Consider the following 71,369-nt stretch of genomic DNA (forward strand, 5'->3'; position numbering starts at 1 on the left):
TTAGAATGTCCTTACATGAACATAAGGGCATATCTCTTTTTAATGTTTACTAGTATTTAGGAATATAAATTGGTCAAACGTTTTATACCCCAAAAGATAGTTAAAAATATATGTTCCAATTTGTAAGCTGAACAAATGCAAGGTTTTTATTTATTGTCTTTGCTTTCTATTGCAATGTTTTTTTTTTTGCTCGATACAAACCAAAATTTCCACATAGAAAAGCAGCAATTTTGAAACTTTTGGTGTTCGAATAGAGAGGCCAAACCGGTAAGACAATCAAAATTTGAATACTTAGATTGTTACTTAGAAATTAGAATAATCACCAATGACATAATATTTTGATGCAAACAGGCATATCTATCCGCTCGCTACATGTAATCAACTTTAAAACTTAGATATAATTATATATTGCACCAAATGTAAGTTAACTCAGTTTATTTTTATAAACATTAATTAATGAAGTTATTGTCATCTAGAAATTAAAGCTGTTATTTAGACAAAAGAAAGAAAGAAAAAAAAGATTAATCGCTGATTAGAGATTGAAAATTAATGAGCTTTTACTCTTTTAAACAATGTTAGGCCAATGAAAATGGAAAGAGCATACTGTCGCCGTTCCGTTTTTGTTTTTTTTTAATATTATATTTTTATTAATCTGTTAAAAAAACATATTTATAATATCTTAATGAGAAAACTTTAATAGTTACACAATATCATGACATATTTAGATCACAATTTCAAAACCTTATACTTCCCTTGTCCCATATAATAATTGTCGCTTCCCGAAAGTTCATTTGATTAATCTTCAGAGCTAAATTGGATTAGAATAATTCAATAGCTTAAAAATACAATTTAGATATTCAAAAACTACACGAAAAGTATTACTTCATAAGTTAATCTAGTTTGATTTTCGAAAAATGAAACATGACAAGTACTATGAGATACGGAAGGAATAACAAAAAAGAATCACAATTTCACGAATCTTAATTTCTTTCTCAAACTTCCTGTCAAGTTAAACCACGTCAAACAAATTGAAAAAAAAAAAAAAGAGTATTATAAATAATAATATCTCACTGAGAAAACTCTTTGGGTATTGCAAGTGATATTTTACAAAGTATAAGGGCATTACAATAATATATAATCTTCGATGACAAATGCACATTACATATATTTGAGACACAATAACTCTCCTGACGAAGCTCATTTCCCTTTCAACTTCTGCCAACTTCTGCAAAGTTTCCAAATATATATAGCATATCTTAACTTTCCTCCTAATTTCTACACAACCCCTCTGAATCTTTTGTAACCTTAACTATATACTATCCATTTTCAGTCCATATTAATTTTCAGAGGTGAAGAGAAATTAATGAAGAGAATCAAATTATGGGGTTGAATAATGAGTCCAGTTTTTTGGCTGATTTCCTGAGGCAGTGCGGTGGGTACGCTGTGATAGACGGTGGACTTGCGACGGAGTTGGAAAGGCATGGTGCTGACTTAAATGATCCTCTTTGGAGTGCTAAATGCCTTGTTAGCTCTCCTCATCTTATTAGAAGGGTAATTTAATTAATTTTTTACCTCTTTCTCTAGCTCTCTTCTCCTCCATTATAACATGACCAACACATTAATCTATGTTGCATGGTTATTTAACTGGCACAAAGTTTTAAGAAGGAAAAAATTTGCTTTTAAAATTACATTTCATGCTAGCAATAGCATAATTCTTTCGCCTTAGCGTGAAGCCATATGCTACTCCCTTCGTCTCAATATGTTTGTCTTAGTTTGATTGTAGACAAAAAAAAAATTTTAAAAAAAGGATGGCTTTTGAATTTTGTAGTTTAAATAAAAAATATATCTAAATATTAGAGTATTCTTTAATTTCGTAATCTTTAAACAACATGTCAGGTGGAATCTTAAAATTAAATTAAACGACTTTCAAATTAGAAAAGAAACCTTCTATTTGAAAAAAATTACAAGGAAAGTGAGATAAATAAATTGAATAAGATGTATTGGGTCTATAAAAGCATGTTGTTAAAGGTCACATCCTCACGTTTATCTAGGTAATTTTCTCTTTTCATTTATCAAAATTTGATAAATACAGTTATTCAATACTTAGGCTTGTGAAAGGTAACGAGGATACATAACGTTAGTCCAGATATATATAAAGTGGCCGTTCAAACATAGTTATAAAAATGAGAATAAATATTAGTGCCGTGTACGTTTAATTTTTTCATATTGACATGTTCATGCTTTCACTTCTTACATCTTCTTTTCTCTTCTCTTCTGCCTGATTTATTACACTTAGTTATTTGTCATAATCCTTCCCTTTTTAAAACTTTTTGAGTGGGAGGGTCGGAACCGAGGTATGGAGAAAGGAAATGCATGGTGAGATGAGAATTGAACCATTGTACATAAGTTGATGGATTTTCAACTCATTTTTCTATCCAGATTTATTTCTGAGTAACTTGCACAAGCTCCCTATTTTTAAAGTGATAAAGATTAGTTTGATAATTTTTATTAAAATTTTTTAGATTGAATGATCATATGTAAAATTAACTTAAGAAAGTAGGAGTACGCTGTTACTTCATCATTACCAGACAGTGGCAGAGTTATTCTTCCTAAGGGTGTCAGTTAACCATTTTTTGCTGAAAGTTAAATATATATTATAGGTTGAATCTCTTTAATTTTATCATATATTTACCTTTTCTTTATATAGATATATATTGACTTTCCTTTGCAAAATTTCCTTGCTCCATCACTATCGCTATATTCGCATAATATTAACTTACTTGTTTATTTGGAACAAGCAAGCTCCTCTATTTGCTGGTTCCATTTGTTTAATATTAGTTTATGTGGAACATGTGAGCTGTCATGCGGAGAAATTAAGCAGTGTCTCATGATGTTCGGTTACATCATATATTCATACTATGTTGGAATCCTAAAATAGATCTCATTGTCATCTTTTTGACAACAACGTGGGTGATCTTATCTTTGACACCTCATGGCTATGCTTCAGACGAGATGCTGACGCATCTAGTCTCTGCATATAAACATGTAATACAAATACACCTGTAACAAGCTTCTTTTTGGAAGATAATGAAAAGAATGTCACCGCTTGTATCTTTTTTGTTTTTGCAGAATTAAAAACTACTACTAATTAATGTTAGCAGTATAAAGAATCGGACCACAAACTATTTTCCTGTCTGGCTGACAAATATGTCAAAATGAACGTGGAAAAGAAGAAGAAAAAAAGCAGAGGAGAATATTATATGGTCATGTCACATGTGCCCCTGTCCAACGAGCAAAATTCAACGGAAAATACATGTTTTTAGTAGTTATATGGGAAAAGCACCAAAAGTTCAATAAATTTTAAAGTTCAATAAATTTTAAATTTTGTACACATAATTTTAAAAGTACACGAGTGCAGTGCCAATCTTAGGTTTAATCTATCAAATTAAAATTTAATTTTAATTTTAATCTTTGCTTGAGGCAAATTCAGTTATTCACATTCCCAATTCTGGGGAAATATCTTTCTTAATTATTAACAAGTGGAACATAAGGGATACCTAGCGATCTTCTAACTCTAGGGTATATCTTTATCTTCATAAAAAGAATGTAGCACCAAAGAAATGAAAGAACTAGAAGGTGGGTATACTTGGTGGATTGGCGATTGGCTTGTCTTTATCCAATTGCATATCCGTGTTGTTTTTAACAGGAATGGCCAAAAAAAGAAACAAAGATTACTATTATTTTGTTTTATGTAACAGGTGCACCTAGATTACCTGGAAGCTGGTGCCAACATTATAATTTCTGCATCTTATCAGGTGACAATGAACTTATGTATTTCCTTTTATTGCTCTTGGCTTAGATGGCTAGTAATGCTCAGATTAGTTGTTTCACTTTCATTTGCATGAGACAGGCAACACTTCAGGGATTTGAAGCCAAGGGAATATCAAGGGAAGAAGGTGAAGCATTACTTAAAAGAAGCGTGGAGATAGCATGTGAAGCGCGAAACATATATAATGATAGAGCTGGCAAAGGTTCTTGGGATGATTTTGACGATGGAACCGATTTGAAACGCAAACCGGTATTGGTTGCAGCGTCTGTGGGAAGCTATGGAGCTTATTTGGCTGATGGTTCTGAATATAGGTGAGTTAATGTTCAACGTTTTTATAATTTAACTTAGGATATGTTCGATTGCAAGTAGTTGAAATTGATTACTCTGTCTTTCGTCTGCAGTGGAATTTATGGTGATGCAATTAGTGTGAAAACACTTAAAGATTTTCATCGAAGGAGAGTTCAGGTTCTTGCAAATTCAGGTGCTGATTTGATTGCATTCGAGACAACTCCGAACAGAATGGAAGCTCAGGTATTTACTATCTTGATCTTTTACGATATCTTATATACTCTGCCCCGTTTTTCTTAACTCGGTCCTAAATCTTTTAGTTATGTGTTGTAACTTCATTTTCATTGTGTGTAGGCTTATGCTGAGCTTCTTGAGGAAGAGGCTATTAACATTCCAGCCTGGTTTTCCTTCAGTTCTAAAGATGGTACCAATGTAGTCAGTGGTGATTCTATAGTAGAATGTGCTTCGATTGCTGATTCGTGTAAGCAAGTTGTTGGAATTGGAATCAATTGTACCCCTCCAAGATACATTCAGGGACTGATCCAATTGATCCGACAGGTATACAACTGTTTGGTTTGCTTTCAAAATTGATATTTAAGAGAAACGTCTTGTCATGTACCAAGATTTATGTTGAAACTCTGAAACTGTAATTAGTTCAATGGCATATGATATGCAGGTAACAAGTAAACCAATACTTGTATATCCTAACAGTGGTGAGACTTATGATGGTGAAAAGAAGGAATGGGTGGTAAGTGAATTATTCATGCTTTAGAAACACATTTATAACATGTACAGATAGGCTGCATTCCCTTTCTTTTTTTTGCTTAAAATTGATGTTGAAGGTTCAAATGAACGATTATATATCGTTGTAGGCTTCAACGGGTGTTGCAGAGGAAGACTTCGTGTCATACGTGGACAAGTGGTGCGAGGCTGGAGCGTCTCTCGTGGGGGGTTGCTGCAGGACCACCCCAAAAACCATTAGAGCCATTTCCAAGGTTCTCTCCAGCAGGTCTCACAGGGTTTAAACTAAGTGTTTGGGGCTAATATGTTGAATTATGGAGAACTAAAAGGCTTAAAATGTTGCTCCAAGTTTGTACCATCTATGCGTATGGCTTTTGTAAAACAGAACAATGTTTATAATGTTATGTATTTTTATCTTCGTTTTTGTGGTATGTTTACTTCGTACTATTCAGTTTACACTTTACATAACAATATATTATTTGACTCGAGAGGAAAACTAGACTTGAATTTTGAACAAAGGTCTAAACAATTCTCACACATGTTACTCCTATATAACTAGACTTGAATTTTTAAGATTGAACGGTGAGCATCAATAATCTACTCTTATTCTCAAACTTCAAAGCAAACCATAGGCTGTAACCAAATACTTCAAGTTAACTGAGACTTTGTGGTGCATTGGGATTTTTGACCTACTAGCTAAAAATTCATAGAAGACTTGAGCTAGACTGGCTTGTTTGTGAAATTAAAATGAAAATCTTATCTCAGTGTATTATTTTGTGCAATATCGTTTTTATTTTCTTTTTTAAATAGCAGCAGTATTTGGATCAGTATACGGGCACTCAACTATTCTATTGAATACCAGCTATCTCTCATCGGTACAGAAATCGATAATTTGCCCACCAGATCAGAAGAAATTACCTACTTGTTAATCGTAATAATCTTTATTGTTTCTATTGAAATTTTAAACCCAGCTCTCTAAGAATTGGACGCACTTGTAATAATCTTTATTGTTTCTATTGAAATTTTAAACCCAGCTCTCTAAGAATTGCACGCACTTGTATGTAATTATCGTTAGATTGTTGAATATCCCTTTTGTTCCAATTTATGTTACACTTTTCAAATTTCGAGATTTAAACAAGTCTTTCTTTGATCGTAAAATTTTTCATATATTTTATCTTTTTGAGATTCAAGCATTTTTTGAATATCTTAAATTGCTCATTATTATATCTTATATGACTTCTTACGTAGTTTTCAAATATGCAAATTTTATTTTTTTAAAAAAACTTAAAGATACGCCCAAATTCACAGTCAAAATTAAACTATATGCCTCTCAAAATTAGAACCATGCCACATACATTGAGACAGAGGGAGTAACTTTTTGTACATTTTTGTTGAAATTTATACACTTTCATGTATTTCTACATCTGCTTACTTTTTTCTTAATTTTCCAAATTTTGTTTTTCTTTTTTGAATTTTTTTAATTAAAAATAAAATAAAATAAAATAAAATGATAAGATTATATTTCGCCCTTGGAGCCTTGGAGCTAACTCGTGTTTCAGGTAACATATCCCGCGCTTTATTTTTGCCTTCCAAGAAATGGTTATGTTGACAAGCATGCACATGAAGTTAGTTAGATACTCTCGAAAAAGTTGAATAAATACCTCAAAACAACAATGTCAACAACCTTAAATCTATCTCTTTCTCCTCTTCTCTACACTACACAACAACCTCAATCCAATCAAACAACAACAACAACAACTGACTTAATCAAATCATGCAAAAACCTCAACCAAATCAAACAACTCCATGCCCATTTCACTAAACAAGGGTACAATCAAGACCCTGGTTTTCTTGGTAAACTCATTTCTAAATGTTGCGAAATAGGTACTTATAATAGCATGGAATATGCACAAATAGCTTTTGATAGTTTCTGTAGTAGTAATGAAGAAGGTTATGATAATACTTATAAGTTTAATTCATTAATTAAAGGGTATTGTTTAGTGGGGTTATTTAATGATGCTATGTTGATGTATTTAAGGATGGTTCTTGAAAATGTCGGGCCTGATGGATATACTTTTCCTTTGGTTTTGAGTGCTTGTGCTAAAAATGGGAGTTTTATTGAAGGAATTCAAGTAAAGGGTTTAGCTTTGAAATGGGGTTTTGGTGATGATGTGTTTGTGTTGAATTCATTGATACATTTTTATGGTGAATGTGGTGAGGTGGATAAAGCTAGGAAAGTGTTTGATAAAATGTCTGAGAGAAATTTGGTGTCTTGGACTTGTTTGATTAGTGGGTATGCAAAGAGGGAGAAGGCTGAAGAGGCGGTTTTGTTGTTTTTTGAGATGATTGAGGAGGGTATTATGCCGAATAATGTGACAATGGTGTGTGTGATATCGGCTTGTGCTAAGTTGGGGGATTTGGGATTGGCGGAAAGTGTGTGTGGTTATATAGGGAAGGCGGGATTAAAGGTTAATTCTGTTATGGTAAATGCTCTTGTAGATATGTATATGAAATGTGGATCCATGGGTAAGGCTAAAAAGATTTTCGAGGAATGTGTTGATCGTAATTTGGTACTTTGCAACACGATTTTGTCAAACTATGTACGTCTAGGGATGGTAAGGGAAGCACTTGATGTCTTGGGTGAAATGCTATCCTGTAGAGGACCTCGTCCGGATAGAGTAACTTTGTTGTCTTCTATATCAGCCTCGACAGAGATGGCTGATGTTTTCTTAGGAAAGCAGTGTCACGCTTATGTTTTGAGGAACGGGTTAGAGAATTGGGATTCCATTGGTAATGCCATGATTGATATGTACATGAAGTGTGGGAGTCAAGAATGGGCTTGTAGAGTTTTTGATCAGATGTCAAACAAGACAGTAGTCTCATGGAATTCACTTATTGCAGGCTTTCTGAGAAATAGTGACGTAGAGGCAGCTTGTAGAACTTTTAATGACATGCCTGAGAGTGATCTTGTGTCATGGAACACCATCATTGGTGGTTTGGTACAGCACAGCATGTTTGAGGATGCGATTCATCTATTTCGTGTAATGCAGAACGAGGGGATTAAAGCAGACAGAGTGACAATGGTCAGTGTTGCATCAGCTTGTGGATACTTAGGTGCTAATGATCTTGCTAAGTGGATATATAATTACATTGAGAAATATGAAATTCATCTAGATATGCAGCTAAGTACCGCGCTTGTTGACATGTTTGCTAGGTGTGGTGATCCTGCAAGTGCGATGAAAGTGTTCACCAAAATGAAAGAGCGGGATGTCTCTGCCTGGACTGCAGCAATAGGGGCCATGGCCATGGAAGGAAATGGTAAGCGGGCAGTTGAGTTATTCTATGAGATGCTTCGGGAAGGGGTAGAACCTGACCAAGTTGTGTTTGTGGCCGTACTGACAGCATGTAGCCATGGGGGTTTAGTACAAGAAGGAATGAAAATTTTTAAGACTATGAAAGAAATCCATGGAATCTCAGCACAGATAGTGCATTATGGGTGCATCGTTGATATGTTTGGGCGTGCTGGTTTATTGAAAGAAGCTGTTGATATCATAAAGTACATGCCAATGAAGCCCAATGATGCAGTTTGGGGGGCTTTTCTTGCTGCTTGTAAAATGCATAAAAACAACGAGATGGCAACTTATGCAGTTGATATGATCTCTGAATCATACCCAGATAAAGCTGGGATCCATGTGCTTCTTTCAAATATTTATGCTTTGGGAGGGAAGTGGACTGATGTAGCCAAGGTAAGGATGTCCATGAAGGAAAGAGGGATAAAAAAGAACCCCGGTTCAAGCTCAATCGAAGTGAATGGAAACATTCACGAGTTTACTTCGGGTGACGAGTTTCACCCAAAACACACACACATTTGTCTAATGCTAGAAGAAATGAAGTGCAGGGTTAGAGAGGCAGGTCATGTACCTGATCTAACAAATGTTTTGATGGATGTTGATGAGCAAGAGAAAGAATTCTTGCTTAATCGACATAGTGAGAAAATAGCCATGGCATTTGGACTCATCTCTACATCTCAGGGACATCCCATTCGTATAGTGAAAAACCTTCGCATGTGCTCAGATTGCCATTCATTTGCAAAATTTGTTTCAAAGGTATATGATAGGCATATTATTGTCCGAGATAACAACCGTTTCCATTTTTTCCAAGGAGGGTTGTGTTCTTGTGGTGATTATTGGTAGCTGCATGTTGTATATGTTTGTTTGATATTTTACATAGTATGGGTACTTTCTCAAATTTGCTTGTGTAACTTCATCAAATGCAATTGGAGCAACCAGAATGATGACGGATCAAACCCCTTTACCTTATTCTTGAATTGTGGTCTAAAAGGGAAAGATATGAGAAAAAGAACTTCACTATAAAGCTAATTATAATATTATAAAGCTAAGTAAGCTCTTCACCCATTGTCAAAACTTGAGTCCAACACCAAGAGTTAGATGTCTTCTCTCTATCATAGAAACTAGAAAGAATCTAACAGCTTAAGACATTTCTGATCTGTTTATCTTGCATTTCTTCTAGTCCATTGGCGCGAAGAACGTTTAGCAAGTTTGATCAACATTTTCAGCATATGAGAACAAATGTAACTGCTTTCTCAACATGAAAACACAAGATAAACTCAAAAGCAGCATAAACATTTTTCAAAATAAACATAGTTTGTCTTGGGGGAAGCTGATGGAGATGGGATTTTTTTTTTTTTTCTTTCTAAAAAACTAGAGATTCAGGATTCTAGACCAAGTCCATCGGATGGATTGGTATTTGCAGAAGAATCTATTTGGATGGGTTCTGCAACTTTGGGAAAATTGGATCAATATAAACATGATACATGGGATCAGCAAGCCAGAGCTTGGCAATGTAATGAGGAGACGAAGTACGCCTGTTAACTTCTTCCATAAGCCAGATGCTTGATTCGGCTTTTGCCGGATGGATGAGCATATCCAATGGATCTTCTTCGTTATCGGCCCCAATCCTCATTTGATCCCACTGCTTCATGCAGAGGTTGGTCAGGTAATGCAATGGTTGCCCATATAAATTCTTAATTGATGCAGCTAGTCCTGTCCATGAGGTGCAAGGAATCACGAAGTGCCTCTCTGCGGGGATAGGAACATGCTGCATGTACTCTTGGTACATTCTCGCTCTTCTGAGTAATGCATCTGCATTGCATACCACGGGTTGTTAGACTAGTTATATAGATGTAACTCATGGAATAATGGTAAAAACCTACATGTCAGTGATTCATAAATCTATTCAAAACATGCACCTTTCAACTGACTGAAAACTAGTTTGAACTCAGGATTGAACAAAAATTCTTAAAAGGATTTTCATGCCAAAGGAAATGATCTCATTGCAGTATCAGTACTATCATCAAAGAGACTCTCAACCTGCACATTCACTTCCTAAACAAACTATTCTATGTTAAGTAACAAAACAAGGATCCTCATGTTTTATGGAAGCTTTCTCGAAAGACCTCCAAATCCCCAATGTCTCAGAATCAATTCGGACTTAATAAAGAACTTTTTTTTAGAGTTAAGGGTCAAAAACACACCTGAATTATCTCTTTTTCATGAGTTTCCTACAAGAACTATCAGGTGTGCGAATTTCCTACAAGAACTATCACCAACTATTTATCATAACACACCTCAACTATTAGTTGTTCCCGTTTCTTACCTGAATAGGTAGGAAACATAACCACTTAATATAGTGTTGGGCTGGTTCTGGCTGAGGCTACTACGCAATATATTCACTGGCCCATTTGTAAATATTGGTTCAGTCCCATTCATAACAGAGACGAAATAAATCAAGTCCACTGAAATGATTGATCTCTAAAGGATCATCTAGCAATTTGGTTATGAGCATTTTATGGTTGACAACTATCCTTGCCGAAAGGTTTTAGCTTCACATGAATTTGAAGCGATAATCGGTATGACTTTTGGCTGGCAAATATCAAGGTTTCATAAAGCGTGCTTTTGCAATATATTTTACTTTTAAGCCACCTAGAATATACAAAAAAGATAGTGAACAGTTACAAACACTATTAGATGGCTTATGAGAAGATCTACATTACAAAAAGATGTTTCAGAACACCATGCTAACAAACAAGAGTATTGCACAAACTTGACAGATATCAGATGAATTTTACAGTTCCCTCCTACGTAATTTGCTGCCTTTCTTTACTGATATATAAACTGCTCGCTAATTACATAAGCATCACTTTACAGTATGCGCATAGAATCACCAGCTTCATTTGAGTAAATTTAGCCCATCAGTTAACTCAAATTCCTAGTTCTGTCCTTAATTTTCCTAGTCCTCGTATTGGAAAAGGAGTTGTTATATTTATACAGGAACACGACTCGACTGGCCTCAAACTAAACAAAAACGAAGCACTATGCCAAAGAGATAAAATAATCCTAAATAGTTAGCCAAAAAATGAAAATTTTCAACCTACAAAGCTCCCCGGCTTAATCAAGAGAAAAAGGTATAATTATCAGTGTAAAAGGTACTAAAATCAATCACTGACGAGAAATACCATTAACCGCTCGAATAGAGGACAATATAAAAACATGTATCCATCAAAAAAGATGAAAAGATAACTTCAAAATGGAAATACACTGTCTGAATAATGACAAATACCTTCAGAAAAAAGTTATGAAAAGATAACTTCAAAATGGAAGTAGACTGTGTCTGAATAATGACAAATACCTTCAGAAAAAAGTTCTTCAACTCCTTGACCAATGTTGAAATTGTCGCTCAACTGCTCGCTTTCACACTTAACCGTGTCTAAATGATCACACATAATCTTAGTACCTTCAGAAACAAGTTCTTCAACAACTTGATTGCCGGCAATGTCGTTGCTCATCTGCTCGCTTTCCGCTTCATGGTCATCTGATGACTCATCTGACGAGATATCCACGGGTTCATTAAATGACAGGACCCTCTTCATGGCTGCAAATGTGCAGACATTTAGAAGGAAAAAACATTTAACAATCCTAACAAATGAAACTCTCAGCTACGCTGAATGAAACTAGTTTACAGTATAAATGTCACAAGATAAGCTTAGTTTTAATAGCCCATTAAAAGCAAGTGGGAATTGAACGAATAATTCGGAACTGTTTGCATTTGATTCCAGGAGCAACCATTGAAAGTCGAACGAACTTATCGAACAGTGAATGAGAAATTGGCCGGTCCATCATACAACTTTAAATAACAACTAAGTTTGATTTTCACAGCCCAAAACATCAATTTTCAATAGCCAACGGTTAAGTACATGCGGAATAGCAGATTCAACAAAGTTCATGCACACCAAGATTTTCCTTTTATGTGCATACAAGCTTTAATCCATTGTACTCAAGAAAGAAGAAAAAAACATTAATTCGTCGAAAATACAAGATAAAACCAAGAATACTATGTGCAACAAAACAACTACTACACCTCGGTCCCAAACAAGTTTAGGTCGGCTACTCTGACTTCTGACGTTAGGAGGAGGCAAAATAGAGCACACTAGTTTATATACATTAAAATACTAGGGTAAAGGATAGAATAGGAACTTCAAAAAATAAATAGGGGTATAGTGGGTAAATGAAATAAGTAACCACGCAAAAACCACCAAATCCATGGTTACCAAAATTGAGCTTTTCCATGGTAATATAACAACGGGTTTACAACAGCATACAATATAATTTTAAAGAACAATGGAAACAAACATGGTATCAATGAAAACAATACAATAATGAACCACGACAGAGACGAATCTAGGATTTGAACGCTATGGGTTCGATCTAAAGATTTCTAACATTGAATCCATTTTATTTTAAAGTCATGGGTTCATATCTACTATTTATTACAATTTTAGTAATTTTTTACACATAAATTTATACCCCTCAAAAGTTAGGAACCCCTACCTACAAGGCTAGATACGCCTCTGAAACAACCATCCAAACAGGGGGTTAAACTCCGTGCCCAATCAAACAGTGCCACATATTGGGACGGACAGAGTATGTATTAATAGTATACCATTTAATCCAAGTAATTTCAGTGTATTTTGAAGAATCTGCAAGAAATATACACACTTCTAGTGTATGTCAAGACAAATGAAGGACCATGCAATATAGGACCAATATCATATAATATTTCATCATTTTGAGGAATTCTTCGTTTTTCTTTTTCTTGAAACAACTAATGTAACAGAGAATTGAACGGGAAAAAACTGAATGAACAACAAATTGGAGCTTTTTTTACATGGGAAATTCAAATTATGTTCATGCAACTTGAGCAGATACAAAGCAATTATGCAAAGTGAATTTCAAGAACTCATACATAAACTAAATTAAAAAGGTTTTAGTGGAGATTAAGAAGAGAACCTTTAGGACTCAAATTCGCTGATCGGAGACCAATTCGCTGGCGCGATCATACTCCCTCTCTCTCCAAATTTAGCTGATACGGTTTGCTTTAAGTTTATCAAAAAAAATATATTTATAATAATTTAATTTAAAAATGTTTTCTTTTATTCTTAATTCTCGAAATGAGTTAGAGCTATATAAATATATATATATATATATATATATATATATATGGATGGTTAATGGTTTAGATTGCGAATTTCAAAAGGGATCTTTTTTATATTAAATTTTGTGGCTAATTAAATTATATCACATAAATTAAAATCTACCAAATACTAATTTTGGATCCTATACGGAAGTTTGACTACTTTTATTAAAACTTGAGTGTGTCACCTAGGAGGAGTAGGGGTGTCAAATATGACACCCAAAAGATGATGATCCGTCTAATCCGCTCAAAATTTCATGGGCAATTATGACTGTCTAATCCGCGGCAATTATGGTCCGTCTGATCCGCTCAAAATTTCATGGGCAATTATGGTCCGTCTAATCCGCTCAAAATTTCATGGGCAATTTGCAGGATTGCCCTTCATTGGGGGTGATCTTAAATTTTTGTCCCTCAGAATGGTGGTCTTTAACTTTTGCCCTTCAGGTAGAATTTGCAAATTTCTACCTTAAAGTCCAAATTCTGCCTTACATAGACAGATTTGCAAAATTCTGCCTTATAATTTATTTATTTTTTATTTTTGCTGAGCTAGGGTTCGAACCCACAATCTCGGGGTATTAGGCGAAGGGCAAAACTTAAAGACCACCAATTTGAACGGCAAAAATTAAAGACCACACCAAATGAAGGGCAATCCACGCAAAAAAAAAAAAAAAAAAAATTTATGGGTTCCAACCCAACATAGCTCATTTTAAAGTGATCCCGACTTAGTCCAATACTAGTCCAATTTTAGCCCCTTTTTAAAATTTACTTAAATTTGGGTTTGTTGCTTGAGATTTACTCTTTTAATTTTTTTTTTTTAATTTTTTTTTAAGGTATACACTTTTCTTGTAGGGAGAAGGGTCAAATATATCCCTCTACTTTAGTTTATTAGCTAACTTTACCCTCCGTTAGTGAAAGTGATCAAATATACTTTTTAAAAAAAAAATAAAAATTGATCAAATAGTTCATCCTTTTTTTGTTAATGCTTTAATGAAGTGGAGATGTTAATTGTTAGACTGCAAATTGTAAACAACTAGTGGATAGTAGTATTTGGGCGTTTGAAAGATTCGAATTTTGTAATCAGATGCTTAGAGTGGTAAAATGGGGTTCCAATTCAAGTATACATTGACACCATACCAGAAAAATATGGAATTTTTGAGTGGAGTGAAATTATTTTTTATGAATCGGAGCGGGTTATAATATAGCCATATATATTTCTAATTAAATGAGTAATTTTAGCTGAATTGGGATTTCCTTCCACTTAAAAGTATAAGTAAACACTTTGGCAAACGGAGCGGTATATTTGACCACTGATTAACGGAGAGCAAAGTTAGCCAATAAACTAAAGTAAAGGAATATATTCGACCGTTTTCCCTTTCGCGTATCATGTATCTTATAATCTTGTGGTGTGTTTGATATGAAGGAAAATATTTTAAGAAAAATGTTTTTCACAAAAACTGTTTTTCTAGAAAATAAACTCTTCAAAAAAAAAAAAAAAAAAAAAAAGATCAAGTTGGGTGGGTCATGACCCAACCCATTTTTAGCCCATTTCAACCCAACTTATTTCAGCTCAAGTACTGATAGGATCAATTTCAGCCCAACCCATTTGTTACCTCAAATTTCATTTTGAAGGATCAATTTAAAATTTCACCTTTCATTTGACACCCCTACCTAGAAGTATTAATGAAGCAGGAACGTGTCATATATATCTCATAATGTTTGTGTAAAATTGATGGATCTTTTTAAGAATCAAAATACCTGGTAAATTGTAAGAGTAACTGTAATTCCCTCTCATTTAAAATAATTGACTATTTAGCTTTTAGCACATTCCTTAATGAATGTTAATTCTTTTAGTGTTTTGATTAAATTATTCTTAATTAAATAGATACTATTTAATTATAGTTTTTTTTCTTACATAAAAACTCATTTATCTAAATAGGAATAATTTTAAAAAAAAAAATAATTTCTTCTCGATTACGGAAGTGGGTTTGAACAAGAATAAAAGGATAAAGTGGACACTTATTATGAAACGAAGGAGTAAATATCAAAGAATAAAAATATAATTCCACTGTCCAATTTTAACAGTTGATTTACCTCTTTTCACGCTCAGAAGAAAAAAAATATATAAATACGAGATACAATTTAATAAGGTATCTTTATTTATTAGATGTTTCTTAAGAATTGAACACCGTGAATAAGAAGAAATAGTTAATAACAAACAAAGTGGTAACTATTTTGGGCCAATTATTTCTTACTAAAATGATAGTTAAAATGGGACGGAAGGAGTAATTTTAAAGGTTAGCAGTTGGATTTTACTAGAGGTGTCAATGGTACGGTTCGGGCGATTATGTTATAAAATTTATACCATATCAATTTTTTAGTTATTTGATTTTTTGTAGAACCAAAATTAGACTTTTCGAAACCGTCTCATCATCTCGGTTTCTCTTCGGTATCGGTACGGTTCAGTTAGTTTTTGATTTATTTATTTTTTAGAAAAAGAACATCATATTATAGTTACTAGTAAAAGTTAAAGACTCGATATCATGCATACTTCTATAGGACTGTAGCAAAAACTCTCTAGACATTTTTACTATTTAAAGATCAAGAAACATGAAAGACGACAAGAATAAATATTGATCTCACTATTTTAAGATAGTGTAAAACAATGTTAAGAAAAGATAAAAAAAAAATATATAATTTAGGAGGCAAAAATCAATCAAGATGAGACTCAAGAACGGAGTCTACTGAATTAAGTACCAATAAGATAAATTTAAAATCATACGAGAAGAAAGATATCTAATACTTTGTAAAGTTTTCATCCAAGATCATCTAATACCTTGTAGCTTATAAGCTAGTTCTTACTCGAGATCTTTAGAATTAATTTAATTTTAATAGGAGTAGTATAATAGGTTTCAGCATTAAAATTTTAGGTGTTAATTATATTGTGGGTTTGTAATCGTTTTCATCATCCCCAAACCAAGGCTAAAATTTTAATATTTTATTATATTTAAATTTAATATATAAAATATATTTTACACATATAAACTTATTCGGTACAGTTCGGTATGTTTTCGGTTTATTTTTATAAAATTAAAAACCAACCTAATTATTCGATACGGTTATAAATTTATATAAAAACCGTCGATTTTATTAAAAAAATCTAAAAATCGGTTCAGCACGGTACAGTTCAATCTGTTAAGTCGTTTTTTGAAAACCATTGAGACCCCTAGATTTTACTAAGTAGGCGTTTGGACATAATAATTATTCACTTTATTTCGGAATTTTTTTTCACTTTTCAGCGTTTGACCATAAGAATTCCGAATACAACTTGAATTTGTATTTCGAAATTCCAATAACTCCAGAAACTTATTTTTCAAAAAATTTCATTTTTTTCATTTTTTTACAACTACATTTCACCAAAAATTACAATTTTAAAAACTATGGCCAAACACAAACACAATTCCAACTCCAAAATTCCAAAAAAAGTGATTTTTTTTTTTTTAGTTTCTATGGACAATCGGGACCTAAAAGCCTAAATTGGAAGGTTCAGAAAATTTGTTATGATTCCTTCACCATTAAAAGTTTCGTACAACGTATTAGGTCTCCTTCGAGACTTTTTCTTAAAAAAAAAAAAAAATATATATATATAATTAGAGATAATGAAATATTAATTAAGCAATTACTAATAATTTCATCTTTTACACAATACCTTTATTTCACTTTCACTAGGTTTACTTGTGGCTGCTACTTTTTCTCCTCATCGATTAGATCTGCAACTGCACGGTGGTTTGCCATCCTTTACAGGTATTTTAAGCAATTTATTTACATTACCAAGGTCATTGTCGAATTGTTTGATCTCAAGCTTTAATTGTAAACTTCGTTTTTAATTAATTAATTTATAAGATGAACTGTACATGGTGATGATGAAATAGCTGAAGAGAAAGAGGGACCAAACAGCAGATATAGATATCAATTTTGTATAATTAATTAATATTTGACCTGCTTTGTTATTGCTTTATTCTAAGTCGAGGGTCTAATGGAAACAACCTCTTTACCTTCCAAGGTAGGGGTAAGTTCTGCGTACACTCTACCTTCTTCAGACCCCACTTGCAGGATTACACTCGCTGCAGGGGCGGAGCCAAGGTAACTAAGGGGGTTCATCCGAACTCTCTCGGCAGAAAATTACAGTTTATATTGAAAGTTAAAATTATTTTCTTTTATGTATATATGGTAGGTGTTGAACCCCCTTGGCTTCTTCGTATGTTTACTTCGTCATATTTTTGAACCTCCTTATTGAAAATCCTGGCTCCGCCACCGACACTGGGTATGTTATTTCTATTGTTGGATAATCTTATTATGTTATCCTTTCTCACTTTGTTCGTACGCATTAGTCTGTCTTCATTCTTCATTCCTTTTTGCTGCATTGTGAAACTTACATCGACATGTGCAGCCCTAGATAGAGCCATCCTTTCTCTGAAGTTGGATATGCTTGCATTTTTTGGATGGATGCAAGTTGATTGCTTTAGAATCATCACCGTATAAATAACAACGAAGATAATTTTGTTTTCTCTCGTTGCAAAAAATGACTTGTGAAGAAATTCTCAAGGCTGTTTTCCCGTTGCTGGAGTGTACCCAACTGGCTAATTGTATGTTAGTGTGCAAACAGTGGAGAGATGCTGCTCAAGATGATTACCTCTGGAAATCCCTTTGTTCTAAAATATGGCCGTCATTTTGCAAGCGGCAATCCCCTCCCACTTTAACCTACTATAAACTTTTCCAAACCTTTTATAAAAGACAGTGTCATAGAAGCGTTCCCCCTCCGAAACTGACACTTAATGACTTGGAGTTCTACATTGACATTTGGGTTGAAGAAAAAATAATATTCTCAGATGTGGTGCCAGGGCCTGTTCTTCCAAAGTGGTCCTGGATTTCACCTCCTGGGACTTGTGATGAGCTTAGGATCCTGTTAGGATTGCCTGATTACAGGATGATTCTACCCTTTGAACCTAGATTAACGATTCCTTTGTACCAGTCGGTCAGGGTCTCTGTGTATGTTGGACGCAGAGATACAACAAAAGTTACTTGCATATTCCGCAAAGCCAAGTTTGTAACTTTAGATCGAACATATTATCGGATGTCAGATTCTCAACCTCTTGAAATCCCCACTCCCGTTCGTTTAGTTTTACCTTTTGGGGAAATGTTGTTATGTTTGCTTTCCATGGACCATAGCAATGAGGCAGCAGTGGACGTTTTTGCAATTGAGATAAGATTCTGTGCTGATTCTGAAGATGAGCTCCTGTTGCTGTTTGACATGCTGGAGTGGAAGTAAGAGTCCAGTGATTCCTGTATGGCCCCTTCTGGACTAAACTTGTATATTATTTATACTGCTTAGCATCACAGTTGTTCTAGAATACTGTTCAAATATGCACAACATTCATTCTTAATGAAGTTTTTATTTATTCCTAGAACAATTAGTTTTAATCTTTATTTGGATGTAAAAGAAGGTAACTCTCCACTTGTTTCATGTACCAATCCTGTATAACCACTGCAACGGAACCTTATCATCGCTCAACGGTTCTAGCTTTCTTCATCTGTATGATTTGAATCTAGTGTCATTGTCCTTGTGGATTCAAATTAGCTCTTCCCTTGTGTAGATAGCATATATGCATCTTTTCCTCTTATTGGTATTCTCAGTTAAGCCGAAATATGGTCGTTCACTCCTTTAAATGTCTGATTTTAAGTTGTCTCCTTTGCATTCTCTATGTGGGGCACCAATAACTACATTCTTCTTTTGTGTCAGCTGGTCGCTCTCCCTGCCTCGGCCTGTTTCATATGCAATAATTTTTTGTGCAATGATACTGTAGCAGAATCTGTGCATTTTTTTGCGCGGATTGTCCTTCAAATGCGGTAAAAATCGGGTCAACTTGTGTCCGATGGGACCGGAGTAAAAGACAGGTCCGAATGGGTACGAACGAGTTCAACTCTGCTTCAACGTCGAAGGTATTTTATTGGACACTGTATACCCGAACCCAAATGAGCGTATCCGATGTAGGTCTGGATAATTAGTTATGGAGCGGCCACTCATCATCAAACCGTTCGGCCATCTGCGCTGACATCGCTACGAGTGTAAGACCGTACGGACAGCCTTATCCATTTTAGGGTTTTTCTAGAAAGGCTTTTTTGGAATTGTATTAAGGCCCATTTGTGATTACCTATAAATAGAGGGCTACCCCTTCCTTTTTTAGGTTGGCTTTTCATCATTCAACAACATTGTAATCAGAAAAGTGTTATAAAGATTTCCTTAAGCATTTTGGTCCGGATATAAGAAATATCTCCAAGCCGAACCAATCCGCTACATTGGCTAACTCTTCCTTTCCAGTTTTTCTCATAGCTGCTCTATAATATTTGCTATCACTTGCTAGTTCACATTTTATATATATATATATATTCTATAGGATCTCATATCATAAAAGATTAAGTTCATCCACTATCATAGTCACCATTTACAAATTTAATTGTTGCTCACAATCCGGGGTAAACACACTGGTCTTTAATTTTTCCCCTTTGTATATGTGGTCTTTAATTTCCTCCCCCCCCCCCCCCCCCCGCTATTTATTTTATGAAAATATCCTGGCCTACTTCGCAAGGCATAGTTTCTATGACATTTTTATCTTCGGAAATTGAAAGGCATAAATTATATTGGAATTAAGTTATGCTTTTATACTTTTGTAGTACTTTTTCAATTTATGTTGAGTGGTGAAATTTATGCTTTATCCGGCATAATTTGTACGGATGTTATGATACATATGTCAAAGTTAAACGCTAATTATGTCCGCTGAAATCTAAAGTAATGCCTTTTTCAAATTATGTTGAGTGTTGAAAGTCAGTCTTTTAAGTATAAAATGGAAAGTTTGAAATATATTTGTTCTAAAATTAAAAGCATGTCATTCTATTTAAATTATGTCATTCGCTCTAAAACAATTACAATTAAAAATAAAAAGTGACACATAAAATGAAATATTTGGAGTACGTGGATAATTTACTTGAATATCAAACCCATGACACCTCATTAGGCTTGTCTTTTTTTTAAAAAAAAAAAAAAAATTAACTGAGCTAAATACAAGGTCAGCTCTCCTAAATGTCCATACTCGAGAGTTACGGTATAATCTTATTAGTATCCGAGGTTTACTCCAAATCAAGAAATTAAAGTGAGAATATATATCATCTAATTATAGTTATGACATACAAAATATGTGTCTTGCATTCAATCGTTGGTATAAATACCAAATATAATTGAAGTTTTGTTGCAAATAAGTATGGCTTGTGCCGCAAAGCAAGTAAATTAATGATACCCGATGCATAAAAAGGAAATGAATATTATTGGCAAAAGTCATAGATAGCCTCCTAAACTTTGCCACACTTTCCTCATGGCTACCTAAATCTAAGCTTGTTCCAATTTGCCACCTAAAGCCCTCCAAATTTGTACCATTTAGCCACCTTTTGCTGATGTGGCGAAGTGTGTGTAATACACACAAGAGAGGAGCGTGAGAGACATTATTTACCCTATTTTTCATTTATTTTTATTTCTTCTTCTTCACGTTTCTCCTTCCCGCTGCCGCCACTGAGGCCGCCGCCGGCGAACTCCAATCCCTCAACCACAAACCACTGCTCCCTCATCTTCCCCTCTCTTCATTTTAAATAGCTTTTTCCTTTCTTCTTCAATTTTTTTACTCACTATAAACAAACTCATCACCATCTCCACCCCACACCGTAGTTCCCCACCCCGTCGCCACCCCGTCAACACCCGCCCGTGGCTCCCCTGTTCCTTAAACCTTAAAACCATTAAACCCACCCTAAACACCACTCTTTAACATCACCGCACCACTGTACCACCACTGTTCCTTAAACCTTAAACCCTTCAACTCGCCACCACTGTACCACGATCCACCATCATTACCACCCTACACCTCAATTGCAGACCCTTAACGCCCTTATTTTCCACCGAAAACCAACCCCAAAAACAAGCTCTAAACCCAACCTCTGTGATATCCAACACTTTCTACGAAAATTTATTTCTTTCATTACTCCATTAATTCATCCTTAAAATAATAACTTATTTATCCATAAATTATTTATTAGACATTAAATTAAAATATTAGAGCTTGGAAGGGAGAAAGAAGAAAGGGGAGAAGGGGATTTATCTTGGAAGTGGAATGGGGATTTTTCTACGGGGAAGAAAGAAGCAAGGGGAATGGCAGGGGTTTGGCGTGGTGTTGGCAGGTGTTTGGGGTGGGGTGGGGGCCGCAGATGTTTTTTTTTTTTACTTATAATTATTTTGGACCCAATGCCATATGTCATTTTTTAATTGGTCATTTTTGCCACGTCACCGCGAGTGTAATACACACATTTATGTTTTTTGCTGATTGTAAAAAAAGTGGCTAAATGGTACAAATTCGGAGAGGTTTAGGTGTCAAATTGAAACAAGCTTAGGTTTAGGTAGCCATGAGAAAAATGTGACAAAGTTTAGGGGGCTATCTATGACTTTTGCCAATAATATTTAATTGTACTTTGCTGTTCATAGTTCGAGTTTCAATTATGTCCTTCAATGTACTGGGGAATTGTCCAAACTTCGTTTGACACGAACATGCTAATTAAACATTTGTGATGCATACATTGTAGTTTATCGCTATTGGGATGTTTTCTTCTTCAATGCATACATTTGTGATGTGCTTATCTTGCTCAATAAATTATTACTGGAAGTAGCATTGCTCATTTGTGTTCTTTTTGTATTGGCAGTTAAATGGACATAGATGGCAGTGAATACAGTTTGTCATACTGAACTGGAATGGTGAAGATTAGTTCACTTGCTTACTTTATGTTTCTAAAGATGGATTTGTATGGGTAACCACTATTATTGATCTGCTAATTTTTTTGGTGAACAATTTGGCTTTCATGGTTGTGGGTGAGACCCTACCACTGAAATAATAGATGCTAACTTTTTCGTCTCTGTGATGATTGTCGAATTTGTTTTCCATTTTTTTTTTGTCAACTAAATTTGGAGTTTAAATATTATATACTTTTTTCCAAGAGTTAGATTGTCTATCATGTGTCAAATAAGATATCAAAATATTTTACTTTCGTTGTTATGAAAACAAATTATTATTATTGACGCTCATCTAAGTTTTAATAAATATATCAAATGACCACTGAACTCTACCAAAAATATCGATGCGACCTATTACCCCCTTCACCATCTAAAAAGTGAATTTAATACCACCCAAGAAGCTGATGTGGCACAAAAGAAAATTTTAATTAAATAATAGGAGAGTTAAGTCAAAATAAATTTCTAATTTTTAATAAAAATTTACTTTTTTGCAACTCCTTTCTTCTTCATTTGAAACCCCCCTCCCCCCCCCCCCCCCGCCCTTCTTCCCCACCGCCATTGCAACCCCGCCCCCAAACCCTTATTCTTCTTCATTTCACCCCACCCCTCTCTTCTACTCCACCTTCACACCACCCCCACCGTTTAAACCCTTCTTCTTCTTCATTTCACTACCACCGCCCCCAACCCCCATCACCAAATCCTTCTTTCTTCTTCATTTTTCGGCAACCAAATTCACATCTAATGTTACACCTCAGAAAATTTCGCGTTGTTGCGTCGTAAGTAAACTAACGTAAGCCTAGAGAGGTCATGGAACCCTTATAACGTTGAGGAATACTCTTCACAAGTGCTAAGAAAGTGTCTAAAGGTTCCGGGATCGAGCGAATCGAAGAAATTAAGTTTGTTAAAATTTTGGAAAAACTTGGCAGAATTTTGGACAGGAAATTTTGGGTCAAATTGAGAGAGGTGTATCTCCTAGGATATGAGGAGTTACGGAATCCATAACCTATGTAAATTGAAGTTCAGCGAGTTTTCTTTCCAAAGCAACTGACAGATCGCATTTCTATGAAGTATGGGATGAGTTAAGGCCCGTACAAAAATGTACGTCCCGTACATTTTGGTCGTACTTTACCTGAAATTTCCAGAAAATTGAAAATTTTTACCTCCAAGCACGGGATGAACAGTAGCACGTACTTTGAAGTACGGGATGAATAGTAACCCGTACTTTGTCCGAAATTTCTAGAAATTGGAATTGTTACGCCCTATTTTGAACGGGTCCAAGATAGTTTGCAACTTCACGGTTCTTCTAACTGGTTTTAAAAGGGTTAGAGTCGCCACCTAATTTTTAAGGAAAAATAGGAAACCTATATGTATTTGTGTGTCTACTCCATTTTTAGTCCACGAAACCTATGAGATTCTAGATAAGGGTTTTATTTACTAGGGGAAGGTATTAAGCATCCACAACTGTGAGAAATTAGATTTAGTTTAAGGCCGAACACTAGAGGGGGATTATCTATCTGTTTATCATTATTATTACGTTTTCAAAATGTTATGACTTCATGAAAAGCTATACTAGGTGATAATATACTAAGTATACAGTGTATAAACATGTAATTTATATCAAGTATCAAATATTCATAAGGAATGTATAGTAAAAAAGAATATATAAAAGAGTATAAAGAGAATGTACCTTGTAAGTATAAAAGTATATAGTGATTCGGTTGCCTTCCGAGTATCGTCTTTGAGATGTATTTCCCACCGTATAAGCACTTGGTAAAAATGTTAGTAAGAGATTAAATAACTATCAAATGAATTAAAGAAATAATAAATAAACTTAACATAAAAAACCCGTCTTTTGTACATGGGAGACCTTGGAAATCGACGGAAATTTCTTCATCGGCCAAGAGTTTAATATTTGTAATAAATTGTAAAATGAAAGAAAAATATGTTAGTTAAAGAAGTTTGAAAAAGTCAAAAAATAAGGGATGTGACATAAAACTTTTAAAAGGTGATTTGACATAAAGCGCTTTGAAAAGTGATACGACATAAAAAGTCTTTGAAAAGTGATTTGACACCACTTTAAAAAAACGATTTGACATAAAGTTTATTAAACTTGACAAAAGGAGATAAAACTTGTTTTGACTTTTATAATTGGTGTAGTATACACGGTGTAAGAATGTATATGTATATGATATATGTAAAAAATATAAGAATAAAAAAAAATGAAAATATATGTGAATGTAAAAATAATGTATAGACCATGTAGAGAAAATATAAAGAACAAAATGTGTAAAAAATAATTAAAAAAAATGAGCATGTAATGTGATGATATTGACAAAAAGGTAAAAGAAAATGCTTGCAAGTGTATGAAAAATATTTATAGGGGAGTAAAAAAATGTATGCAAATTTAAAGAAAAAGTAGAGAAAATGTATGAAGAAAATGTAGAGACAATATATGAATGAATATAAACAAAATGCATGAACAAATATAAAGACAAATGCATGAATAAATATAAAGACAATGCATGAATAAATATAAAGACAATGTATGTGATGTATATAAAATATAAAGGCTATGCATATAATGAATGTAAAGACCAGGTATATAAAAGCGTAAAGACAATGTATGAAAAAAAGAAGAGAAAAAAAAAAAAATAGAGAGAGAGGAGGAAGATGCTAGTTTCTAATTTCCTATGAAAAGAAAATATGGAGAGTGTAGAGAGAAGAAAAATATATGTGAGGTAGTGTGAAGTGGTGAGAAAAATGAGAGGGAAGTCCTCCTTATATGCAAAGGTAAACCACTTTTTATCCAAACCCCCCAAAACTATGGGTTTCACAAAACCATTCTTTTAAAACCATGTGCTAAATCTTATCGTGTTTAAAAAATTAATTGTTTCGGTTTTACGCCCGCGGATCGTACTAAAATATAGTTAAATAATAATGTAAGTATAAAATATAAATATTAATGTATAATATATAAAAATGTACCGCTATAAAATTAAAAAACAATTATTAATTGCACAAAAAATGGTAGTATTCATTGTACATGTGCAAAAATAATGATTCTTGAAAAATGACAATAAATTGATAAAACTCCTAAAATGAGGACAATTATCAATAAATCATCGAAAAATGTAAAAATGTGTGAAAAATGTATTTCGCGCTCTTTAACGAATCAGGGCCCTCTAAAACGTTAATTTTAAGCACGTCGAGCCAAAATTAGGTGTCAACAGGAATCGATGGAATTTTTTTTCTAAGCCTATAAATAGATGTTCCACGACCTAAGCTTCATTTTTTCACCCAAATTAAATCCCTAAAGTCTTTCTAAGCTCCCTCTAACATCCACAAACACCCCAAATCAAATCAAGAAGGGATCAAACTCCTAAATCCTCAACTAGTTCATAAAAAAGTGCTTGTTCTTGTTTCTACATGGAGTTGTGGTGAACTTGGCCTGAGACAAGTTGTGTGATTCAAGTTCTTCGAATACAAGGTATGTTCTTCATCTTATTGCTTATGTTGAGTTGAATTGGAGGTTTAGTAAGTCTTAAAGTCAAGAGAATGGTGATAGGGAAGTCATGAGGTATTAAGTTGAAGTTGATGACTATGGGTTGATTGTTAAAGAGAATTATGGATTGATTTACGTTTAATTTGAATATAATCTATTGGCTATTGTCACGACCCAATCGGAGGTTAAGACGAGCACCGGTGCTAGCCCACCCGGCACCCCTTAACATACTTACACACCACATCTAGGTGAGCCACATAGTTAAATCATGCTTTTCATTCATCATCATTCTAATCTCATTGGGCGACAATTTACTTATATCATCAATAAACATCTATGCCCATATAAATGTACATAAGCCGACAAGGCTAACAAACAATATCCCAAAATATAGGCCGACGAGGCCAAACATACCTAACCATATACACATGTCCGCAAGCCTTTAAGAAAGAGTATGTCATATCATATAGGCGGGACAGACCCCGCCGTGCCCATAAATATGTACACAAAAGAATCTATACCAAAAGACGCAGCCTCCACGAAATGGAGCTCCGCATTTTGTAGTCCCCGAATAAATCGTTATGGATCAAGTCTATCTCCTTGGCCACCGCGGGCATAACGCAGCGTCCACAAACAAAAAGGACGTCGAAGAATGTACCGAGTTTGTAAAGCATGATCAATATCAATATGAAAGCATAATAGATAACATATGGAATAACATAGGATGGGAGATAATAGTTTCATCGTCATAACACTTACTTGCTTTCCATAGGGACATTCCATTTCTATTGCGTATCTGTGTACATACATCCATATCCGTACTCATTTACCTTTCGTATCCATTTTCGTATTCGTATTCATATTTCCATTCGTACTCATATTCGTATCATTTACATCTCATATACATTGCATATACATAGCCTTTTCATAACATTATACTTAGCATATTCGTCCTCATATTGATGTCATATACATAGCATTTATATAAGTCAAGAGAATGGTCGGTGTTTCACATGTCGGCCCTACCAAGGCTCGGTGTCATACATACAGCCTACTAAGGCTCGGGGTTATCCGACTGCGGTGGTGCGCGCATATCGTCATATTTAGATATATACATATTCACTATATTATTGTCGGGGTTTCATAATAGCCATACATAAGCACATATACATATAAGCATCTTTAGCAATATTACTATCGTCATTCATTTCATCTATCCTTAAAGGATTACTCGTCGTATAAGAAACTTAGTATAATCGTATCATATCGAGAATCGTAAGCTTAGTAGCTTTTAGAGATAAGATTTGGAGCAAGTAAGAATAGATATTTGCCAAGAACCATGCCTTATGAAAGAAGGGTTAGCCTTACATACCTTTCGTTTTATTCTATCACTTGCACGTGCTTCTTCAATGCTCACGTTTCTACCTTCATTAAAGTGCATTAACATTAGAGAGTCACAACTTAGCATACATGACTAAGACTTAGAGAAAATTCGTCTCCTTTATTTATACGACTCCCTTCATATCATATATCGGCTCCCAAACATCAATAATAACTTTCACAGCATCATCACAATAGCCTTTATTCAACTACATTATCCTTACATCTCAATTCACTTCAATTCACCCATATTCATGGTCATATCACACAATTTCGTTCACTCATATACATGGTCTATTCCATGTTCTCAATATCATTTATAACATGATTATATTCATAATGTATCAAGAATCATAACTCAATCCAAACATTTACTCAAAAGTGACACTATTCCCACATTCATGACCCATTTCCTACTTCCTTATATAATCCAAGTGTTTACTTTCAAATCTTAAACAATAACAAGGAAATGTCATAAAACTTACCTTAGATGGCGTAGGAGTTGAACCTTGGGTGAGAGATTCACTTGAGAAAAACCCTAGTTTCACCTTCACGGATTTCTTGTTTTGGATGAACTTTAACGGGTTTCTTACACTTGATTCACTTAACTTGATGTAGTTGATCACTAATATCCCTTGAATTTATGTGGGAGAAATATTCTAGAGAGTTCTAGAGAGAAGGTGTGAAATGCGAAAATGAAATAATGAACTTGGTCCCCTTTTTAATAACTCAAGATTCGACTGTCGGGACATTATACGGACACTTATACGGTCGTATAAACTTATCCTCGGTGTAAGTGACCATGAAATGGACCTTTCACTGCCGTCTCGTGACCATTATACGGTCCATTATACGCCGTATAAATTTATACGGTCCGTATAACTAACCGTATAATCCCACCGCATTTCATTTGGGATGGTTCCACAATCCATTATACTGTCCGTATAACATTATCGGTCCGTATAATGATTGTATAATCCCAAATTCGACTTGTTCTTCACTTCGTTTGATCTCCAATCTTACATGGAACCTTCGGTAACACTTGTTTAACACTAACATTAACAATCTAAGGGGCGTTATAACTCTTCCCCAAAACATCATTAAGTCACCATTAATTCGATACTTGCAAATCTTGCCCGACACATGACATATACCTTACTTTCCTTAACAACTTTCGTCCCCTACTTCCAATGTCTTTGGAAATCTTAATTAGGATCATTAAAGGCTATTTCTTACTTATCAAAACACCGTATACGTCGTGCTCTTCGTTTGCCCATTCACTATGCATCAACGAAAAATTTTCCGAGGTGTAACAGCTATGGTGTTGTTGTTGTTGTTGTGTTTGGGCGTTGTTTTGAGATTTGGAGCAAGTAAGTGGTATAAGGGAAATCTTTAATTTCGTTAGCTCATTTATTAGTCTAGTTTGACCTTATAAGTGTTTCAAAGACTTAACCCTAGTATGAATCGTCTTGAATGTAGATTTGCGAGCTCGGAAGGATAGACGTTGAGTGGTTAAGTAAGCGACGAGGTATGTTAAGGTTGTTCCTTCTTTCCTTGGCATGATTCCATATATGGTAACGGCGTAATAAACCTTGTGACTAAAGATTTATCAAAGTAGAGCTTATCATATTGTTGTGTAGCTTAAGTGTTATGTTAATCTTTACGAGGGGCCATATATATGTCCATGAGTTCATGAGAGATAGAAGAGACATGTTACATTATCGGTATTGTTTGTGTGCAGGTAGGCCTCATCGGTTTAAGTTGGGGATTACTCCTTCAGAGTTACAGATTTAGAATGGTTCGCTCGGGCCTAGTATGGAATCGAGTGCCGGTCACGCCTCTCCAGATTTGGGGCGTGACATCTAACTACCTATAAAATTAATTTTATCATTTTTCATTATGTGTAATATTAAACTCATCATGCTATTTTTAAATAAAAAGAAAAGGAAATAAGAGAATGGCATGGAAGAGTTGGGGTGAGTGATCGGAGAGGAGCTGGGCATGGAGGAGTTGGGCAGAGAGAAAAGAGGTAAAAAAGAGTAAGAAGAGAAAAAGAAAAAAGAATTCTAAAATGAAAATAAAAATTAAGAAAACATAAATAAAAATAGTTAATTATGTGGCGTGGATGTGGCATTGATGTATTGCAGTGTGTAACACCTTGTGCAAACGTTGGTTATATGTATGTAGGAGTGGTATCAAATCCACTTTAGATGGTGAAGGGGGTAACATGTCGCGTGTATAGTTGGAGTGTGAAATCGACTTTTCGGGAATAGCTCAAGGGTCATTTGATGTATTTTGCCTTCTTTTAACTGATTGGTGGATATTTTTTTTTTTATATAGATGCTCCAAAACTTCTACTTCAGGTAGTGATTTTTGGAATGCCAAAATTTGGCTATTAGACTGATAACGCTGGCTGATAATGGACATCATTGGTTCGTGACGTGTTTCCATATGCAGACATTATTTAAATTTTTTTTTGGGTAGTACTAATGGCATATGTTGTAGAAAGAAATATCTATTATACACAATGTATATACAAGTGGTATGGTTGAACTTTACCTGTACAACACATATATAGAAAATTGTCATGTATGTTATGTTTTGACCTTACATACTTCAGTTTTTGCCTCTATAGTTTCATGCTGAGTCCAACTTGCACAATATTGGGGACGTGCTGCTACGGGCCATCACCCTCTAGTATATTAGAAGAGCTAAGTTGGGCCATCACCCTCTGCCCAAAGCAGTCTAACCTAATTTTTTGCCTGCTTTTGTATCAATCCAACAGATTAAGCATCCTTTTCACAGTTAGTTGGCAATATCCTGGTCGTCTTCTTTGGAAAAAGGTTCCGAAAAGGAGAAGTACAAGGAACATGTAAGCAGTAATAAGGTGCTGCCTCCGATTCTGATGATATCAATTAATCTAGGGTTGGCAATACCACAACGTCTGACAAAATTTGCAGAGGGCGCGCACACATGAAGGATGCATTTGTAGGCTCTTCTTTGTCAAAATCGGTTACTCGGCTTTCATGCCAAATCCATATCTGGGTATGAGCTTCTTCGTCTCAAGATTCAATTTTTCCAATTATAAATTCATGTTCTTTCTTTAATATCTGTGTTACAATGCGTTTTTATTTATTTATTTTTAGATTTTTAGTCTCAAATTTTAATCTGTCCTATTGGGAGTTTGTGTTCGTTCTTTGGTATCCACTTAAGATTTCTTTGATCTCAAATTTCAATTTTTTCATTAGCAATATCTCCAGCTACATTCCAGAAGAGCACGTGGATAAAATGAGGTTTGATCATATAATCCTCTAGAGTTTCGAAATTTATTCATATATTTGGGTTGCCGCCCTCTCCGAACCGTGAACGCAGGATGCTTGGTGCATTGGGCTGCTGTCGTTCTAGTGATGCTCAGTTTTGTCATTGAATATGTGAGAACTATATAAAGTGATTTCGTTTTAGTTCACTATGTAAATGAATCGACAACTTTGTTGTGATTGATAGAGCGGGGGAGAGTAAGCTGTAGAATCAGGATATAACGAGCGTTTACGCCGTTAACAAGAGAAGATTTCAACATTCTTTGCAAACAGTTCACAAGTATTTTCATGAGGTTCTTTATGCAATGATGAAGTTTGCAAAGTTGATATAGTACCTACAATATTTGATCCGAATATGAATATTCTTGGTGTTTCATAACAGGTTACAAAGAATTTTTTAGGTATTATTTTGTTGAACTATTCATTATAAAATTTCACAAGAAATATTTTTTTCTCCAGTGTTGGAATGTTAAAATTTGATAATTGTTAGTTAGTTATTCAAATACTCTAATATTTTTGCCTTTAAATCAAAACTATATTTGACGTATTGTTTTAGTTGTTGGATAAGATTGATTAATAGATTAATTTATGTTAATTTAAATTCTTAAGATTAAATTTTTGTACAACAACTTTATTTTAGATATATATCATATTTTTATTTGCTGAACATTCCAGAAACTAATTTAGACAGCTATTTGCCATCGACGGCACATATTGAATCTTTGACAATCAACGGTCTTTATTTCACTTTTACTAGGTTTACTTACTCCGAATATTATAACACTACTTTTTCTCCTCAGCGACTAGATCTGCAACTGGCACGGTGGTTTGCCATCTTTTACAGGTATTTTAAGCAATTTATTTACGTTACGAAGGTCATTGTCGAATTGTTTGATCTCAAGCTTTAATTGTGAACTTCGTTTTTAATTAATTAATTTATAAGAGAACTGTACATGGTGATGATGAAATAGCTGAAGAGAAAGAGGAACCAAACAGCAGATATAGATATAAATTTTGTGTAATTAATTATTGTTTGACTTGTTTTGTTATTGCTTTATTCCGAGTCGAGAGTTTAATGGAAACAGCCTCTCTACCTTCCAAGTAGGGGTAGCGTCACAGATACTTTACCTTTTCTCCGCATCCATTGCGTGGATTACACTGGGTATGTTGTTCTTATTGTTGGACAATCTTATTATGTTATCCTTTCTCACTTTGTTCGTACGCATTAGTCTATCTTCATTCTTCATTCCTTTTTGCTGCTTAGTGATCTTACATCGTCATGTGCAGGCCTAGATAGAGCCATCCTTTCTCTGAAGTTGGATATGCTTGCATTTTTTGGATGAATGGAAGTTGATTGCTTTAGAATCATCACCGTATAAATAACATCAAAGATAATTTTGTTTTCTCTCGTTGCACAAAATGACTTGTGAAGAAATTCTCGAGGCTGTTTTCCCGTTGCTGGAGTATACCGAACTGGCTAATTGTATGTTAGTGTGCAAACAGTGGAGAGATGCTGCTCAAGATGATCACCTCTGGAAATCCTTTTGTTCTAAAATATGGCCATCAATTTGCAAGCAGCAATCCCCTCCCACTTCAACCTACTATTTATTTTTCCGAACCTATTATAAAAAACAATATGAGACTCTTCCCCCTCCGAAACTGACGTTCAATGACTTGGAGTTCTACATTGACATTTTGGTTGATGGGAAAATACTATTCTCAGATGTTGTGCCAGGGCCTGATTTTCAGAAGATTCCACCTCCAGAAATCGGTGACGTGCTTAGGTCTCACATAGAACATCCTAAATACAAGCTGATTCTACCAGTGGAACCACGATTCACGATTCACTTGTGCGATACGGTGAGTTTCTCTGTGTTTGTTGAACGCAAAGATACAAAGAAAGTTGCTTGCCTACTCAACAAATCCATTTTTCATAATGTATATCGAACATCATATCGGGCTTTAGGGTTTGATGAATATCTTGACTTCTTCTCTCCGCTTAATTTATTTGTTAATCTGGGTGTTCGAGCATGGATATCTTTGCTTTTCATGGACTACAGCAACGAGGCAGCAAATGACATTTTTGCCATTGAGATGGATTTCTCTTATGCTGCCAAGTCCGAAGATGAGGTCCTGTGGCTGCTTGACATGCTGGACTGGAAGTAAGAGTTCAGTGGTGCTTAGGTTCCTGTAAGGCACCTGAGGAGCTTAATCTGTAATGTCCTCGTCTGGACTAGAATTTGTATATTATTTCTACTGCTTAGCATGAAGTTTTTATTTATTCCAGAACAGTTTTAGTATTTATCTTTTGTTGGATGCAAAAGAAGGTAAATCTTTACTTGTTTCAACGGTTCTAGCTTTCTTCATCTGTGTGATTTGAATCTAGAGCCATTGTCCTTGGGGATTCAAAATAGCTCTTCCCTTCTGTAAATACCATACATGCATCTTTACCTCTTATTGGTATTCTCAGCTAAGCTGAACTATGGTCATTCGCTCCTTTAAATGTCTGATTTTAAGTTATGTCTGCTTTGCATTCTCAATGTGGGGCACCAATCACTACATTCTTCTTTTGTGTCAGCTGGTCCTCTCCCTGCCTCGGCCTGTTTCATATGCAATTAATTTTTTTGCAATGTTACTGTAGCAGAATCTGTGGATTTTTTTGCGCGGATTTCCCTTCGAACACACTGGTCTTTAATTTTTGGCCTTCATATATGTGGTCTTTAATTTAATTTTTGACCCTGCTATTTATTTTATGAAAATATCCTGGCCTACCTCACAAGACATAGTTTCTATAACATTTTTATCTTCGGAAACTGAAATTTTGCTTCGTTCGGCATAAATTATATAGAAATTAAGTTATGCGGCGTAGTTTTGTAGTATTTATTCAGATTAAGTTGTTGTTGAAAATTATGCCTCATCCGGCATAATTTGTAGGTATAACAAGGGATTCGAAGCCACGAAAGCCCGTTTGGCTAAACTTTTAAAATTAGCTTATTTTGAAAAATACTTTTTTTAAAAGTGCTTTAAAAAAAAATTATTTTGTCAAAAAACAGTTGGTGTTTAATTTGTCTATTTAATTTAAAAAACACTTTTGAGCAATAATTAGTGTTTGGTCATTTAATTTTAAAAAATACTTTTAAGCAATAATTAGTGTTTGGTCAAGCTTTTAAAAAGTACATCTAAGTGAATTTTTTTTCAAGAGTACTTTTTAAAAAAGTGTTTTTGAGCAAAAGTTATTTTATTAACTTATGAAAAACTATTTCTGCTACTTTCAGAATTATTTATTTTTTTGTAAAAGTTTGGTCAAACACCTAACTTTTTAAAAAATAAGCACTCATTCAAAAAAAAAAAAAAAAAATAATAAAGAAAAATAAGCTGTGCCATGCAGGATAGTGCGTTGGAAAACATCGGAAAAAGAAAAAGTCAGAATTGTTTGATCAATTTGTGGCTTTATATTGTCTTCTTTTCATTCATTTCCGTTACTATTGCACTTGATTGTTTGATATGCTCTTAAGTCAAATTTCTTTTCATGCAATTTAGGAATACTGGGTAAGCTAATTAGGCCAAACACTGGTATTTTATTTCATTTTTATCTTTCTCCATAGTGTTTTCTTATTGTTTGTGCATTTAAAAGGCTCATCAAATGATATTTTGGTTAATTAAGTTGTTTTTACTACTCCTTCCGTCTCAAATTATCTGTCGTGATTCTGTTTTGGGTGCCCTTAAGAAACACTAATTAGGAGAGGTTTTAACTATTTTATCCTTCATTGGTATTTGAACGATCATAATATGATCCCATAATTGAGGTATTTATGGTATTCGAAAACAATAACAGGTGAAATGAAAAAAAAAAAGTAATTAATTTGGTCTCGAATTTCTAGAACGATAAATAATTTGAAACAACTATTTTGAGAAAGCACGACAAATTTTTTGAGACTAAGGGGTAGTTATGTTCACTATATTGAGTATATATCAAAGTTAAGGCAAATCAACTTTTCTCAACAATCGACCGAGTATCTATCAAGGTTAAGCCTATTGAAACAATTTCTTAGCAATTTACGAAGTTCGTCAAAGAATTTTTGAGTGTAGGAGAGAGAACTAGTTGTTTAGGTGAAGAAGATATTCATGACATACTTTTTGCTCTTCTAGCTAGAACAATGTTAGTTCCAAGGCAAAAAAATCTTTATATATCACTGCTAATATTGTTTAGACGTGTTTCATTATTCTAGCATAATATTGTATTGTGCTTTAATCAACGGTTGCGTTGATATATCTTTCATTCTCTTATTACTGGAAAGGTACTTGCTTTGGCGTGTTTCATTATTCTAGCAAATCCATATTGATATAGAAGGTAAAATAAGGACACCTGCATATGGGACAATGTTTTTCTTTAGCAAGTGATTGTTAATTTGGGACCGACGGAGTAATAAAATAAGCACCAAGATACTACTACTCTATTGGCCTGGGCGAAAATGGCAGAGGAGGACGAGGTAGAAGCTTTCCTGCACAAGTTGAAAACCCTAAACAGCGACAGTTTTTACTACCAAAAAGACACCATGCTCAGCTCACCCATGGTTTTAAATGGGATGATTGATCATTTCAAAGCTCTTACCATGTCTTAAGCACATATCGGCAGCAACGATGGGAAGGTAATCTTTCTTTCCCTGTGTTTTTTTTTGGTGTGTGTGTGAATGGCTTGCTTGTTCCATTTGGTGAATGTTTTAGGCCTAATTAGTGACCTTCTGCGTTACAAGTGTATTGAATGATCCTGGCGAATCTATTGTAGTAGCAGTATTTTATGTGATATAGACGGTAGAACAAGGACACCTGCATTAACAATACTTAGTTAAGACTTAAGAGTATCTAAAGATAAATTGTGTTAAAATGGACAATACTTGAATTTTTTAGCACCCACTTATATCTCATCCTGGAACTCAATTTTCTATATGCTGGTTAATTCATCCATAATTAAGTTACACAAGTAAAGGCTTAAGGTAGATCCTAGTCTAAACTCATATATAGTTGTGGAGAACTTCTTTGTATTTCCTCTGAGTGTTCCTACACTTGTGAGTTGTGACAGCTCCTTCATATATGTTTCTTATGAAATTTGTATATTGTGATATGCATTCCTTTCTTCTTGAAAACCCACAAAAGGACTTTTCTTGGCACCTTTTGATGCATTTTTTTAGATCAATAAGAAGAGAACCTTCTTCTTTATCCTTTAAATTTTCTTCAATCTTCTTAACAAAATAAATAATAGATCGCTATTTTTATAAATACCATTATCGCACTTACCTGAAGTCTTATTATATGACTCATAACCATGATACTTTGAACATCTTTGAATATCTTCTACTCTTATTTGTTATTAGATACAGAAGCAAGGTACTCTTTGTCCAATGAACCTTTACTATAAGAATCACTTATCACTACCGACAATTACCACCATCAATCACCTCTATATATCAGCAACTACCGTCATTATTCATTACCATCATTAGTTATCACTATCTTCCAACGATCAACCATCACTACCAACTATTACGATCAACTTCTATTGCTAGCCACCACTACCAGTACCTACTACTCACAATACCACCATTAATCAATACCCACAACCACCACCGCTAGCTATTAGATATTAAAAAAACAGTGTTAATTATTTAATATTCAGATCTTAGTACATCATCTTAATATTCGAATGTGAATTCTGAGTCAGGCATCTAAATCTTAATGCATAACTTAATATTCAGATGTGCATTTAGATGCAGACGTCATATTCTTAATAAAATCAATTAAAACCTCAGACATGTTTATCGGAGAAAGGTTTCTTCTCTTTTGGGGTTTCCCACCCAAAACAAATTTATTATGTGTCTGTTTTCCAGATCATAAGAAGGTAATGAGACTGATACTATATTTGAAGGAAGGAATGTGGGTCATTTTTCATGACTATTAATTAAATCTTGGAAGAAAATGAGATGATTTTTTTATTTATAAAAAATCATCAATTCTATTATAGTGTGAGTTGTTGTTAATCGAAAAAATATAGATAACCATGTTAAAGGAATTAAGAAAACTATGATAGTTCGAGTTGTATTAAGTATGCTGGTTAAGGTCTCAGTTTAAGTAAAGAATATGATTGTGTTGCATCATATAAGGAATTCATGAATACGAATGAAGATTTCGATGATGAAAATCCTGAAAATTCATCAATATAATCCAACAAGGGAGTTGGAGGATTTAAAATTTGAATTTGCACTTATAAATTTCAGTACTAGTAAGAAATTCAAATTTGCAATTGAAGTATACTATGATGATGAAAAAGGATATCAAGCTTGTAAAGAACGAAAGTGAAAAAATATAAAAGACAGTTAAGGTACCAATCATACTTTGACAATGTTTTAATTAGGATCTTTATGATGTCAATACTCCAGAAGAACAGAGATAACATTAAGAAGCATTTCTAGAAAACTTGTCCAAGAATCTTATTAAAGTTAGAGCAGAATAATGCTAAAAAATTTTGATGTATTGCCTTTAAATTTGACCAATTTCGTTATAAAATTTAGAACATATTCTGATGATGACGAACTATTTTTGTCCATCGTGAGATATTAAGGACAATATTAAACTAGGGAGTTATCCTTAAAGATAAGTGATCATTGTTTGAAGATTTCTCTTAGGCAAAATGGATAAGAACTCCTCTCAACTTGGCACTATTTATTTGATTACGCTTGAATTATTTTGTCTTGATTATCCCCATGAATTGGTAGTTATGGTACCTTCGAATCCCTGGATGCTGACATGAGAAATAGGTAAACACTCTTTTTTAGGGACGTGGAAGTAAAAAGAATTGAAAAATTAACTTCCAAGTAAGGGATTTTTCAATCGTTAATTGGCACATAGTCATATACAATGATCTTTTGTTTATTTTTTGTATATCTTATTGTTTCTTCTTATTGTACAATTCATATTTTACCCCAATTTTGTATTTCTTTTTAGATAAAATGGTTATTTGTTCCAATTATATATTTTTTCTTGTTTCGGCATATTTGTGGAATGCATGGTTGAGACTTTATTATTTTTAGCAGTCTAAATAATGTTTAGCCAAATAATGAAGTTCCAACTGTGTATTTCTTTTTATGTATAATTTTAGAGGCTCCCCCCAATCTTCATTTTGTAAAACTAGCCTTCCTTGTAATTTACAATGTCACACTTACCTCATAATTATGTTATATTTAACTAATTTACCTTAAAATACTACTTATGTTGTTTAATTTAATCTTATACTATCTTCTTTAATAAATTCTCGCCGGAAAAAAGTCCTTGCTATTTTGCCAAAACCGGTTGTGAAGTTGGAACCTAGTGACATACTCATGCCTCTAAAGTTGCTCACAAAAATCTAGCAACTTTGGCTGCCTTAAGTGGAGGCGGCCCTGGTTGTGCACTTCCAATTAAAACAATTATGATCAAATACCATTTGGCCATCTAATTTACAAAATATATATACAATATATAGGTAGTCAACAAAGTATACTAAATATACATATACTATACATACCTATACACTACTTAAACAGCCTAAGGGCTCGTTCCGTATGGGGAATAAAGAATAATTAATTTCAGAATAAATTTGAGACAAAGTATACTAATTCTCGAATTAGTTATGCAGTATTGAATTGTTATTTTTTATCCCTGCAGGAGGGTGGGATTGATAACAATCCCGATAACTAATCCACGGATAATTAATCCTGGTATAACTTGTTCCCAACCAAACACCTAAGTCTAAAGACAAGGCTTATGTTTGGTGAAACTATATGTTTGATGAACTAGATGACCTAATGGTATACTTTTTTTGCGCGGAGTGCTCTTCATTTGGGGTGGTCTTTAATTTTTGTCCTTCGCCTAAAGAATTAATTTCAAATTTCTCGCTTAAAAATAAAAAAAATCGCAAGGCAGAGTTTTGCAAATTCTGTCTTTAAGGCCCAAATTCTGCCTGAAGGACAAAAGTTAAAGACCACAATTTTGAGGGACAAAAATTAAAGACCACTCCCAGCGAAGGCCAGTCCTGCAAATTGCCCACGGTATATTTAGGTAAGTTTCTTTTTTTTTTTAGCGGATTTCCTGGTCTTTAATTTTTGACCTTCAAATTGGTGGTCTTTAAGTTTTGTCCCTCAAAATTGGTGGTCTTTAACTTTTGTTTGCAAATTTTCGCCTTAAGACAAAAAGTCGCAACTGTCCATGAGAATTTGCACGAGCAGAATTTTGCCTTAACGTAATTTTAGGACAAAAATTAAACAACCACCGATTTAGGGCCAAAAATTAAAGACCAAGCCGAAGGCCAATCGCAAATTGCCCGTTAAGTTTCACATTAAAAATACATTTTTTTGCGCTGATTGCCACCCTTCGTTTGTCGGTGGTCTTTAAATTTTGCTCCTCAAATTTGTGGTCTTTAAATTTTACCCTTCATATTTGTGGTCTTTAAGTTTTGCCCTTTTGGAAAGGTGGAAGAATATACGAAGTTCGGGTTCAATCCCGAAAGTGTATAACCCATACAATCTTTAAGGAAAAGTTAAAGTTATGGGATCCGGCATAATAAACATAACTGTTTCTCCCGCAGACTTTTTAGTTAAACACAAAGTCCGCCGGATCCGGCATAACTAAACATAACTAAAATATTTCTCCAAAGATAAGTGTATTTCTAAGAAAGTATGCCTCGATCGAGTATTTTAATCTTCTTATAGACATTGTTCCAACTCACATGCTTAATCTCGCTTACAAATTAACAACAATTAACATAAGTATGAATTCGGCGAGACAAGCAACCCAAGCGATATGTACAACTTAACGGAATATAGAGTACTAGATTTTTTCGAATCTCGAGCTATTAAATTTAAAGTAACCATAAAACTTTGCCCAGTGAGTTTGTGGTAATTAAGTTATATCCCAAAGAAATTAACAAATCAATATTAGATTCGTGGATCCTCGTATATATATTTCAAAACCTAACAATAAATTGTTCGACCTGGGAATAGTAGTTAGTATCTCACGTTAATGATTCGTTTAACAATTAACATCCCTATACAACAACCCATAAAAAAAAATACATATAATCGCAAAACCGCCCATAAGGTGTAGTTTTGCAAGATTTGATAATTCGTTAACAAATTTATGTCGATGGGGGCATACTTTTAATGGGCAAACTTATGCGGACCCGGCATAAATTTGTGAAGGCCACCGCATAACGCAATTCCTTCATGACAAAAGCGATTTTTTTTAAAGAAATTTTGTGTGGGGGTTCAATGGAACCCATGGGGTTTATGCGAAGGGCAAAATTTAAAGATTTCAAACAAAATTAAAGACCACCCTAAAGAAGGGCAATTCGCGTAATTGCCCTTCTTTTAGTGTCTTTAAATCTTTAAATTTTGTCTTTTCAGCATAAACCCCATGGCCCTGTGTTCGAACCCCCACGATACCAAAATTTTTAAAAAAATTCGCAAGGCAGAAGTTCTTGCAATACTTTGCCCATAACTTTATATTTAGGTAAGTTTGCCCATTAAAGTATTTTTGGGATTTACCAAAGCCTTATGGGCAAACTTTGCCTTGAAGCATATATATGTATTTTTTCATATATACCAAAGTTACATGGAAAAGTATTATGCTACAACCAAATGTCCATCCCGGATACAAATTCACACTTTGGTGGCAATACAAGGTAGATTAGCAAATCGTGATTCGTAAATATTTTCCCATCTTCTCAAGAAATATTTTCCCATCTTTATTTTGAATGCTCCCATCACAAAAGGATTTGATTGTTGGTATGGCGGGGTACACTAGAAGAATAGAGTTTGGTAAGATGAAATCACATGGATCTCACACATTGCTAGACACAAATCGTGCCCGCTTTCAATTACTTGCCTTAAGATTTCAAAATACTGCCTTCTTCCTGCAGAGAGATTGCACAACATATTCACATGCAGAACAACTTTGCATGAATAGCAGTTGATTAAAACTCGGCCGTTGTTTTTTTTAATGTAATAGTTGCTCCTAGTTTGACTTATACAAGTTAGTGAGTAGGAATTTTACCATGTACAAGCTTGAATTTAACAAAGGCGGAATAAAAATAGACTTTTCAACCAAAAAGGCCTTATAAGGCAAAAATTAAAGACCATGTTTAACAATTTGAGGGGCCTTTTAGTTATGCCGGATCCGGCATAACTTTAACTTTTTCTTAAAGAAGACCAGCATACACTCCCCTAGCGAAATTATTTTTTATTTTATGCGGGGGGCCTTTAATTTCATGTATTCGCTCATCTTTCCAAGAAAGGGCAAAATTTAAAGACCACAAATATGAAGGGCAAAATTTAAAGACCACAAATTTGAGTGGCAAAAAAAAACGAAGGGCAATCCGTGCAAAAAAATGTTCTGCGAATTGCCCTTAAAAATCTTGATGTTGGCCCAAGCCCAAGTTTTTTCTGACGGCCCAAATCAACAGCAAAACAAAAACAAAACAGACCCAAATTCGAACTTGTGTTTTACCCTCAAGCCGCAAACCTTTCTCTAACGACATCAAAGTGTATGTTTTTATTTCTGTCTGTCTTTTAATTTTATCTTCTTATTTTTTATCTGATTTTAAATGATAAATTACGAATATTAGTGAATATGGACTGTAATGATGTGTTTGTTGCATGTATCTTTAGTGGAATTGTTCTTTGATGAAATTAGTTAACATGGTATGCTGAAAATTACAGTGCTGAATTTTTTTTTTTTGGGGGGGGGGGGGGGGGGGGGTGATTAAAAGCCAAAGTTAAACTTGTTCTGAAAAAGCCAAGAGTTAAAAAATATTAAGAATGTGTTACTCCCTTTGTCCCAATTTAAGTGTTTTACTTTTCTTTTTTTGTCAGTCCCAAAAACAGTGCATTTTTCTATATTTAATAAGTTGACATTTCAAACACCATACATGATAAAAGTCTCACTATATTTCTTAAACTCCGTGTCCAGTCAAAATACGACACTTAAATTGGGACGGAGGGAGTATGTGATAAGAAAGATAACTACCAAAGTTGTATAGAACAGTTATAAGACCAACAATGTTATATAGGAGTGAGTGTTGGTCGTTAAAGTCCGGATATATCCACAAACATGTGTGTCGTGCTAAGATGAATGTACGGTCATACAAGATTATAGAAGATTAGAAATGACCACATTCGATAGAAGATGCAAGTAGCATACAATGAGGATAGAATGAGAGAAGGTTGCTTGCGAAGGTTTGGTCATGTCTTGTGTCGACCTCTAGATGCAATAGTCTGTAGGCGCAAAACCATAGTGAGTGAAGATGTTAAAAGAAAATGAGGCATGATACTTATCATTTCACAAAAGAACAAGTGGATGAGGTAGAACTAAAATCATATGAAAGGAAGTTGTATGGAAAGACTTATAATACATTGGAATCCACGCAGACCTAGTGAAAAATAGGGCACTATGGAAGAAAACGACCTATAAAGGCGATACCTATTAGTTGGGATTAAATTCTTGTCACGTTAGTATGTTTACTTTGGGTTTTCTAATCCTATATGAGATTATATGTCATTTTTTTATTTGATGAACATTCGAGAAACTAATTTAGATAGCTATTTGCCATCGACGGCACATATTGAATCTTTGACAATCAACAGTCTTTATTTTACTTTCACTAGGTTTACTCCGAATAATATAACACTACTTTTTCTCCTCATCATCGACCAGATCTGCAACTGGCTCGGTGGTTTCCATCTTTTACAGGTATTTTAAGCAATTTATTTACATTACGAAGGTCATTGTCCAATTGTTTGATCTCATTGTCCAATTGTGAACTTCGTTTTTAATTAATAAATTAATTTATAGCTGAAAGGGAAAGAAGAGAAAGAAGGACCAAACAGCAGATATAGATATCAATTTTGTGTAATTAATTAATATTTGATATTTTACCGAACAGCAGATAAGCTTATTTGCTTCTGCACTAGAAGATGATTCTTAATTCTGCTTGTTGGATGTTTAGCATACTGTTGTAGTTACTGTTTCCTATTTGACCTCTTTATTCTGAGTCGAGGGTTTAATGGAACCAACCTCCCTACCTTCCCAAGGTAGGGGTAAGGTCTGCGTACACTAAAACGAGATGTGATGTCCTTTTTAAGGGTATTTTTAGCATTTCAGTGTTCTTATCTAGGTATTATTAATTCACGTATTACACAATCCGACATAAATAATTGATAGATTTTCGTACAAGTTATACGAGGTATTATTTATGTGGGACGAAAATGGTAACCAAGCGCTATATTAGTAATATCAAGCATTGCATTAGTTAGGTAGAGTTTTATGCATTGTTAGAAACCGAACAGGCTGTCATTGTCTAACTTAAACATGCGTAAGTGCTGATTCTTTGACTTTGTCATTCCAGATTAGTTGAAATGATATCAAACTTGAAGCGTTTCCCGTATTTCTGGTGTTTGGGAGCTCAAAGGCGTCTGAATGTGTGGAGGAGTTCTGTTTACTCTGTTTCTGATGATTTGTTGTGCAATAGATTTTGTACTGCGACTGAGACAATTAATCAGCAGCCAGAGGTGACCGAGTCACCAGAACTTCCAGATTGGGTTAGAATTCTAAAAAAGGAGGAAGCAGCGGTTGAACAGGAAGATGATGACTTCTTACTTCCCTCATTCTCAGAATGGGTTAAAAATGAGAAGCTTCGTGCAAGAGAAGTTGATGTGAAAGGTTTGGCAAGTGATATGACGGAGAACGATGTTGATAAGATCAGCAAAGTACTGAGGTTTCATTTCAAATCACCCGATGCTGCTGTAGATGCGCTGAATAAGTGCAGTTTTGATGCTTCAGAGTGTCTGGTTGAGCAAATTTTAAAGAGGTTCAGTTTTGAGTGGATACCGTCTTATGGATTTTTTAAATGGGTAAAAGTGCAAAAGGGTGTCACACTTTCCTCTGTCTTGTATAATCTAATGGTTGACAACTTGGGAAAATCAAGGAAGTTTGATCTTATGAGGGAATTGTTGGACGAAATGAGTCAACTACAAGGATATGTTTCATTGACTACTATGAGTAAAATCATGAGAAGGTTTGCCAAGGCTGGTAAATACGAGGATGCCATAGGGGCATTTGCACGAATGGAGGAATTTGGTGTAAAGAAGGATACAAGTGCGATGAATCAATTACTTGATTCATTGGTGAAGGGAGGAAGTGTGGAGCATGCTCATAAGGTTTACTTAGATTTTAGGGATCATATAGTTCCATCAGTCCAGACATATAATATCTTAGTGCATGGTTGGTGCAGAGCTAGAAAAATTGATGAAGCAAATGAAATGGTTACAGATATGGAAGAGCATGGTTTTAGCCCTGATGTGGTTACTTATACTTGCTTCATTGAAGCCTATTGTCGTGAAAAAGACTTTCGCAAAGTTGATTCTATTTTCAAAGAGATGCAGATGAAGGGGTGCTCACCAAGTGTGGTGACATATACCATAACTATGAAAGCACTAGGGCATGCAAAGGAAGTGAACAAAGCCTTGGATGTATATGAGAAGATGAAACAAACTGGTTGTGTTCCTGATAATTCGTTTTACAGCAGTTTGATCCACATGTTAGGAGCAACTGGGAGAGTGAAGGATTCTTACGATATATTTGAAGATATGCCAAAGCAAGGAGTTTCACCTGATACGTTCACATATAACACCATGATTACAATTGCTGCACATAACTCTAAAGAAGAGGATGCTTTAAAATTTCTCCAGAAAATGGAGGAGAATCAATGCAAGCCTGATATTTGTACTTATGCACCATTATTTAAAATGTGCTGCAGAATGAGAAGACTGAAGGTTCTATCCTTCTTACTGAACCACATGTTCAAAAATGACGTGAGCATGGATCTTGGAACATATGCTCTCCTGGTTCGTGGTCTTTGTAGGAATAGGAATCCTGAGCGTGCTTGTGCTGTTTTTGAGTTAGCAGTGTTACGAGGGTTCCTACCTACGGACATCATGTATGATAATCTCGTCAAAGAACTTGAGAAAAGGGGTTTAAAGGAAGCAAAGAAACGTGTGGAAGAACTGATGTTACAAGCTAAGCAGCAAGCATCAGACATTTCATCTGAGAGACCTTTAAAGATTGAAGAATGAATCCTTTGACCTTTAAAGATTGAAGAATGAATCCTTTCGTGTTTATAAGGGAAATGTGTACAATTCTTGTCCTTCTTTTAGTGACATTTGTGGAGCTAGTTTATCAGAGGCATATTTTAGAGCCCATAAGATACATTCAGGAAGCTTTAGTGAGTAAAGCAAGATCTGGTCAAGGACGCCATGGTTTATGTAAAATCCCCTTGTATAATAGTTTGTCCAAAATTTGGCAACTCTTTCCCTTTCTTTGTAGAGTAATTATATATCAGACCTCGTGATATTTCCTACTGGGCATGATTGATTTGCTTCAAGAATCATGATGAGTTCCGTCTCCTTGTTAAGTTCAAGAAAGATGGTCATGCTAGTTAATAGAAAATGGTGAGCCTGTGAGGACTCTCAAGCAGTGGTAAGCAATATCACTTGTAATCAATTCTTTTTTAGCAAGTGAAGTCTCTTTTTTGTTCCTTCTGACTGAAGAACATAACTTTCTGTCATAAGTTGATTACTCCCGACTCATGACTATTCAGCTTATGAACACTTTCTTAATTTAGCCCCTTTTTTTTGTTGTGTGCATAAACAGTGGTAAATGCCTATATCGAATGTCATCGTATGTAACACCTGTGGTGTGCGTTATCGACTAATCTTATTTCTTAAGTATTCATTTTTCATTTGGTTATTCATTAAAAAGTTAGCAAATTAAATCTTCCTTCCTTTCACCTAGTATACAAACATAAGGATAGGAACCAATTTAAAATACGATTGACCTTACACTTGACTCATGGAAACGAAAAAATGCCCACACTAATGACTAAACTATTAAACAAGCGAATGTATGTTTCTAAGAACCTTCCATTAATTTATTTAATTATGTTGAAGATCTAATAGGGATATTTTTATTTGCACTGGAGAAAAAAAGGACTTCTCTTTCAAGTATCAAGAACCGTTGAATAGCTATCTACCTTAATCATATTCAGTTTCTTTTCTCAGTTTCTGGAGATCATATCTGTTTCAATCAGCAGTTTTTTGCCCTATAGTTGGAGTAAGAGATGGCTTATGCAGCTGTCGTTTCTCTTATTTAAACTTCGAAACAACTCATGCAGCAAAAGACACGTTGGGTAATTGGTGATACAAGAAAAATGGTGGAATCTTTCCTTGATAGTGTTGGATATTTCCAAAACTTCCTGGAGAACACTTGCACTAAAAGGTATGGCTGTAAAATTTCGAAGAGTTGGAGAGGGAGATTAGAATGGCAGTGAATGAAGCAGAGAATGTGATTGAACTAACTATATATGAATATAGTCAACTGGAACGCTGTTCAAGAGTTGGATTATCACGCCAGCCTTTATGTGACGATTTGCCTCCACTTTTAGAAAAGATTGATGCTGTGAAGAGGAAGATGATGATGCAACATAATATTAGTAAAAATGAGGATCTGCAACTGGTGGATCATTCATCATCTAGACATGTTGCAAGTCTGAATCTAGAAAATGTTGTCGCAGGTCTTGAAGACGACTTGATGAAAATCATGAGAAGACTAATTGGGCCACCGTCTAGTAGAGAAATTGCCTTAATTTTAGGCTTGGGGGGGATCAGCAAGACAACTCTTGCTAAAAAGGTATACGATCATCTTGAAATCAGGAATCGCTTTGACATCCATGTTTGGGTAACAATATCTCAAGAATATCGAAGTAGTGATTTGTGGTTGGGCATTCTTACTTGTATTTTTCAAGTGACAAACATTGAGGTTCAATATGAGATCAAAGAAAGTAGTGATGATCAGTTGATGGATATGATATACAAAAAGTTAAAATTGTCGGAGGTATCTTGTTATCATGGATGATATTTGGAGTAAAGGCATATGGGATCTTATGACAAGAATTTTTCCGGATGATAACAATGGTAGACGCATTATTTTGGCTAGTAGGCACTAAGAGGTTGCTGAGCATGCAGATCCTGATAGCAATCCTCATGAGATGAGCCTATTGAATTCAGATAATAGTTGGAAGTTACTTCATGACAAGGTGTTTGGTTCACAACATGTTTGTCCTCCTGAATTAGAGAATGTTGGGAAGAAAATAGCTCAAAAGTGCCAAGGACTACCTTTAGCTCTTCTAGTGGTTGCAGAGCATCTCTCCAAAATTTCTAGAACACGAGAATGTTGGGATGATGTTGCCAAAAGGATTAGTAAAATTGTTGCTAGTGAACCAGATAAATGTCTTGGAGTGCTTGGTATGAGTTATAGTTACTTGCGGGATCACCTAAAGGCATGCTTCCTTTATATGGGAGCTTTCCCAGAAGATTTTTGAGGTAGAAATTCGGAGATTGATCCAGTTATGGGTTGCTGAAGGTTTTCTAAGGAACGAAAGGCTCAAATGCTTGGAAGAAGCAGGAAAAGAAAGCTTGGAGAATCTTATTAGTAGGAACTTGATAATGGTTAGAAAGAGGAGATTTAATGGCGAGCTGAAAACTTGTGGCGTTCATGATCTGGTGCACGGCTTGATTTTAAGAGAAGCTGAGAAATTAGAAAGAGGAGATTTAATGGTGAGCTGAAAACTTGTGGCGTTCATGATCTGGTGTGCGGCTTGATTTTAAGAGAAGCTGAGAAAGAGAAGTTCTTGCAGGTTACCAGGATACATGATGTTATCAGAAGATTCAGTCATTCAGTTAGTAAGCCTCATGTTCATCGCTACCAGTGGCGGAGCTAGGAATTTAGCGAAGGGTGTGCAAATTTTCTTATCAATTGTGTTAAGGGTGTGCAAAATTAAATATATACTCATAATAGCTAACATTTAAATTATGTACAGCCGGCGAAGTGTGCACCGACCACCCTTCGCTTAAGGTGGGTCCGCCCATGATCGCTACAGTTACCATTCAAGCATTTCCCTGCGTGATTGTTGGATTTCCTCATCTAGTTACACTCGAACTTTGTACTTATTCAATGGACTAAAACATGTATCCACCGCTTAAGCAAATTCCTTTTTTGTCGCGTTTCTAAGGGTGTCGGCAATCCTTCAGCATACCTTTCGAGAATTCCCACTTGAGTTCAGCAAAATTAGTACATCTCAGATACCTTGAATTCAACTGTTATGATGATCTTCATAGATCAGTGTCAGAGATTTATAATATGCTGAGCTTGATTTTTGGCCGACATTCTAATTTACCTGTGGATATCTGGAAGTCGAAACTTTTGAGGCATCTTCAGATATAAGGATCTCTTCCTTTCATGTTCAATCAAGTATCAAGCTGCAAAATCTCGAGGGACTCTCAGATCCAAGTATTTCCTGCTGTACTACGGAATTGTTTTCTGGTATTCCTAATCTGAAGAGGCTGAAAATTCATGGAGCTTGGGCAGAATGCACGACAGATATGATCTTCCAGACGCTAAATAGCGTTTCTTGTTTAAATCAACTTGAAATATTGAAGATCATATGCTGCAGAAAATTATACCCCCACCGACTCCCAAGTATGCATGCTTTGCCTACATCTCTGAAGAGGTTGACGTTAAGCTGTACTTATTTACCATGGGAAGACATGGCAAATATTGTAATGTTGCCAAACCTCCTCGTGCTTAAAATTAAAGACAATGGATTTGATGGTGATGCATGGAGATTTAAGTGATGAAGAGATTTTCAATCAACTTAAGTTCCTCTTAATCCATAGGACAAATCTGAAGCGCTGGGAAGCTGGCAGTGTTAACTTCTCCAAGCTGCAACGCCTAGCTCTGAAAAGATGCATATACCTGGAGGAAATACCTAAAGACTTTGGGGAAATTTATGCGTTGGAGTCAATAGAAATACATAATTGCAGAACTTCTGCTGCAAAATCCGTCAAAGAAATTCAAGAAGAGCAAGAGAGCATGGCAAATGACTGCCTTAGTGTCTGCATCCACGAGAAACCTTGTGAGATTCAACTCTGTATTTCGTTGTGTTTATACTTTACATTCTAAGTTCCACTTAAAGCAACAATAGAATATAAACTTTAGAATAACACAATACTTCTTCATATATTATGTGATCCTATGCTGCGTTTAACGTCTTTTGATCTGCTTCCAGAATTTCTTTCCCTTCCAGGGTGGGATTAATGATATTTAATTCAAGAAGGCTGATCATGCTCAATAGCAGAAGCTTTTTAAGATCAAGAAAGCAGAATCATCTACTTTTAGGTTAGAAGATGTGAGATTACTTGTTACTTATTCATTAACAAGTAACTTTTTTCTTTTCTACTATACCTTCATGACTAACAGGATATACAATGTACCTGGAACTTACTGCTAGTCATTGTTTTTCATTTTTGTTTTATTCTTTAAAGCTCAAAATGAATGAGTGGGTGGTTTGTATCTGTTTGGGATATCGTTCTCGTGTAGAGAACTTAATTGATCTAAGCCAAGACAGGGTTGTTCAATTTGAATTAATAGTTTTAACATTGGAAAAATAAGTACTAGCTCCTTCTCCTTTAGTCTAAGAGGACTATAAATTATTCCTGAGATAGTGTCTTCTTGTTTGAAGACATATCCTAGTAGTTTGTCTTTATATTTCTATTCATTTTATTAAGGTTATAAATCAAAGGTTCTTTGTTTGAAAGAAGATTGGACAAAATGAAAGATGTATCTTATTGTATTCAAAGGAGAATAAATACATGGACTACTGTTGTATCTGCTGGAACATATCTTTGAGCATAATGTACAGTGAACTCGTCAAATTTCCTGGACCTAAAAAAGAAAACTACAGCAGCTACTACAAATGCATTCACTGGAAACCAGCCAAACTTCTTCACCAGAGTCAATGTTGAACATGGAGCATGTATTTTGTGATTCAAAAGCTTCCATCTCGAGTCAGTTACAGAAAGAATTTGAATAGTAACAGAGTTAGAAATGCTGTCTCGTTTCTCGGGAGATCAGTGAAATCAATTTACTATTTTGAGTTAATCTCTTTGTCCTTGGCCTTTGCCATCCCAGTCTTTCCAAGAACTCCTCTATTAACCTGAAAATGAACGATTAAAGGGCATCGGACATCAGAGTAAGGACATGTTAAAAATAGATAAAGGCACATGTTAAAAATAGATGAAGGCTTCAAGTTATACTCACATGCTGCAAATAGCCTTCTGTGAGGCAGCCAGCTCTCTATCTGGAAAGCTCTCCTCCAAGCGATAACTCAACCAAACATACAGATCCAAAACCTTCCATTATGACAAACAGTGAATTTCGCAAAAAATAGCTAATGAGTATATTCAATTTGAAATACTACCCAGTGATTAACTACGTAAATTGATCAGCGAATAACAGTAAACACATTTAGCTACCATCTTTGAAATGCAGTGGATGCCAATCCAAAAGTACAAAATATGCTTGTGCTTCCTTCTCAAGAGCAAAGAAATTTAGATAAATCAGTTGATCCAAAAAAATCGGCACTAAGTAACATTAGTTACAGCAGTCTAAATGCAAACATCAAAAAACAAGTTTGCACCAAGATAATATCTATGTTAGACCAGTAATAGGAAGCAAGTGATTTTATAAATTAACAGGAAGACCACCATACTCCCGACTTCTGTTCCAAGTGTTATGACTTTGTTTATGCGTTGGATAGAACATGGCAAGAAATGGATCATATGAACAAAAGGTTTGGTCAAATTCATCGAACAACATAACATATAAGAAGCTTGTCTCCAAGAAGTTCTCAAGGAGTTGAGGAATAAAATGAAACTTTGACACACCTCAACACAGTTTACATACTCGGAAAATAAATTATAGTTATAAACTAGAGTGAATTTTTTCCCCCAAATTTTGAGAATGAGGGACTCTCATGCTCATGAAAATTCGTGACCTACAATAATTATGCACAAAAACTAGAAAACATCATAGAATGGAAGAAGATGCTAAGATGAAGTTACAAGAATTCCTACACTACCATTGCACAAAAGGACTTTACAGCTGAGCACAATAAATATGAGTCAATCCATTGGCTTAACCTCAATCCCTACTACTTAGGGTCAGCTACATGAATCCATATCCATTCCACTTTATTGGGGCCCATTTCATCCAATTCTTGTTACAATTTGTCTTCTGAAGCAAATTAAGGTTTCACTAAGATAGTTGAGCACAGTAGGTGCAATTATTGTAATCACTAAGGTAAGCAACCAAAATGCTTTCATAAGCATGAAACATCATATGTTACAGAGAATATGAATTCAAAAATCATTCTAAAAACTTGAACTGCTTAACAGGTGTGGACAAAGTGTTATATAACAAATATGACATACTAACCTTGTGAATTGATTCAAGCTCCTTAAGTGCAGTATGAGATTTTGGCACCTTAAGTGCCCCAGGAGTAAATATTTCTCGCAGCCGTACCAAGCCATTTTTAGAATAATTTGTCGCGAACTGATGCATCAGAGCAGTGATCATATAAATTCCTCATTCAAAACAGCCATCCTTGAAATGCTAAAGAAGGTAAAAATCATCTTACTTGAGTGAGGCCTTGAGATGAAATGTCATCATCCATGTCAACCGGACTACATATGACAAATGGAAATGAGTCAATGCCATAAGCGTTTTTTCCTTTCTAAATTATGGTTCTGCTCACGTGCCTAAAATGTTCCCTGTTACTATTGTCAAGCTACAAAAAATTTTAAAAAAATGTCACAGCTTTCACTTATCTTCTCTGTAAGAGCCAAACAAGTTACCTTATACAGAAGAGGTATTTATCGTGCAAACTGAGAGGTAGTGTATCAATAAGAGCAGCAACTTTCTATTCCCGTAGGTACAGTACAATCAACCAAAAGGAAAAAAATTATCCAACACGGAAAAAATAAAATGAAAAACTGGAAGGACAGAATACAATGTAAAAATTAAATTAAACAGTCTGCTACTAAGAGGAAAGAAAACAAATTGAACAAGAATACCATACCAACATTTCTTCACAATTAGCAATGAAATAATGTTCTGATAACTTGGCATTGTCCAGAAAATGCTCCTGTAAGGAAAAAGGCAGAGTAGCTCAGAGCACTCTACTTGCAATCTCGCAGAAAGCAAAAAGGGAACAAACCACTGTGCAACAGTTTCGGTGGCAAAAGCCATTGTATTAGAACACATTTATTAACATTTTATTTTTGGCCCTTCCAATTTTCTAGTAATGACATATAAAGAAGACCGAAACGTACGCGAGGATAGAGGTCCTTTTCAAGTTATAAGTAGATGATTATTGTAAAACTAGAGTATGAGAATATATTTCGGAGGAATCTGAGCTGGTAACTCACCAGTATCTCATGTAGTCCATGCTTTGGATGTAGACGAGAATACATGTATAAAAGGTCGAAGTTTGGAAAGAGGCCAGCTCGCTGCATTGTAAATTTATTGCTCTTGATTAGTACATCCCATTAAAGTTGAAAGCATTCTAAGGAATTGATCTTGTAGGGAAGACTGCCTCTACCATAAAACGATAACAAAAGCAAGGATAATATTCCAGGATCTAGGATGGCACTAATTCAGCCGTAATTCAATCACCTCAAGTACAGGAGATGGAGCATCCAGTGAGGAATGAAGTAATGGCAGATCATCTGCTTCCAAGCAAGTTACTTCACCAACAGAAAATTTGGATTTGTACCTGCCTGCTCTTCCTACAAGAAAGATTAATCACCAAAATAATCATTTCGCAGAACATTGATACTTGATATGCATAAGTACATAAGTTCTGGATGACGTTCAACAGAGCTCCTGAAATCCTTCAAAGTGTCCAAATTTAGATTTGAAGTTCACTCGGTTCAGAAGTTGGGCATTTAGTAAAGCTGCTAACGCGGCTATTCAAAAAGCCCAGAATCCAAGACACCAAAGATCTTTTGGAAACTCTTCCGAACAGATTTTTCCGTCAGTAATATGAAGTTTAGAATGGAGAAAAGCAGAAGAAAAAAATTAAGAAAATTTCCGTTGAGATTATATCTTTTCTGGACACACAATATTGTTCTGTTCCAAAACTGAAGTTTATCAAAAGGGTCACCTCTTGTTAACCCAATACAACGAAGTAAGGTTGACTGGTGGTTTCGGATTCCATAGAGAATACTTCCCTTAAGCCTCTGGTATCAGCCACAGCTCGTACCCATTCAGTAACTCTACCCCTTCTTCATTCTTAAACTTGTCAACTGAGTAGCTTTTGAGAAATTTTGACTAGTCTAATATAATTTTTTTCAAGATTTTCACTCAAAAATATTCGACCAAAAACTATTTAAAACGATTCTGGCAATGGAGTTCTTGCAATGTACGTCCAGAGAACACACTACCAAATACCAATACCCCATACACAGTCCTGGAGAGGAGGAAAGTAAGGAGGAGAAACAAGACGCACATAATTATGTTCTTCATTCAGCAAAAAGCTGTACAAGAAAAGGAATATAGATGAGGTAGAATCACATTTTGGGATATTAATTGGCAAAGTGGATCTGAATAATTTGTGCAGGGGACCTCTATCATGCTTCAATATTCCTCATACGATATAGCATTTTACTACATTACAATGACTCAGAAGCTTCAGATAGAAAATGAGCCCCGCCCCCCCCCCCCCCCCCGGGGGGAAACCCCAACATCCATCCTTTTTCTTTTCCATTTATGTTATTGTTTTCATTTTATTCATTACATGGTGTCCATTCATACAAAATTATCTCCTATAGTTTACATATTACAAGAACGGAAAGTGCTGATTTACAAATGTATCTCCTATAATTTGTATATTAGAAGGAAGGAGGTTAAGATGTGTCCAATCACAACATTAAGCTCCCTACACCTCACGTATAACAGAGTCACTGCTTTCTTATAAGAAACAGTATATAGAGAAGTACTAAACCATTTTCAACCCCAAGCAACAATATTAAAAGGAAAACGATGATGCTGCATTCCTGCAAATTAACATACCTGCTATCTGCTTTATCTCTGGTACAGTGAGGTCCCGAATTTCAACACCATCAAATTTCCTTAATGTTGAAAATATAATTCTAGAAATGTTAAGGTTGAGACCCATCCCAATAGCATCACTCGCTACAAGAACATCAGAGTCGCTGCTTGCATCATTGAACATTGTTGCCTGCAATCTTAAAGAATGTATTTACTAGCTAATTTGCCAGCATGATAATAGACAACAAAACAGATTGTAATTTAGGCAAATCATCACAGATGGAATGCCGTTAAAGCTGTAATATAAACTAGGTCTCGTCATAGCACACTGAAGGACAAAAATAAAATATAAAAAAGAGGAAGATAGCTCATGTGCAAAATGAATAAGTCTAACCAGATGATAGGAAGGCCATAAAGAAAGCCTCTACTAAGATGATAATGTTTATAAAATGAGTTATCCTCAGCCTGAACAAGAATGGATTATTAACCAAGAAACGATTGCAGGAAACATCAACTGTGAGAATACTCAACAGGTGATTGGACAAGGGCCAATCTTAACTACAATATACACAATAGAAAGGATCAGAAGTAAACCTGTCTAGTTCGAGTCTCTGGCGGCAATGAACCATAAACAACTGAACAACGATGCTTTCCTCCAGCTTCAATTTGCTTCTGTTAAAATCAAGATAAGCAGAACTTTATAATCCAAATTTCAGTTATCTTTTGAGAATATCAGGACAAGAAGTTCAATGGCTATAACAAAATCTAAAATTTGATCAGTGGGATTATACGAAGCAGAACTAGATTTAACTCATAACAGAACTTCATCAATTGAATGCCAATTGATTTCAACTTGCTCCTATCAGGATATACATTCCACATGCCAATTTATGGAATCCCCTACCCAGTTGTGCTGTGATTATGACTTGCTAAGCCAATGACTCCAGTAATTAAAATTCACTTGATCTCAACTTCTCCTATCAGTTTAAACTTGATATGCACCAAGTTAGAAAGAAACAGCATCAGATTATGACTTATCAATCGCTCTACTAATTTAATATCTCACCTGATTTCAACTACTTATATCAGTATATGCATGCTATACAACAAGTTAACCACTTAAGGTATTTTCCTATAATATGTGTCACTCTTTCTTCCTTTACAGCGCCCTGGGCGGCTGTGACATTAATGCGTAAGGTTGTTCCTCACCTTCATCCTGTATATTTCTGCACGCGAAAAGGTGACAACGCAATCGCCAGTCCGTATATTGGAGAAAGATCCCAAAGGAACCCTTAATGGGACAAGAGGTGAGAGCCTCTCATAGTACTGAATCTGGCAGCAAACGGAAGCAAGGAAATCTCATTATTTCTAGCAGACAAAAAAAAAAAAAAGAACATAAACTTACTATCACAAATAAACTAGGAAGCAATGAAAAAGTAGGTTGGAGTATCAAACTGATATTAAAAAGTCCATCCCCTAAAAGGAAGATATGCATTCTCCAATCACGAGGATGACAATAGAAACATAATCTGAAAGATCTTATCAGTAGGATTCGATCTCAGCTATAAGAAATCATGGCTGAGAGGACCTTTTGAGGTCTAAAGCCAATTAAAGGAAGCAAGACAAGGTCCACGGCATGTAGCACTAAAAGACCTCTGAACCATCCAATCTAGTTATACTCTACCCAAAGCAGTCATCTCGCGACTCCGTTTGGTTGGGTAAAAGCAGAGGAAGTACAAGACAGGAAGTAAAAGAGAAGGGTAAGGGGCTATGTTAAAAGATAAAAGAGGAGGCAAAATAAAAGTACTGGGGTACTACTCTTCCATGACAGAAAGGAGGAAGTAAATGTCATTTCCAGCTATAGATCAGCAATTCCCTCTCCCCTTTCCTTGCCCATTTCTCAACAAACCACAGAGTAAAGAACAAGATAAGCTATCTCTACCTCCTAGGCATAATTAATGTACAATTACTTCAAGTTAGATATGATGCTTTCAACTAAACTTCAAGTATCTCACACATGTAGGATGACCTAATAAACTTTTTTCTTTCCTTTTTTTTTTTTTTTTTTTTTTTTTGAATAAGAAAACTTTTTTCTTTCCTTTGGCAATTAACTAAGTAAGTTAAGTCTCATGCAAACAGGCCCAAAGCGCATTAAACGTACACATCAAGTTCAATAAATATCATATAAGACTATCAAATAAAAGGGGAACTTCATAGGAAATTCGTTTTTCAGCCTCAACTATGTTGCTCAAGATACTTTTTTTATGAGACATATGTTGTTCAAGATAAACTTTTTTTTATGAAGTAACTGGTTTCATTTCTGGCATCAAGGAGATGCAAAATAGTTTGCTGATTCAAGATATTTATTTACCGTAGTGGCCTATAGATGAGTATCTTCTTTGGAATCATTAAGGGCTACTGTAAGGACTCAAAATTTGACTATGCAGCAACTTAGCCCCAGCTTTCCTTATCCCTGAACAGATTTGAAGAAGGTATCTTCAATCACATTCTAAAAAGCTACAAGCATGTAAGATATTTCTAGAAAAAACATTGAAATGGTCAGATTGCGCAGTTCTAATATTTTTCAAATTTATTCTGCCCACCTATTATGGAGGTAGTAACTTTTGGTAAGCAACTCTTCTAGAGGGAGGGTCATGGATAGACAACTAAATACAGGCCAATAAAGGAGATTTCACATCATAATTAAATACAACATTCAAAGAGTTCACAACTATTTGAAAAACCGAGATTCAAACACAAACCACCTAGATTTTGTTTAAACAACAGAGAAGAAAAGCTCAGTACCTTGACGGTGTCTCCAGTCACTTTGAGGATTTCCTGGACAAGAGGAACAGCTGCTGCATCTCCACACAGATGCAACTCGTTAGCAGCTAATCCCAGTAAGGCACGTGTAAATGAAAAACCCCTTGACCTACACCCTATCATCTGAACAAAGTTGATGTCATACACGGTCAATTACCAAGGATACAAGAAACGGTAGCAAACCAAACTGGATAACTGTATAACCCATTAATAGGCATTAGCAATGAAAACACAATTTATTACAAGACTGAAGGCCAATATTACACCAGCTTGCTTGGGATTGAGGCGAAGTAGTTGATTGAAGGCCAATATTAAGTCAAAATTTACCATTTTCCTGTGCAACCAAATTTGAACTTCCTGAGAAACTAGAAAGGCTTCATAGCGTGATGGAGATCTAGCAAAGGAGGAGAAACAATGGGGGGTCTCTTCCTGATTTCACTTCATGACATTCTCATTCTCTCTCTCTCTTTCACACACACACGCACACGCACACTTTGAGCAAATGAGATAGATTGACTTAACCTTTTCGTTGCACGTGAAGTATTAGAAGAAGACACTATTATCTAATAGGGTTAGGAGGTAAGTCTGTATCACAAAGCTCTACTACTTGCAAGTTTCTGGCCTCACGAAAACCATTCAAGGTGCATTCATGTAGTGATTCCAGGGCCCAATTACCCACTTTGGTGACAGGAATTTTGTTGCCTTAGTAATTGGCGAAGAATGTACCAGCTACTAAGGCTGACTGAGAAACTAAAGTGAACTGGAGGTTTTAGCAGTTGACTTCTCCAAAGGCATTCCACCAAAGCATGTGATGTGCCCTCTTTGTTTGTCTATTATCAGAAAGGATATGACCCATAGATTCTCTGTCAATGGTTCATCTTTTCTTACCAAATGACCCCACCCCCCACCCATCCTCAAAAAGGAGGTCAACTGAAACAACCAGGAAAGTCAATTAGCTTCCCTTCAAAATGATTTATACAGAGGTAACCAATTCCTAAAGTTACCCAGTTAGGTGCTACTAGAAAGATAGTGCCTTCACACAAAGGATCAATAATAAGGTGCTAAAATCTACCAAAAAACTTCTTTAAAGTAGCCCTCAGTGCTGCTACCAGATCCAGAAGTGCTAAATCACGGTAGATTAATTGGAAGTGGCAACTGTGAATCCCTAAAAAACTACACTTTGTTCATACAGGTCAGCCAGGAAATAGTTCCAACTAGACGAAGCAGCTAGAAAAACCACCCACGAGTTGGCACCATGAAGATATAAGACTGACGATTCTTAGAAGAAGCTATATCAGTATATGCGATGACTTGGCTTTGAGACATGAGTATATGAGGGAAATGGTTCACTTACTCATAATTTTAGTGTGTAAATACACACACATAAAACACAAAAGTGATGACGTCATAAGTCACAGGCACACCTGAATTTCATCAATAATCGCACAGTCGTAATCAGATGCAACATCAGCCATCTCTACTGTAACAGACTTATGTCTTGCACCCTCAACTTCCTCCCTTTCTTGTCCAGTAATAAGGTCACAAGGAACATTTGACTTGTTCAACCTTTTTGCAACCTCCCATGCTAACAACCTCAGAGGACCACAATAAGCACCTGAATAATAGATTATAACTAATTAATTTATGTGCATAAGCTAATTCCATTAATTGGAAGCAGAGAAGTTAAACTCAGAAAACTTCATGGTATTGACATTTACAGTTTACCAGAAGAACTTGACTCAAGCTGTTTTAGGGCATAATATGTTTTGCCGCTGTTTGTCGGGCCCACATGTAAAAAGACATTCCGGTTTTTCTTTCGAGCTTGTGGATACCATGTATGCGGATGACTGCAATTTGAAATCGATTACAGTAGAAAAATCATAGTACAACAGTAGATGATCTACTTTTTTTATCTTTTAATACGTACAAACAAAAAGGTTCCTATATAAAATCAAGGAACCAACAAAAAATAGGAGATGATCTACTTTCATTCAGTAAACAAGAAATGAGATACAACTCTTACGTAAGGTCTGTAAAATCAACTTTTCTAGCAGCAGTGGAACTGCTGAATTGCCTTAAGCAATCACAAATACCAAAAGAAGCTTCATTTTCCATATTCCAAGGGAGCAAATAATACTCCACCCCACCTGTCCAACAAGAAAGTGCTAGAATCATTAACAATCGGTTGGCTGCTATAGTCTTGCAACTACAACTTCATAGTGTTAGAAACGACCAAATAGCAAAGGGCATATTATACTCCGCAAGTAGAATCAGTAAAGCACAGAAACATAAATTTGGCATGATGTCAATCTATGCCTGCACACATAGCTACAATATAAAAAGAGCAAGAACTGCCGAAACGCCCCAAATAGACTGAGCAGAAATCATTCTCACCGTTTTGTCAATAATAATTGAATTTTGACATGAGTGTTCTTCTTATCTCAAGTAATCATACTATTTCTCCACGAGACAGCATGAACATTTTAATAACAAAATGACGGAAGGAGATCTAGGAACTACGCAGGTCTTGCAGTCTCAATAAATGTCATTAATAGACCCCCCACCCCCTACCATGTTACGATAAATTCACATTTCTTGAGATGAGATGAGACATCGTACGTGTTAATTCATGATTAAAATTTAGATAGCCTACCAGTAGATAATATTACCTTGTGCATCAAATTATAAAGGACAATATGAATTACCATCAGCAAGGAAACTATTCTTTATATTTTTCTGTTGACTACTTGACGGAGAAACTCAAAAATCAAAAGGTGCGAATATAATATAAATAACAAGAAGATCTGCTCAGAAAGAAACCAACTCTTCCTTGCTAGCCAAGTCAAGTCGCTTGCATTTATATAAAAATATAACGATAGCATCATTGTGCTTCAATACCAAAGAAATTGACATCTTTAAAATTGAAAGTGGATATTCCTGCACGAATCTCAGCAATTACTTGTTCTGATTCTACATATTGATCGTTTTGAACTAAAAGCAAACTTTTGGGTGGAATATTCACATTATGTAGAATATCTTCACTCTCAATAGTTACATACAAGTCTATAGAACATAGAAATGCGGGACGCCCATGACATGTACGTGTCGGATGAACCAAATCCTCATTGAATTTTATTTTTCCATTAGATAGGGCTCGCACATGTTCTGCAGTACCCCCTGTGAATACTCCTCCGGTATGAAAAGTTCTTAATGTTAATTGCGTAGATGTGAATCCTTTCTTCTTTATTTTGGCTTCATTCATTATAAACAACTGAATCTCAATCTCAATCTCAATCTCAATCTCAATCTCAATCATACATAAAATACAAAATTCTCATCTCCTACAAGGACCTCTACATCGAATTTGTCAAAAGTGCAAAAATCACAACTTTCTAATCCAACATTCCTTCAATATAGCAAATGAACTTTACAATCCAAATTCAAAACATTACATAACCAGTAGATATCTGCATACAGATTAGCAGTTGCTCCATCTATTTTGACAATTCAAATATGATTCAAAAAAATCAAAATTTAAACAAATGAATACACTAGCACTCTCTAAAATACAGAAACAAAGAAACAACAATAAAAGTTTAAAAAAATAAAAAATAACCTTCTCTGAGCAAAAATTCTTTTTTTTTTTTTATCTCCATAATTTTCATTCTCCACTATTCTATACAATACTCAAATCATTTTCTTTAATGCAACAAAGAAAAATAAAATAACTTTACAAGGATTTAAAAAATAACACTTTTTGAGAACTAGACAGGATAAAGAAAAGGCTATAAAGTAAAGTCTGAAAATTTACCATATGATAGACACTTACGCGAAATGCTCACCGGTGATAGTTTCCGGCGAAAGAGCAAAGACGCCATTTTTTTTATTTTTTTTTTCTTTTTTAGTTTTTTAAAAATATTATGCTTTATTTTTTGTTTGGGAATATTTGGTAGAGATTGGTGTTATGAATATTGAGAAAGAAGAAATCATCGGAGGAGAAAGGTGCTGAGACAATTATTGCTTCTACTTCGGTTCTCAACTTCATTCTTTAGTAAATTTAAATAATTATTTGTAAAAAAAAATTTATAGGGCTAAAAGTAATAAATTAGGAAATATTTAGTTGTTTTTTTAATTTTGAGGAAGCACACATAAGAGAAGTTCTTGTTTATTCCTTGCTTTCAACAAACACTTTGTCATATTTTTAGTTGGCTTACGAGATTAAAGTAAATTTTAAATCATATTGGTTTCATTAGTATAAAAATAACTATACTTTGTTATCCTTATTTTTTGGCAACCAAAACTTAAATTATTTGATGGCATGCTTTACATAATTGAGGAATATTGGATTGATGTTCCTTTCCACGAAACTATTAAGTCTAAAATCACGACAAAGTAAAATAATTATAATAAGACATCATAAAATGTTTATCATTTTCCAACTTTTTGTAGATTTTTCCCCTCTTTCTTATTCTATTTAATTGATAAGACTACTTGTTTATAAAATTAGATAATGACTCATACTATCGAATTGTTCTTTTTTCTTGAAATAATTCCGATGGTTGATCAAATTTTCTATCAACTTGCAACAAGTACTTCAAAAAATGCAAACACCTACTTTAATATAAGTGTTTTTGTTTACTAGACTAGACATAAGTTTGAGTTATTTTTTAGTATGTAGGTTGTACTTTCATAAAACATCATGCTAAGGTATTTTTGACTAACTTAAATAGTGTATGCTAGCATCTTCAATAGAACTATGTCAATTCTTTGTCATTTCAAACTTCTCTTTTATATACTAGTTAACCAAGAGAAAATGTGGAATCAAAATTCATACTTTGTGACACTATGATTCCAATTATGAACTCTTAACCATTGAGTCATGTGTTGAGATACTTTTATGAGTTTGTGCACTATTTTTTACAATCAATATATTTTATCATTAGTATTTTATTTTCTACGACATGCTTTATTTTATCATACTGTATGTCACATTCTTCTTGTTATGATCCCATCTTTGCAAGGATAATTATAAGATGGAGCTGAGTTGGGCCACATAATTTGGGCCAAGGAGTTATATTGGCCCATGGATGAACAACGTCCATCCATGTGCTTTGGGTCGGGTTATCTTCCAGCCCAATATCCCAGAGGACTATCAACATGAAAATGTGTAGCTACACACTTAAATCTCAATTCTGTTATACTTTCTTCCCTAGGTAGGGAGTAATATTTTCTATTTGTAATGAACATGAGATACGATAAATAAATTTCCACAACAGTCACCAATAATGAGTGTTGGTTTGTATAGTGCTTAACTGGGTGTACCTTATGTAGTTAGTGTAGGATACATTTCTGGTCGGGCGGAGCTAGTGTTTAAGGTATGGGTTCGGCCGGACCCAGTAACTTTATGGACTAGAACCCTGAACTCAAGCTTCAAATTATGATTTCGCCTTTATAATTATGGTTATCCAACGTCAAGTGCTAATGGATTCATAATCTCATAATTTTTCTATTTTAGCATTGTAATTTTCATTTAGAGGGAGCCAATCGGATTACTTTATCTGGGCCCAAAAAAAAAAAAAAAAAAAAAAAAACTGATCATTGCGGTCCCATAATTAATGATAAATATCGATTTTTAAAATTTAATTCCAACTTTTTCTTGAGAGTTCTCTATAATTCTTTTCCAAATTTTCTCCTCTAATTTTCAAAACCGCTACAATTATATCCATGATCATGGAAAAAAGTGTCTCATTACTAAGTTCAACTTTCTATGTGTTAAGCATATATTGTTTGTCTAATTTGTATTTCATGAAAAAGTCTAATAAGAGTATCAAGCTTCTGATTATCAAGCATATAATTATCTTTTGGGAAAAGGGTCAAAAATACCCCTCTACTTTGGAAAAATGTAAAAATATCATCCGAACTTATTTTGGATCAAAAAAACACCTCTCATCTTTAAAGTTTTCAAATATCATCAAGCCTTGACGGAAATTATCCCCAAAATAGCCGAAATGTTCCATCATTTAAACCCGACCCAACTAAATAATAACCCATAAGATCCCTTTATTCCCCCGATTCCTCAAACTTCAAACCTACGTATTGGGGGAAGAAGGGGATTTTATGGGATCTTATTTGATCGGGCTTAAATGATGGAGCGGGTTTCAAAAATGATTTCGGGTTATTTTGGGGGATAATCAACAGGGGTATATTTAAAACTTTAAGATGGGAGGAGTATTTTTACCCAAAATAAGTTTGGAGGATATTTTTAGCCCTTTTTCCAAAGTAGAGGGGTATTTTTGACCCTTTTCCCTTATCTTTTTTGTCTAATTTGTGTTTCATGACAAAGTCTGATCAGAGTGCATCAAGCCTCTGATGAAAGAGTACGACAGTTGAAATCAAAACCACAAGCTAGTCTTACAAAATTATTAGTGTAAAAAAGAATTACACTATTAAATCATCCAAACAAAAATATACAGGTAACATACAGATACATTACTTTCTTACTATAACTGGTAAAAATAACCTATATATTATATAATCAAACCTCTTTATATCGGGTCGGTTTGTCCAACTATTTTTTTTTTACTGCTATAGCAAAATGCTATAATAAAGAACTCATAATATTACATAACATGAAAATCAATTCCAGAAAAGAAAATTGTTATAATAAAATATTGTTATAGAAAGATCTAACACTAAAAATTTCTTATACAACTATACGTATGTAAGTTAAAACTCTCATCATATAAAGAACTAAAGAAGACCTAGTGAACTCTCATCATATAAAGAAGACCTAGGAATAGTGATCATCTAGCTAGCATAATGCTACAAAGTTTTAGACAATGAAAGGAATCGATGTTACATGTGGGCTTTGATTGGACATGCAACTCAATAATAAGATGGTGAAAGCAGACTACCACAACTACAAAGTCTAAGATAAGACTGACATTCCAAATTAATAATATCATATCTCATATATATATATATATATATATATATATATATATATATATATATATACACACATCAAGTTTCAATTGGCAGTACTGCTTCACATATATATGTCACACCAGAAGTAGGTTACAACAATTTAATATGAAACCCATGGGTACTGAACTCTGACTGCAACACCTGTAAGTTGCATCTTAATTTAATGTGAAATCTACGCCTTCTAAAGGAATTATGATTGCAACCTATCCATGTTTTACCCTCCATATGTTTAAGTATAATTATGTTGATGAGGACTTGGAAAAACATATATACCTCACACATTTCAGTAGAGATCATTTTTATCTCATCTGGAGAACGTAACTTAGAATTATACTTGGGCAAGTTAGTCCACCAAAATGTGTGTGTATATATAGATGAAATCTTTTTACAAGTAAATTTCAGTAGAGTCTTTCTTATCATTATCTAGGAGGGAGTTCTACAATTCAAAACCAAAGAAAAAAGATGAATAAGTATATTCGAGGTTCTTTATCAACTCTAGTTACAAATTAATGGGATAAAATTAACTTAACTATAATAAAATATTCGAACCTTCATATTTTTGGACGTATAAACTAAAATCTACCAGTATGATGAAAATCTTATAGACATTGGGATTTTATTATAAATTGTGTACATAAATACTTAAAAATATATGGATCGACTGTTCCAAGTATCACATATACATATATTTAACTTTATCTATTTTCTTTTTTTCAAGAACTTTATCTATTTCACATGGTAGCTAATTGCACCTTGAGAGTGAACCAAAAAGATACTACACACTTCGAAATAATTTTGTCCAGAAGTGAAGACCATTGAATAGTGTTATGTGATTGCCTAATTATTACAACCTTTTTTTGGCCAAAATCTTGCAAGTTATGTGGGCTCATAACTTGTGGATTTGGTTATCCCAAATTCCAAGTTGTGCAAATTAAAGGTTCTCCATATTTGCTCAAATGCACTATTATTTTTACCAAATAAGTGAAAATTTTAGATATGCCCACACTGCCTTCAATGATTTGTCTCCATCACCAATATTCTGGCAGCCTGTATATATGTACCCATATATGTGTAAGTATGGTTAATTTGCACAGTGAACAAGAGTTATAGCCTATAGGTCAATTGTTATTGCACCATCGAGATCGTATGTTGGGATGATTGAGAGCTCCACTGTTTATAAGAAGTTTCAGGGTCGAATTCTACAACTGAAGGATATTTCGAGAGCGTTTTTACCATCTAGTACTTGACATATCCGAGACACATTTAAATTATAATAAGGCCAATTGTTGTGCCATCGAGAACGTGTATCGGGTTAGACGATTTTCACTCTCAATCAGAAGTTTTGAATTCGAACCATACCAACAAATTTAGAATATTTCAGCAAAGAGCATTATGATTGACCATCTTGCTGGACCTATCCAACACACATTTCAAATTAATAATTAGTTCAATTGTTGCACCATGGAGATAGTTGTTGGAATTGTTGAGATTTCCACTCTTAAAAGTTTTAAATTCCAGCTCTACAAATTATGATTATTTCATTAGAGAGTATTTTTACGATCTTACTGGACCTAACTATCCGACACGTACGTGTTCCAACTACTAAGGTCAATTGTTGCAATTCGTACGGTACCATATATGTAACGTTTAAATCGTAAAAACTTCCCTCTTTTTTTTTTTCTGCCTCCGTATCATTGGCCCCTACCCAACCACCCCCTCTAAAAAGGGAGAAATATATGAAGGGAAAAATTGTAGGGTTTGCATGAGTTTTCTTGTTCAATAGAACAACCCATTAATGTTGCTACTATAGAAATAGACGTCTGAAGTTCGGGCGCTTGCCCTTCTTTTGGGGTGGTCTTTAAATTTCACCCCTCATATTTAAAATCTTTAAATTTTGTCTTGTTAAAAACTCATGGGTTCGAGGTTCAAACCCCCCGCTCGATCAAAAATTTAAAAAAAAATTACAAGGCGAGTTTAAATTTTCGCTATGCCCCACATACAACTTGTTAAGGAATTACAAAGTTATCTGGGACCGGCATACTTATGCCTTATGGGCAAACTTGGCATAAGTATGCCGATTCGGCGTAACTTTGGTAATTCCTTCACAAGTTTATGCGGGTCGGCATCATACTTTTAATGGACAAACTTTTAGTTAAGCCTTAACTAAAAGTCTTTTCCTGAGTTATGCCTTATGGGACGGACTTTTTAGTTAAAGCATAACTAAAAATATGCATAAGGTATAACTTTTCCTTAAGACATAGACTTTGTCTTATAAGACAAATTTTTAGTTATGCCTTAAGGAAAAGTTCCTTATGGGGCATACTTTTAGTTATGCTTGTATGTGCCTTAACTAAAAGTATGCCCCATAAGGCATAACAAGAAAAGACTTTTAGTTAAGGGTTAACTAAAAGTTTGCTCATAAAGTTTCTTAAGTATGCCGAACCGGCATAAACTTGTTAAGGAATTAAAGTTATGTCGGACCGGCGGACTTATACTCGAAATCTGCCCGTAAGGCATGAGTATCGGGTCAACGTAACTTTGGTAATTCCTCAACAAGTGTATCGGACCCAAGATAACTTTGGTAATTCCTTAACAAGTGTATGCGGGTCCGCACACACGCGCTTAAAACATTACCTTGCAATTTTTTTTTTTTATTTATGCTTGAGCGGGGTTCGAACCCGGAACCTCATGATTTCTGTGTGAACGCTCAGGGTTGCAACGCGAAGGGCAAAAATTAAAGACAAGCAATATGAGGGGCATAATTTAAAGACCACAAATATGAGGGGCAAGATTTAAAGACGTCCCCAAAAGAAGGGCAATCCGCGCAAAAAAATGAAGTAGAAAACTCAGAGAAGGTTTTACTCATATCGAATTTCGAAACAAAAGGTATACTACAAACAGATAATTCATGCATATAAAATAAAATAAAATAAAAAGATATAATAATACCTTTCGTCAATTAATTAAAATATGAGCTTTTGGTACCTTTATGTAGGAAATATGTTATATTTAGACTATTTTTAGAAGTACATTACCACTTAAGTATGGAGTTACAATACATGTTTAACATAACACACAGGTAACAATGATGAACCGATTAACACTTCAGGAAATTTGTGATTACTCACAAGCAATGAGATCAAAGTGCATATTTCAGTTAAATGTGCTTAATCGGATATCAGAAAGAATAAAATCGAAATTTGCTACTAATAGCTAAGGGACCAAAAATACCTTTAACAAAAATAAAAAAGAAAGAATGAGAAAAAAAGAAGAAGGGGAAAGATAGTTAGAGATTACTATAGAATGGGGCCGTAAAGCAGAATGAAAGATAAATAAAGCAACCAACAAACGAATCTGAAGAAATCAAATTAATAGTTGCCTCCCTTCCCTTTGACTGCCTCGAAAATCTTCATTTCTTTAGACTTCAAAAACAAAAAAGGAAAAAAGTGATGGATGAGCTGAAATCTTCTTGGTTTTACTTTAGTTTCCTGTTTGCTGCTCAAGAGATACTAATATGCTTGTATCTTTAATTATTAAAGAATAAGAAAAATAATCATTTGAAAGCACCTAGGGATTTGTAACGGCGTTTTGAAAAGAATTTGGCGTTCATTATTTTAAAATGATTGGATAATTAGCTTCGCTATTTATGAACGTCAAACTTGAAACAAGCTTTACTATTTGGATATGATTACTGTCGACCAAGAAAAACCAACATTACCTTTGAGTATTTGATTTGCATCATGACCGCTTCTCAACTTACTTTTTTTTTCCATTGGTTTATTTTTTATAATTACGATGTTCGGCCATCTGTTTAGGCTAGCTAAAATCTGAATTAAACATTATTAACTTATAAAGTTATAAATAGGGCCACTGGCAAGTGATTTCTCGATAATGCAAATTAGATTAAAGAGATGTAAGATAAACAGTGAAAATATGTAAATCTATATATAATATAAAGTTGGCAAGATAAAGTGATGTGTGATGTGGGTGATGTGACTCTTCTCTACATTTAGCTAATCATATTTATCTTTTTTTTTTTTTTTGACATTTTCCCCTCCATTTCACTATATAATAATAGTAACACAATAATAAACTAACTATTAACAAATATATATCAGCCCACGTAAACCTTGCAATTAAGTCCAAGTAATTGTTTGTCTATTCATGATCCATAGTAACCGTTTGTATAGCCTAGGAATGGTTGTTACAACTCCGACGTTTAATGTTCATTATTGTATTTTTCTTATTTAAACTCAGGTATCGGGTGAATAGATATAAGTTTGAGACTTTGAGTGGTAAAAAAATGATGTTTAGCTTTAAACGGTGGATGTCTATGGCTGAAGATTTAGAAAATGCATTCGCAAGAGAGTCATCATCAATTCATTTCTTCATCATCAATTCATTTCTTCACCTATCACTTTAAAGGTTAGCTTTTGTTGCTAAACATAATTTTGTAGTCGTTAAACAAGTTTCAGTGGCCTTTCTGTTCTTGCCTATTAGTTGCAAAAAAGAAAGCTTCTCAATGTAATTTAATAGTAGATAAAAGTAAAAGGGGTCCAAAACTTTATGAAAGTGGCCTCTAATCTAAGGTAAAAGTGAGAAAAACTGACAGGGTGCATTCTAGATCAACAACATTGACATATACAGATTTAAGAATTGAGCAACCCCTTCGATGATTCTGAATCATGTGGTACAATTTAGTAGCTCCTTTTTGTCGGTTCATATCATTATGGAGGATGAAAAAAGAACTAGCTTGTAGCCCAAAAAAAAAAAAAAAAAAAAAAAGAGAGATTGCAAATGGCTTAAACTTATTCTAACTATTGAACTCCATTTTTTGGACTACTAAGTCATGTACCCTGTGAATATTTATTTACATTTGATTTCAAGAGACCTAATTATTTAAACGTTGTTTAGTCTTTTGGCACTTCCTTTTTATTATCTGCGTATCAGTTTTCGACATTAATAATCAATATAGGGAATTATGCATTTTGGTTATGATGTAAAAGCAATAATGAAAAAATTTCATGGATGGCAATTTGAGAGAGCGGAGTTCAAGAATAATAAATTACTTCTCTCCTAAATAATTTTTATCAAAACTTGACCAACCTTGATCCCACTGGCATGTTGCATCCACATTTAAAAAAAAAAAAAAAATTAATTCAGTATAAATGCCAAAGTAAGGTATAATCCTATGTAAATGAGTATCTCTAATTTAGATGTCACAAATGATCATTTCCTTATTTATGAATGATTACATCTAAATGATTTAGTCTTGTGCATCTTTTTCCGACGTTGCTCTTGATTTGGCTGTGAGAAATGTTGAGGAGCTAGAAAATTTTCTTCTTTGGTGTTCCTCAAACTATCAACTCCAATTTTGTTGCCTATGGATAGCTTATTGTTGTTAATGAAAAAGTTTAAGTTCATTTATATAAATTAAAATTGTATCTTCTCAAGTGTACAACTAAAATAATAATCTAAAAATAATAATCTAATTATTTTAATTTATATGGTAATTCGTGTTGTAAGATGATACTTATAAATTTTAATTTTAATTTTACCTATTCATCTATTAATACTCGAGTTGATTTTTCAGATGATCACTCAAAAAGTCACTTTCTTTGTTGTTGAAGGTATTATCTCATACTCAATTAGTTGAGTAAAGTCACTTTCTTTGTTCCTTAAATCATTAGAAGTTCGAAATTGTAATCAAGAAGAAAGGTGACTTTCTAAGATAATAGTGAATATTAGTTGAGTAACCATCTGAGAAATCAACCCTTTAGTATTCCTATTATTGTGCTATTCATAATAACCATTATTTACCCATTCAGTACGTAACGTATACTGATTTGTAACCGTCGTAGTAGATCCTATATTTCTCGAAGTCAGTTGATCTGGGAAGCTTATTATATCTGGCTACTAATGGCCAGCCGGACACTTGACTCCTGAACAAGACCGTCTCATGCCGATGTAGTGAGTTCGGGGCGAGTTGGACATGGGCCCGGGGAGAGCTCCTCAAGTGATATCTCAATTCTCGTTGAAGTAACCTATGCTATACGAATTTGACTAGGCTTGCACTACAAACATGTCAATCTCTGAGTTGTCCATGCGTCGGGACACTAATATAGACTTCATGCATCGGGACACTAATATAGACTGTTCCCCCACTTTTTAGGCACTACTCCGGAAGTGGAAAATTTTTTAGGCGAAAAAAAAGATAGAAAGGCGTCTGACATCAATGAAGTGACATAGGCCTCCTTGCATTTAATGTTCGGGACACGTGTTAAGTATCGATTGGAAAAGACATTGCCGTTGTTTACCAAGGTAATGATGAGCTTTTACCCCCATAAATGATATATACCCCTCGACTTCTTCATTTCCAACTTCATCTTTATCTCTAACTTTTCGTGTTCTTGTGCAACTTCTTCGCCTTTTACCTCCTGTGTCATCTTCCTCAGTTTTTTAGAGATTGATTACTCTACCTTTCTTCTTTTCTTCTACCTTTGTGGTTTCTTTCAAAACTCAAACAAAATCACTTATGGAATCACAAAAGCTTTAGACTCGAATTGAAGAAGCTTCAACTACTTCTAGTTCTACCACCGTCGTGAGGTATTTGGCAACGAGTGTCATCGCCTCTGATGAGGAAATGATGGAGGATACGTCATCTTTGACAAGTAAGGAAAATCTCAAGAGCTAAAGGACTCAACTATTGTTCTTAGGAAGTACAATTGCACTCCAGATTTTTCCTTCTGGATTCAAACGGAGAAGCAGCAGATAGAAGACCCCGATGAGTGCGTACCATTCTGTCATCAACTTTGAATAGATATCCATCGTTTGGGGTGAGTGAAAATGGGTAGACAGTGTTCGTATGTTCTCTCTAGAGAAGAAATAATGGGTTACCAATCACTAGTCTGGTTTTTCCTTTATTTATACCTCCCCTTTCACTTTGAGGTTTGTAATGCCGATTGATCTGGTTATTTTATATTTTTGTCAATTATACAAGATCTGCCTGGCCCGTGTAGGCCCCGTCATCATGGGTTTTAGGTTGCCTCTTGTATTTGGACTCTCTATCCGAGGATATTTGCTCGTTGATTATTTAATCCATAATTACCCTTTGAACCTTTAACGGTAAAGAGTACTCATGGTATCCTGGCGGGGAAAGTGTGCCCTGCTCTGCAACACCAATGACGACTAAAACTGGAAGAAATACATAAGATTTATTATGGTGGCCACCCGGGCATTATCTACTTGACCAACCTCCCTTTCTAAGAGGTTTGAAACAACGAGTGTAAGTGATGTCCATTATTTCTGACTTGATGTTCTTCCTTTCTTATGCCTTATTTTTATCAGTTGTGATTCCGCCATCGCGATGTCTCTTAACCTGGCCCCAACCTCGAGATATAGGTAGGGAGGATTTTAAGTCCTTCCGTTGTGGATTCCCATACATTGAAGGCTATCTCTGCTATCAATGGGTGGAAATCAAAGATTCATTGTATTGGTTACTTTTTCTTCTTTACTTGTTTTCATACTTCATCCTAACTCCATTTGCTTCCACATTCCTTTGGATGAACAAACATCGGTTCCCCAGGTCTAACTAGAGCTTTTGGTCTCAACGGGGCTAACGTACAAATAGATGAGTTGATTGTCTTTAAGAGGAAGGCAGTCAGTACAACTGCTACTACTTCGGAGAGGGCCTTGTGAGTCCACCGAAAAAGAAGCAACTTTCTGAGAAGAGAAAGGAACAATCCTAGTTGGTCAGTGCATTCCCCAAGACGATACCCCGACACTGTAATCCTACCTCCAGGATGAATTAGATGATTCCATCGTCCACGATGATGATGATGAAGTCCCTGCTGAAGAGCAGGGCACTGGTGGTTCCACCTTGGCTCTGGGATCGGAAGAGGTTCAGGCGCTTTATGATGAAGCCGACCTCGTTGACCCCATGGTTCCAGTATCGACTACTCGTCGTCGAAGTACATGCCTCGGGCTCGAGAAATGTACATCCTCTACCCTGACGGGGTCCTCTCTAGATCTTTTCGCCAT

At 34.8% G+C, this 71,369-nt stretch overlaps 8 protein-coding genes and 1 long non-coding RNA gene across 12 annotated transcripts; 7 read left to right on the plus strand and 2 right to left on the minus strand.

Annotated features, from left to right (window-relative positions):
• The first annotated feature begins 1,185 nt into the window (after nt 1-1,185).
• On the plus strand, nt 1,186-5,289 carry LOC132046958 (homocysteine S-methyltransferase 2-like). The gene is made up of 7 exons (XM_059437818.1): nt 1,186-1,551; nt 3,759-3,815; nt 3,911-4,140; nt 4,231-4,360; nt 4,472-4,675; nt 4,794-4,865; nt 4,990-5,289. Exons 1-7 carry the CDS (start codon nt 1,381-1,383, stop codon nt 5,140-5,142), a joined length of 1,017 nt encoding a protein of 338 aa, XP_059293801.1. The 5' UTR covers nt 1,186-1,380; the 3' UTR covers nt 5,143-5,289.
• A 1,094-nt stretch (nt 5,290-6,383) lies between these two features.
• LOC132046969 (pentatricopeptide repeat-containing protein At3g22690) lies at nt 6,384-9,129 on the plus strand. Its single transcript, XM_059437828.1, has one exon. It carries the CDS (start codon nt 6,532-6,534, stop codon nt 9,049-9,051), a length of 2,520 nt encoding a protein of 839 aa, XP_059293811.1. The 5' UTR covers nt 6,384-6,531; the 3' UTR covers nt 9,052-9,129.
• A 351-nt stretch (nt 9,130-9,480) lies between these two features.
• Nucleotides 9,481-13,383, minus strand: LOC132046978 (protein RDM1-like). Its single transcript, XM_059437841.1, has 3 exons — nt 13,225-13,383; nt 11,567-11,809; nt 9,481-10,020 (listed from the first exon to the last, which is right to left on the minus strand). The coding sequence occupies exons 2-3, from the start codon at nt 11,805-11,807 to the stop codon at nt 9,638-9,640; spliced, it is 624 nt and encodes a 207-aa protein (XP_059293824.1). The 5' UTR covers nt 11,808-11,809; nt 13,225-13,383; the 3' UTR covers nt 9,481-9,637.
• Nucleotides 13,384-17,987: 4,604 nt separating this feature from the next.
• Nucleotides 17,988-18,734, plus strand: LOC132068479 (F-box protein At5g39250-like). The gene has a single exon (XM_059462079.1). It carries the CDS (start codon nt 17,988-17,990, stop codon nt 18,732-18,734), a length of 747 nt encoding a protein of 248 aa, XP_059318062.1.
• A 13,170-nt stretch (nt 18,735-31,904) lies between these two features.
• LOC132068488 (F-box protein At5g39250-like) lies at nt 31,905-32,654 on the plus strand. Its single transcript, XM_059462092.1, has one exon. It carries the CDS (start codon nt 31,908-31,910, stop codon nt 32,652-32,654), a length of 747 nt encoding a protein of 248 aa, XP_059318075.1. The 5' UTR covers nt 31,905-31,907.
• A 10,010-nt stretch (nt 32,655-42,664) lies between these two features.
• Nucleotides 42,665-45,116, plus strand: LOC132046987 (pentatricopeptide repeat-containing protein At3g22670, mitochondrial). Its single transcript, XM_059437852.1, has one exon. It carries the CDS (start codon nt 42,932-42,934, stop codon nt 44,645-44,647), a length of 1,716 nt encoding a protein of 571 aa, XP_059293835.1. The 5' UTR covers nt 42,665-42,931; the 3' UTR covers nt 44,648-45,116.
• A 774-nt stretch (nt 45,117-45,890) lies between these two features.
• LOC132061899 (putative late blight resistance protein homolog R1B-8) lies at nt 45,891-46,950 on the plus strand. Its single transcript, XM_059454577.1, has 2 exons — nt 45,891-46,463; nt 46,579-46,950. The coding sequence occupies exons 1-2, from the start codon at nt 45,891-45,893 to the stop codon at nt 46,948-46,950; spliced, it is 945 nt and encodes a 314-aa protein (XP_059310560.1).
• A 220-nt stretch (nt 46,951-47,170) lies between these two features.
• On the plus strand, nt 47,171-49,032 carry LOC132046997 (uncharacterized). The gene is made up of 3 exons (XR_009412798.1): nt 47,171-47,336; nt 47,509-48,543; nt 48,697-49,032. It is a non-coding gene; the product is annotated as an uncharacterized LOC132046997 (long non-coding RNA).
• A 197-nt stretch (nt 49,033-49,229) lies between these two features.
• Nucleotides 49,230-60,373, minus strand: LOC132047003 (ATP-dependent RNA helicase SUV3, mitochondrial). Of its 4 annotated transcripts, none has more exons than XM_059437881.1 (16): nt 60,172-60,371; nt 58,366-58,489; nt 58,068-58,189; nt 57,767-57,957; nt 56,325-56,465; nt 54,729-54,851; nt 54,114-54,191; nt 53,541-53,709; nt 52,143-52,255; nt 51,896-51,976; nt 51,547-51,612; nt 51,323-51,387; nt 51,106-51,151; nt 50,904-51,020; nt 49,728-49,819; nt 49,230-49,623 (listed from the first exon to the last, which is right to left on the minus strand). In XM_059437881.1, the coding sequence occupies exons 1-16, from the start codon at nt 60,218-60,220 to the stop codon at nt 49,509-49,511; spliced, it is 1,692 nt and encodes a 563-aa protein (XP_059293864.1). In that variant the 5' UTR covers nt 60,221-60,371; the 3' UTR covers nt 49,230-49,508. The 4 variants fall into 4 exon arrangements, 3 of the variants coding, with proteins under 3 accessions (XP_059293864.1, XP_059293855.1, XP_059293870.1); XM_059437872.1 differs by having other exon boundaries at nt 60,154-60,371; XM_059437887.1 differs by having other exon boundaries at nt 60,185-60,352.
• Between the last annotated feature and the right edge of the window lie 10,996 nt (nt 60,374-71,369).

This window comes from Lycium ferocissimum, chromosome 1, assembly GCF_029784015.1.
Source record: "Lycium ferocissimum isolate CSIRO_LF1 chromosome 1, AGI_CSIRO_Lferr_CH_V1, whole genome shotgun sequence".
In the NCBI taxonomy this organism is placed as follows: Eukaryota; Viridiplantae; Streptophyta; class Magnoliopsida; order Solanales; family Solanaceae; genus Lycium; species Lycium ferocissimum.

Bases quoted from the DNA above. Each gene is read 5' to 3' on its own strand.
- LOC132046958 (XM_059437818.1), top strand. From the start codon at position 1,381: ATGGGGTTGAATAATGAGTCCAGTTTTTTGGCTGATTTCCTGAGGCAG. The intron at 1,552-3,758 runs GTAATTTAATTA...TTTATGTAACAG, and splicing joins CTCCTCATCTTATTAGAAGG to GTGCACCTAGATTACCTGGA. The intron at 4,676-4,793 runs GTATACAACTGT...TATGATATGCAG, and splicing joins TGATCCAATTGATCCGACAG to GTAACAAGTAAACCAATACT.
- LOC132046969 (XM_059437828.1), top strand. From the start codon at position 6,532: ATGTCAACAACCTTAAATCTATCTCTTTCTCCTCTTCTCTACACTACA.
- LOC132046978 (XM_059437841.1), bottom strand. From the start codon at position 11,807: ATGAAGAGGGTCCTGTCATTTAATGAACCCGTGGATATCTCGTCAGAT. The intron at 10,021-11,566 runs GTATTTGTCATT...TATGCAATGCAG, and splicing joins TGAAGAACTTTTTTCTGAAG to ATGCATTACTCAGAAGAGCG.
- LOC132068479 (XM_059462079.1), top strand. From the start codon at position 17,988: ATGACTTGTGAAGAAATTCTCAAGGCTGTTTTCCCGTTGCTGGAGTGT.
- LOC132068488 (XM_059462092.1), top strand. From the start codon at position 31,908: ATGACTTGTGAAGAAATTCTCGAGGCTGTTTTCCCGTTGCTGGAGTAT.
- LOC132046987 (XM_059437852.1), top strand. From the start codon at position 42,932: ATGATATCAAACTTGAAGCGTTTCCCGTATTTCTGGTGTTTGGGAGCT.
- LOC132061899 (XM_059454577.1), top strand. From the start codon at position 45,891: ATGGCAGTGAATGAAGCAGAGAATGTGATTGAACTAACTATATATGAA. The intron at 46,464-46,578 runs GTATCTTGTTAT...AGGCACTAAGAG, and splicing joins AAAAGTTAAAATTGTCGGAG to GTTGCTGAGCATGCAGATCC.
- LOC132047003 (XM_059437872.1), bottom strand. From the start codon at position 60,220: ATGGCGTCTTTGCTCTTTCGCCGGAAACTATCACCGGTGAGCATTTCG. The intron at 54,852-56,324 runs GTACTGAGCTTT...GTTTGCTGCCAG, and splicing joins TGACTGGAGACACCGTCAAG to ATTCAGTACTATGAGAGGCT. The intron at 54,192-54,728 runs GTGAGGAACAAC...TGATTTTAACAG, and splicing joins CAGAAATATACAGGATGAAG to AAGCAAATTGAAGCTGGAGG.